This window comes from Panthera tigris, chromosome B2, assembly GCF_018350195.1.
Source record: "Panthera tigris isolate Pti1 chromosome B2, P.tigris_Pti1_mat1.1, whole genome shotgun sequence".
Taxonomy (NCBI): Eukaryota; Metazoa; Chordata; class Mammalia; order Carnivora; family Felidae; genus Panthera; species Panthera tigris.
Window position 1 is genome coordinate 148,853,412 of NC_056664.1, and position 71,570 is coordinate 148,924,981.

A 71,570-nucleotide genomic window follows, 5' to 3' on the forward strand; every position below is an offset into this window, starting at 1 on the left:
GCGACCCCTCGGGGTGCGGTAACTACCGGAACAAACAGCTCCCTAATCCGTCCGTCCTGAGCTTTGCCAAATTATAATTGCGCTTGTGGGCTCTGGGGGCTGACGGCAGCCCGTGACAGCCGGCAAGAAAACCAGGACCTCTGGACACCTCGGTCCCAACCACGAGGAGCCACCTTGTGCCGGCCACCTGGGGGGGGCGGGGAGGAAGAGGACCCATATCAGACAGGGAGGCCGCCCTGCGCTGAGCACCCAGCACAGGGGGTCCGACCCAGAGCCAGGGACAGGGTGAGATCACAAATGCACAGCGTGGAAGTGTCTGGTCCGTGACCACTTGCCATGCAGCACCCTGGGAGGGAAGGGCTCTCGGGCCTCCGCTGATGGGGGGCCGGCCGCTCCGGGATGGACCCACTTTCCACCCCCGCCCCCAGTAGCTGCCACTGAGTCCCCGGCCACCAACCCCCCCCTCCCCCCATAAGGGTTCATTTTTAAAGAGAATCCAGAAATCCAAATATCTATCTGAAATCCCTTGATACTTAAACATTGGACAACTGGTGATTATTTTCCTCTTTTGTAATCGGCTTAAAAAATGCCAAACTTCCTTCAGGCAGCGTTTGCAGGCCGCTGATTTGCAAGTTTGTTCTAATCATAAAAGGCCCTCGGTGCCTCACGCAAAAACCGGGGGCAGCCTGTCTCCACTGGTGTAGTGACAAGGGAAAACACTTTCAAACACCTAAAAACAAACAAAAAAAAACAAACAAAAAAGAAAGTAAAAGAAAAGTATATGAGGGCGTATTCCAGAGAAGAGGCAGACTGTCACCGTAACAGGACTTTCTTCCTGTTTTCTTCCAGCTTTCTTCCACCGAGCCTCCTCTACACCTTGAGTCACGGTCCCTCCTCGAGCTAATTTTCAGGAATCGCCACTTCGGCACGCGTATGCCATGTCCCCATATCGATGGCCTGCCCGGGCCCCACTCCCGTGAGAGGCAATGAGATGTTTGCCAGGAAACCTGGGGAGCCATTTCTACAAAATACGTTCCATAGGGTGTGAGCCACACAAAGGGCTTTAAAAAAGTGTGTGGTCTGTCAAAGGAGTTGTTTTTTCAAGACTCCCAATATACATAAGCATGTTACAGGCTCCCAGGGGCTCTGCATTGAAAGCAAACAAAAGCAGAAATATCTGTCCCCTTCGCTTGACCACACGCCTCCCCAGGTCATTGAACAGAGAGCCCCCCGTTCTCAGCAGCCCTGTGGCCGACCTAACTACGGATGGGGGTGTGTTTTGCAGTATATAAGCCTCCCCGGCAGCCCGCAAGTCCCCGCAAGCCTCGTGTGGCTGAGTTCCCTTCGTGGGTGGGAGACACCTGCAGGCGGTCCCACTGAGGCAAGAGTCTGACGGGCTAAAGAAAATGCCTCTCGTTGGTACTTTTAACAGACCCAAGATGGGGGCACAGACAGAAAGGATGTGGGGTGGGCTGGTAACTGCATTAAGTTTGGTGGCCTAAACTCTCCTGCTAGAAGGCAGAAGCTGTCAGGATAAAGAGCTAAGGCCCCCGGACGCCGTGTGCAAGAACCACACTTGAAACACAAAGACGCAAGTAGGTTAGACGCAAGGAGATGGACACAGAGACGCTGTGTGGACAGGAATCCCAGGAAAGCTGGAGCAGCTATATTAATAGCCTCAAAGCAGATGTGCCTAATAATCGTTTCGAAGCAGATGACGCAAAGCCTGACAGCCGAGAGAAGAAGAAACGAAGGCACGGTTTGCGCTTCCGTGACCGCTCGACAGAGAAACGGCGAGCACTCGGAGGCCTGAGAAACACCGCACCCCGCCTCGCCCCGCTGACACAGGCATCACAGTCATTCACGGATTAGGGGAGACCGCCTTCTGGGCTGTAAAACAGGTCTCAGGGAATTTTAAAGGGCTGAAATCATACAGCATGTGTTTTCTGACACAACAGAAAAGATAGCTGGGGAATTGCCATATATCTGCAAATTAAGCAACACACTTCTAAATAACCCATGGACTGAAAAAAAAAAAAATGAGGGGCTCCCGGGCGGCTCAGTGGGTTAAAGGTCTGACTCTTGATTTCGGCTCAGGTCATGATCTCACAGTTTGTGAGATCGAGCCCAGGTTGGGCTCTGTGCTGACAGATTCTGCCTCTCTTCTCTCTCTTCCTCTCAAAATAAGTGAAATAAACATTTAAAAAGATCGGAAAGTGCATTAGTTTCCTGGGGTGGCTGTTATAAGAGTCTTGGAAGCCAGAGGTCCGTATCAGTTTCACTGGACTGGAAGCAGGGAGCCATGGGGGTGGTGCTCAATTTGGGCTCCAGAGGAGCATTCTTCTTGCCTCTTGCGACTCCTGGGGGCCCAGGGGCACCGTGGGGTGAGCATCTCTCCCCGTCTGCCCTCACATCACCCTCTGTCTTCATCTGTGTCCAAACCCCCTCTGCCTCTCTCACGAGGATGTGCGTGGCTCCCTTGGAAGGTCCAGGATAAACTCCCTTCCCGGGACCCACAACACAATTACGTCTTTGCCGCGTAAGGTGATATTCACAGGGAATTAGAAAGTGGACCTATTTTTGGAGCCACCATTCAACCCACTACACAAAGGAAAATAGAAAATATTTTGAATGATGATGAAAACGCAAAATATCAAACCCTTGGGATGCAGCTAAAGTCATAAGTAGAGGGAAATTTAAAGTTATGAATGTTTATATCCTAAAAGAAGAAAGCTATAAAATCAGTGGCTGATCTCTCATATTTAGAAGCAAGAAGGAAAAGACGAAGGGGAAGACGAAGAAGGAGAAGGAGGAAAGAAACCTAAGTAGATACGTGGAAGGAAGTAACAAAATAAGGGAAGAAATTTAGGAAATGGAAAATGGAAAGGTGATAAAGAAAGTAGATAAAACCTAGAGCTGAGTCTTTGAAAAGATCAGCAAAATCGATAAACTTCTAGGCTGATCAGGGAAAACAGAAAAAACCCAGAAAAATGATCAGTATGAGGAATAAGAGAGGAGACACTGCTCCAGACCCTGCAGACATGAAATGATAAGAAATGTCATGAACAACTGTGCCAACAGATCTGACAGCTTAGATTAGATCGACAAATTCTCTGGAAGGCACAAATCATCACTGCCGATGCAAGAATTAATTCGTTTTGAAAAAAGAATGGCCTTATATCTAACAGACATTGAACTGGAATTAAAAGCAGAGAGAACTCCAGATGGTTCCAGTGGCGAACTCTAGCGACCGCTTGAGGAAGGAAGATACCTACCGTACGCAAACTATCAGAAAACAGAGGAGGGATTCTTCCCCTCCCTACGGAGGCGGCGGTATGCTCGCACTAGATCCGGACAACCCCGTGTAAGACAATAAGGTTACGAAGCGATCTCTCTCATGAACATAAATGCAAAGACTCTCATCAAAGCACTGGCAAACTGCACCCAGAAATATACAGAAAGGATAATATATCATGGTTCTAGTGAGTTGAATCGTACTCACTCAAAAACGTGTGCTGAGACTCTAACCCCAGGTACCTGTGCAGGTGCCCACATTTGGAAATAGGGTCTCCGCGGATGCAGTTAGTTAGACTACGACGAGGTCATCCTGGATTAGCGTGGGCCCTTGGTCCCATGTGACTGGTGTCCCTGTAAGAACGGCAGAAGACAGGCGGAGAAGAGAACGTCTCAGGAAGACAGATGTACAGAGCAGACAACGTATGATGGACGCGGAAGTCGTAAACCAAGGAACGCCAAGGATGGGTGGGCACCACCAGAATCTGGGGAAGGTGAGGAAGGGTCCTCCCCTGGAGCCTCCTGCGGGAACACGGCCCTGGCCACACCTGATCGCGGACCTCTGGCCTGCGGAACGGTGAGAAGGCAAATTGGTGACAGCGGCCTCTGTCTGTGATCAGCGGGGTTTTATCCCAGAACGGCAGATCTGGTCTCTTGTGTGGGAAGCCAGTAGTGGAATTCATCCTATTAACAGAATAGACGAAAAAAACATAATCATTTCAACCGATGTAGAAAAACATACTTAACATCCATAAATAAATAAGTAAATAAGTAAATAAATAAATAAACACACCCCCACAGACCAGAAATAAAAGGAACTTCTCTATTCTGATAAAGGGCACCTACAAAAACCCTACAACTGATATCACCCTTAATACTAGGAGACTCACACTTCGTCCTAAGACCGTGAACAAGGCAAAAATATGTGTTTTCACTACTTTTACGCAACACTAGACTAGCCAGTGAAATTAGCCAAGAAAAGAAACAAAAGACATACATACTGGTAAGGCAGAAGAAAATCTGTCTTTAGTCGTCAATGACGTGACTAGGTGTGCAGAAAATTCTAAGGAATTGCCGAAAAGATCCTGAAGTAATTTAACACGGCTGTGGAATATAAGGCAAATATAACAACAACAAAAAATCCAGGACGTTTTCCCCTACTACCAGTGCAAAAATTGGAAAAGGAAGTTTTAAAATACTTATAATAGTATAAAAATGTTTAAGGAGAAATTTAACAAAATAATTGAAAGACCTAAAAAAATACACTGAGGGGCCACCTGGCTGGCTCCGTGGGAGGGGTGTATGACTCCTGATCTCAAGGTTGATGAGTTCAAGCCCCACATTAGGGGTAGAGATTACTTAAAAATAAAATCTCTTAAAAAAACACACTGCCCATACAATACTTGCCGAGAGAAATTACAGAAGTCTCGACTAAACGGAGACCATGTTCATGGATTGAATAGTAGGTATTGTTAAAATGTTAATTCTCCCCAAACTGATCGATAGAGCCAATGTGCCGTATGTAGAGATATGCGCACTCCTCCGGGGCCCCCATCTGAAGATTTCAATCCTTGAGGCCTTACGGCAATGGGGAGCCCATAAACCCTCTCACAGCCCCACAGGTGACTCTGAGGGACATCTTGGGTTTTAAGAGCAATTGTCCAGAGGAGCGCCTGGGGGGCGTCTGACTTTGGCTCAGCTCATGATCTCACGGCTCGTGAGTTCGAGCCCCGCGTCGGGCTCTGTGTTGACGGCTCAGACCCTGGAGCCTGCTTTGGAGTCCGTCCCCGTCTCTCTCTGCCCCTCCCCACTGGTGCTCTGTTCCCTTCTCTCTCAAGTACAAATAAACATTAAAAATAATTGTTTCTTAAAAAAAGAACGACCGTCTCGAATACCGGTGGCCTGGAGTCAGAAACGGGGTGCCCTGCGTCAGGAGCAAGGTCGCCTCCGCCTGAATTATTAAATGTAAACCATAAACGACAGTGCTGCTGGTCCCCCAAGTTGGAATTACCATAAGGTTTCCAAACAGAGGGCTTTTTCTACCTTGCCTTTCTCCAGCATCTCTTGTCGCCATCTGCCCAGGCCCGCGGGTGCACAGGCCGGAGACAGCGCAGAAAACCAGGGCGGGAATGCGGCCGTCTGGGAACGATGCAGTGACAGGTGTGTCACTGCCGATCACCCCGGTAGGGCTTTAGCTGTGTGTTGTTAAGGTGACCGTAGTCGTAAACAGCGAGGGAACACTTACGGTCACGTAAACGCGCCACATTGCCGGGCACGGGAATCACAGGATGTACTGTCTCTGGGTGCTAGCAAGAGATGGTTTTCGAAGTCACGGTCTTAGAAGCCCAACAGACCCTCTCCAGCCCAGCTCGCTGCACTCAAAGAACAGGGGGTGACACCTTAAGAACGTGACTTCACTCTCCACCGATCACTGAGCGCCACTCCACCCGGGGACCCTAACTCCAAATTTTGCCTTTAAAAACCCTCCCTTGTAAGCCATCCGGGAGTTCGGGATTTTGAGCATTGGCTCCCTGTCCTTCTGAGTGGCACCGCACCAACAGACAGCCTCTCTTTCCTCACTGCAAAGCTCCGTGTCCGATTCACTTATTTACTTCTTTATTTCACTGGCTTGCTGCACATCAGGCAGGCAAACTCTCGTTTGGTTGGGTCTAAAAACCAAAGAGGACTCTGCCTGCCCCGGTAGGTGATGCCCGGGAGGCTGATGTGACAAGTTGATGGAAGAAAGACATGAAACGAACCAGACCCGTCAGTCCCTAGGAGGCGTCCGCACACGTGAAGCGCGCCCCAGCTTCCGTCTGCAAATTCTATTTGTGAGGACAAAGCAGCTCCGAGGGTCCAGGGAGACAAGCAGGCGGGCGGCACGCGGACAGAGTGCCGCCCCGGGCACAAGCGTCCCTGCTGCTTTGACTCACACACACCCTCACACACACCGTGGACTGTTTCAAGAGGGTGGCATGCCGCGATTAAAAGGTGCTCCAATCCAGGGGCGCCTGGGGGGCTCAGTCGGTTGAGCGTCCGACTTCGGCTCAGGTACGATCTCGCAGTTCGTGGGTTCAAGTCCCGCGTCGGGCTCTGTGCTGACGGCTCGGAGCCCGGAGCCTGCTTCCGATTCTGTGTCTCCCTCTCTGTCTGCCCCTCTCCTGCTCTGTCTCTCTTTGTCTCAGAACTAAAAAAACATTTAGGTAAATAAATAATACAAACAAAGGCACTCCGATCCCGCGTTATTGTCGTTCTGGGAGATGAAATCTGCACTTTCTCCCCGGCTCGACAACATGAGAAAAGGTTAACTCCGCATTACGTGGATACGAAGCACGCCCGGGTGTTCCTAACTGGACCGGCCTGGTGTCCCGACCCCTGGCCCTGGGGCCCCCTCTCCTGGTGGAGGCACAATGCGTCTCACGGGCCGGGCGAATTATGCATGCGTCGGTCGCAGACGCAGCCAGGCGGGGGACAAAGGAGCGCTGCCCGCCTGCGTCCTGCTTTTGTCGCGGCCAGCCATCTTTTGTGGTGTGGCCTGGGAACGCGGCGAAGGAGCCACCCCCGCTGCAGAAGCCCCCTCCACCTGGCTGCGGGCGCAGAGCGCAGCCGCGGCCCTATTCTCATCTCCTAGGCAACCGGAGGCTGAGAACAAGATGCCATGGGAAGTGGATTCCATATCGGGAAGGAGAGATTTGAAAGCTAAAGCTGAGCGGGGAGGCTGCCGACAAAACCAAAACGTCGTGGGGGACGACTGTCAGATGGAGAACAGCCCCCCTCCCCCCGCCGCCCCCCTCGCCGCCTCCAGGAAGCCCGTGGCCTCTGACCGGCCACAGCTCTCTCTCTCTGCTCCTTTCCCCGCACGCTTGTTGAACAATGGACCCGGTTTAAAACCCCTGAGTCATGGCAGTGGAGCCCGCTAGGGTTGATTAAGTAATAAAATCATTAAAACTGACAAGGAGGCGGGATCCTTCAAAGACACAAAATCTGTCTGAGATACATGGCGAAATGGTCTTTTGGACACACCGCGAAATAGTAACTCACCACTGTAGACGCAGATTGGAAATAAATTCTGAGCTAGGAAAGCTCGGCGTTCCCGGGGCGCCTGGTGGGGGCTGTTAAATGGCCGAAGTTCAAATACAAATCCTAGCCCCCCCGGGTCTGCCGGGGTCCCCTCCCACCTCCCCCGACTCCCCACTAAGAAACCCTCCTTCTCTGAGTCCTCACCCCGCACTCTGACTGTCTGCAGCCCCCTCCTGATCCTGTCTGTCTCCAGGCACAGCTCTGCCCGACAGACAAGATAGACATTTAAAAACCAGTCATGTTTTGGATGAGTGTGGCTTTGAGGCACAAGACGGATGAATTATTTCCTGCCCGGTTGGCGCCTCTGCCTCGGGCGTGGGTGGGAGTGCTGCGCAGGGGAAGGGGAGGGAGACAGGGTGTTTCCAGGGAGGGACACGACAGCAGACCAGTCCCTTGAGGGCTGCTGACACCCAGCCGCCTCCACCGATGGAGTCAGAAAGCGAGGGTCGACTGAGCCCGCCTTACATCTGCATCATTTAGGAAAATCCATGTATTATGCCTTGTAGACACCGGGGTAATTTTGGCACAGGTAGATCTTTGCTATAATCTGAGAAATTGCTTCCCGTGGGGGAAAGAGGGTTTGAGGTTCTTTCAACAACCTAAGAGGCTCACGTCAATGCGTCGCACAAAGAAATAACATCCTCTACATAAGGCAGCCCAAGCCTCTTGGATGTTTTCAAACCCTGCTCGTGAATGTCTGTCTTACGACACACGTCGCGACCCTCCTGCCGTACCCCCAGCCATTCGGAGGAAACCAGCCTCCCAAACACCCCCCTACCTCTACTCCCTGGCAGCACAGAGGTTGCTAAGGGAGTGAATGATCTAGTCTAGGCCAGCAAGCAGAGGGAGGTCATGAGTCTCACATGCACACAAGGAGGCGGGTGTCCGTGGTCTGACGGGGGCTGCAGGCGATGGGCATCCCAAGGACAGACGAGCATCGCGGTGAGCCAGCTCGTTCTTTTCGGCAGAGAAATCTGCCCTCAAAGTTCCACCAGCAAAGGACAAGCCCGTGCCCGGGATCCGGGTCACCTGCCGGAGGACTCCTTCCAGCTGTCTCTAATAACTTGTTACAGATCGATCGCTGAGCAGTGTCTCTTCATCCTTCCTGAAGCCTAAGCCCTTCATCTCGTGGGGTATTTGTTGAGAGCAGAGAGATCCTATGAGAGGTCGTGGGCTCTGTCCACGTCTTGTAGGGGGTACCTTACATTTTTAAGAGAAGGGGGGAAGGGTTTGCCCTGTTTTACTCGCGCTTTGTCAGTATCTATCTCCTTTCGTGCACATAAAGTCATCTGCATCTAGAAAACCGGATTCTCTCCCGTCTCTGGTTGCTTTCTGCCCTGGCGTGTTCACTTGGGAAGTCGGTCATGCCTGTCTTCCTTCCCCTCCCGCCATCCCGTCTGGCTGGAGCCAGCCTCCTCGGGCCCCCGTGGCGGCGTCACTTCCCCAGCACCCGCGTTTCGTGGAGAATGGAGAGCGCCCATCTCTTCGCTGGGCCGGAGGAGGCGCTTCGTGCCAGCACCAACGCGGAGCCTGGCACGTAAGTGCCAGTACATCGCTGTTGGAGGAAGCCAGCAAGCTACCCATTTCACTTCTGCACAACGGTAGGCTTGGCCTGGTTTTCTTGCTTTTGGCACATACTTACGAAAATTAGCTGCACCTCCGCTTGGCGTTTCGACGAACGGGGTACCTTCTTCCACTGGCATCGAATAAGATGCTCTAGGTGGTCTCCAGGCTCCCCCTGGGCTTTCAGTCTTCAACGTTGTGCCATAATTTTCCCCAACTGACTACCGTGACTGGTGACCCCTGACACGCAGTCTTGCCATTTTTCTTTCTGCCTCTGTTCCTCTTTTGGAAGATGACCGTTCAGAGCACCTTAGTTACTGACGATTCTCTTTCTGTTACAGATCCATCTGTTGCAGACGATTCTCTTTCTCATGCAAATTTCACCATTTTGCACAAATACCAGTTGTATGTCACGGACAAATCCGCTATTTTCCTAATGCCTCAGCAATCTGGAGGAACCCTAATCGCTAGCCGTGCTGCGTTGACGGAAGGCCACGCGGCAGTGCAGGGGAGGCGGGCCCAGTGACCCGCAGAGGCTTGAGACGCCCCTGTCTCAGAGAGAAACCCCCAGCAAGTCAACACCCAATTTCTTCTGCCAGGTCTCCACAGATGGGCCAAGCGGCCCAGGATTCTGCCACCACCCCAGCACGGCCGGCCCGCATGTCCACCTGAGACCCCAAAAGGCACGGGCTAGACCGCACCGTCTCCGGGTTTCACGAGGTGCAGGAGGCTTTGCCGGGAAGGAGGAAAGAAGTGGAAGGTGACAGGGCTGACCGATGTCTGGGGAAGTGGGAAAGCTGGCTGTCGTTGCACCTGACGAGGTGTCTTTGGAGAAGCAGAGTCATGCAGAATGGAAGCTCCCACTGGTGGGGGCAGGAGGGCGGGTGCCTGACCAACTGTTCCGGCCCCTGAACTTTCCGGTCTTTTGGAAACTTCTAGGTTGTTCTGGGTGGCCCGCACCCCTAGCATTTTATAAACGAAACCATCCCTGAGAGAAACGAATGGTTCTAATCACGCGGATACCAAGTACAGGGCATCTGGAATAGATTATCTGATGAAAGCACTCGTTATCGATAAGAAGTGATTTAAGGTTTCTGTAAGAGCAAAGCGCAAGGTGACAGAGCTGAGGAAAGCCAATACGCGTCTGTGCGTGCGTATACATACACGTACGCACCGACACGCGTAGACGTTGAAGGAAGTCCATGTACACATGCACATCCAGGATATACACACAAACACGTGCATCTGTTAATACATATTCACAGAAGAAAAGAGCATTAACATAACATAAGGGCCTCAAAACTGCTAACTTAACAGCACAGATGCTTTATGCAAAATCCCCTGTTCTCACTTTGTTATATCAGAGACGCAATCGTGGCTCCGTGGTCGCTAATACGGCACAATCTGCTTAGTCCATCCCCATCATTTCTTCGGGCTCTCGGGAAAACGCCCTTCTGGGGCAGTCTGTGCGCAAGAGCCCTGGCCCCGGTCTGGGCTGCTAGCGTAAGATGAACCATCAGTCTGGAGACGGACGGGGAAGAGATTTCGCTTACAAAGCTCTTGTACTCCAGAAACTCATGGATCCGTCAGAAATCAGCCCACCGAGGTTCTGGTCCCAGCACTGCTGTCTCTGGGACAGTTTCAGTAAGCCTCGGTATCTCTTTCGTAATCATGGAAGTAAAGATACCACGAGCCCCACCTAAGCCATCTGATTATTGAGCGCTGTTTGGGAGACTCACGGAACACTACCCAGACACCGGCACCCACAGGCCACCGCGAATGTGCCGTCGGGTGAGGGTCGCGGTAGCGTGAGCGTCTGGGAGAAAAGGAGCCTCTGCTTCTCGTTCTTTCCGTGGGGCTCGCCCAGCGCGTGGGTCCGTGAACAACTGTTGTCTCGTTATCTGAGATGGAGAAGTGGGGAGTCCGGGCAGATGCACACGGGAGCTCGGGGCTTGCCCCAAAGCCAGGTTGACATGGTGACAGCCACCCGAGCTGGCCTGAATCCCATATGCTTTCTGCTGCGGCTTCCTGTCCTCAGAGCCCCGGGACTGTCCTTCATAGAGGGTCCAGACAGGCGACCCAGCGTGTGTCAGGTTGGCTCAGACCTCAACTGTTGGTGGCTTAGCAAGAGTCACCACAGGGGAGTGGTCGCAAGGGTCAGCGCTGCACCCCAAGGACAGAGCTCCAAGAACGTGGCTCCAGGCGGGGGCCCTGGCTGGTGTCTCACACGAGTATTTGTGTGGGGCACGGGATGTTCAGGTTGAGTGCCACACGCTCGTAAGTTTTTAGAACACAACACACGTTTCCTCTGAAAGCCAGGTTTGCTCCCCAGGCAGGAGCCCCTCATTGTGACCCTGCCCCAGGACAGCGTTCCCGGCCCCCATCAGCGTGGACGCTCACAGAACCGGTCACGGGTGGCTAAGGCAGTGGCTCTCCAGCAGAACCCTTACCACTCATCCAAACGAGTATTTTTGTGCAAATCTGCTTAGGTGCAGTCCCGTCTGACTGCAGGATCCGGCCGGGACCCACCCTCCAGGAGAGTCACTCTTCCGCTTTGTGGATTAGAACAAAGGACAGTAGCAGAAGTCATCGACCCTTAAGTTGAGGGGGCTTGATGGGTTTAAAAGCACAGTATGAAATTGCAAATGGAACGGACTGGATTTGTGCAATGATTTATAGTTTGCAAAGCACTTTTACACAACACCACGGTCTGAATCTTTGTGCCCCCACCCCCCCCCCCATTTATATGTTGAAAAGTTAATCCCCTAGGTGAGTATTTGCAAGTGGGTCTTTGGGAGGTGATGAGGTCATGAGGGTGTGGCCCTCATGGATGGGACTAGTGTCCTTATCAAAGAGGCCCCAGAGAGCCCCCTTCCCCTCTGCTGTGCGAGCACACAGAGAGAAGATGGCCATCTGGAGTGCCCTCGCCCGACCGTGCTGGCGCCCTGACCTGGGACTTCCCAGCCACCAGGACATGCAGAATAAGTCTGTGTTGTTACAAGCTGTCCCGTCTGTGTTATCCCGTTGTAGCCCAGAGTTACCGACACGTGTTGCTCTGTACGGTCAGTGTGTGTATCACCCGAGTTTCCAGCTGCCTGTAGGACACGCTTTACTTCGGTATCACCCGAATGGAAACCGATTGATTGAATTGTCTCCCCAAGTACAGCTGGGACATGGTGATGCTGTGGGCCAGCCAGCGTTCTTTGCACACAACAGACAGACCCCTGCTACCCCGGGCACCGAGGGCATTTACAGGGTGACCGCACGGGCTCGTAGGAAAGCGGACAGCCTCGTCAGAAAGGACAGGAACTGGACCACCCCCAGCACCGCGTGTCAGAGTTCACAGGCATCTCCTTAAGGGCACTGACACTGGGCCATGGAAACGTCAACAGTTTTCTTAGTCTAATTTCCAGGGACAACAGGGGACGTCCCCTCGAGGCTTCGGAGGCAGCGGGCCTGCCGCCACCTTGATCTCAGAGCCTGGTCTCCGGAGCCACGAGGGGCACGTTCCCTCTGCTGTTCCCACCCTTCGGATGGGGCCCCCGGCACAGGAGGCGGACAGCGGAGTCCACGTTCCGCCCTCCGCCGCCCTCACCTTTCTCGCTAACCCGCGTGTGCTTGCAGAGACACGTGTGCCTTCCTACACGCATGCGCACACACAGTTGGGTTGACACCTAGGGGTCCGTGCGGCAACCCTCGAAGGTCCTCGTGGATCCTGGCAAGGCCGGCCGCCCCACGGAGCTGGCGGCCCCGAGGATCCAACACAAGCCCTCTGTGGTCACGGACGATGACGAACACGCAGGGCTCCCGGGTTTGAAGCCGGCTCCCTGAGTTGAGGCAGAGGCGGAAGTCCCGTTCCGGACTCCCAGCGGCTCTGCTGGCAATCCCTCGCGGTGCTCTCACCTCACTTGGGAATGTGGCTTCCAGGGAACCGCGGCGGCCACCGAAATTCCTATTTTAACGTGTGCTACTCATCAAATGTGGGAGAGCTGGCTCCTCGTGGCAAAGCGAAGCTGGTCCAGACAAGAGGGGATTGAGATGAGCAGACAGAATCCAAGGATGAGACAGCACAGGGACGAGGCTCATTCCCCCCGGCTGCCGCCTCTCACCGAAAACCAGAATTGCCGGAAAGTGTCCCCAGAGATCGGACAGCGTGGCCCCCCTGAATCACACCTCCCGGCCAAAGCCACAGAAGGAGGTTTGAGGTTCAGAGTTCACAAGGGAGCGTGGGGAGGGGGCAGCTCATCGAGCACGAAGGAATGAAGGGGGGACTGGTCCCCCTTCCCGAGGAGAACGTTCTGCCTACACGTGGCGTTCCGAAGCTGAAGGACCAAGTTCAAGTTCTCCCTCACTGGGAAAATAATTGTTCTTGACGGTTCTAGGGAGCCTCCGCAGAGAGCTGAGCTCCGTGTTTTGGAGCCCAGAAAGGAGGGGGCACGCAGTCCGGGGAGGAGAGCGGGGTCCGGGGCCGCTGTGGTCAAGGGAACAGCTCCAGTGCGGCCGCGTCACTGTCTGGAGAAAGGTCGTTGGAGCCGATACAGTAGCCGCAACACCACAAGGGGTGTGCGAGCCACCGGGACTGGAGACGTTTTGTGCCTGCGTGTTAGTTCAGAGTCCGCGCTGTCGTAAACGGAGCTAGAATTAAATGGAAGCTTTCCATCAGATAAGTTTTCCACAAGCGGACGCAGCGGATGCATGCTGCTTAGCCCTTGCTTCTTCCTTATCGAGAGCGTTGCTGTGTCCTCAGCTTTGCGGTTTAGGAGGCAGCCGCCAGGCCACCGCCTGAGATGCTGCCCACGGTGACCCGAACGTGGAGGCGCTGTGACTCCTCTTTGACAGATGAGACCCCTGCACGGGCTGCTAAGCGGTGAGCGAGGACTGTCCCCCCACCAGTCCTTCACCTTCCCTCGAACCTGATGACCACATCTGCGTGCCTCCCTCTCCCCCACCCCTCCCCCCACAGGTGTTCACGGTTCTCCTGAAGTTTTTGTTTTACACACACACACACACACACACACACACGCCTAAGGAGGAGCATTTCATTTAGATTTTGTCGTTTTTTCTACCTTGTGTATTAGAAGATATTCAGCGGGCAGTTCGGATGTTTACTCTCTGCACTGCAGGTGGACCTGGAACTCTCTAGAAATGCAAATTCTTGAATCCTCCCTCTGGCCCTATGGAATCAGAACCCATGGTCTGCGTTTCTCTGATGACTCAGGAGGCCCAGAACCTCTTAATTTTCTTACTGGGTGTTTGTGTTCTCTCTCTTCTGAGATGCTTGGTAGACTTTTGCCCCTTGCTATGGGCTTGTTTATCACTTTCTTAATGATTTTAGGTATTTATATATTCTTGACACTGATTCTTTCAGGTTAAATGCACTGAGAATATTTTTTTTCCCCATTTATAGTCTGTGTTTTCTCTATGTTGTCTTACGATGAACAGAATTTCTAATTTTAATGGAAACAAGTGTATTATTTTTGTGGTTAACACTTTTGATTCTTATTTAAGAATGCCTTCCTCAGGGGCGCCTGGGTGGCTCAGTCGGTTAAGCGTCCAACTTCGGCTCAGGTCATGATCTTGCGGTCTGTGAGTTCGAGCCCCGCGTCGGGCTCTGTGCCGACAGCTCAGAGCCTGGAGCCTGTTTCAGATTCTGTGTCTCCCTCTCTCTCTGGCCCTCCCCCGTTCATGCTCTGTCTCTCTCTGTCTCAAAAATAAATAAACGTTAAAAAAAGAAAAAGAATACCTTCCTCACCACAAAGACAGAAAGAAATGTACCTATGTTTTCTACTAGAGATTTTACAGTATTTTCTTTTGACACACAGGTTCTAATCCAATTTACAATAGCTCATAATAAATGTTGACGTCCTGTATTCAAGTTCCCTCACTCTGTGTTGACCACTCCTTTTGTTTTGTTTTGTTTTGTTTTGTTTTGTTTTGTTTTGTTTTAGAATCAACTTGTAAAACTCCATGGAAGATCCTTTTGGGAGTCTGCTTGGGCTTGCGTTACACTGACAGATCAGTTTCGGGTGAATCACCACTTTCCGCACGATGTGCCCACACTGCCTACAGGAACTCGGGATTCTTGTTCAAGTTGTCAACCTCATTTCCAAAGCTTTGCACACATTACTTGTAACACTTCTCCCCAAGTCTCTTCCGCTCCACGACCTGGAACCCAGCTCTCCCCTCTGTCCGGAGGCTCATTCTGAGCGTTGGGGCTCGAGAGATTTCTCTGTTCTAACGCAGAGCAGCCCCAGAGACAGCAAGTTCTATGCCACATTCACTATCATAATATTATGTCAATAATTTCCTGATTCACTGTGAGATATTTTTAGGAAGACCACTTATTTCCTTCTACTTTAAAACATTTCCCCCAAGTACTATCATTCTTAAAATGTTTTATTATTTCCTGAAACCAAATCAAAGAGGAGCAAAGTGACTTCCCACTGTCCTTCCTGAAGCTCCTCCCCTCCCCCCAGCAAGCCTGCTCACCTGTGAGCCCAACTCAGTCTGTGGCATTTCTCCGTATCCTCCCCCCCCACCCCCTTGCATAGCTTCCAAATAGTTTTTTTTTAAGTTTGTTTATTTATTTATTTTGAGAGAGAGAGAGAGCACAAGCAGGGGAGGGGCAGAGAGAGAGGGAGAGAATCCCAAGCAGGCTCCACACTGTCCAGTGCAGAGCCCGACTCCCGGCTCAGACTCCTGAGCCGTGAAATCATGACCTGAGCCGAAATCAAGAGTCGGGCATGTAACTGAGCGAGACAGCCAGGTGCCCTGATTCTAAATGTTTTTGAAGTGAAGATCTGATCTGTAAACAACAGTCTCTCTTTAAAATTGTTCTCTCCACATGATACGTAAAGCACCAGATCAGAGAATCTGAAGCACACAGTTTAATAGGTCAATTTAGCTGTAGTAAAGACATGTTAAGGGTGGCCCGTAATTTTTGTTTCTGTTCGTGTCAGTCAAAATTAGGAAATATGCTGTTCCTGTGTCATTGGTCTTGTTTCCAAAACAAACGCACGTACTTTTTGATCATCATATAAGTGACCTCGCCAGGATGATCTGAAATTATAAATCTTAAAAGAAACAGCCAAATTTTAAGGCATCACAGGTTATGTATTGAAATAAAACTTAGCAAGAGTCTGTGTTTTGGGGATCATTTAGCAAGACATGATTGAAGCACCCATGAATCTTTAGTTCAGAAATTAATTATTGTGGGGGAAAGGGACTTGTGGATTAAAGACAATTACTGAGATTCTTTTTTTAAAAAGATGTCTATCTATTTTTGAGAGACAGAGAGAGTGCACATGAGTGGGGGAGGGGCAGAGAGAGAGGGAGACACAGAATCTGAGGCAGGCTCCCGGCTCTGAGCTGTCAGCACAGAGCCCGACGCGGGGCTTGAACCCACGACCTGAGCCGAAGTTGGACGCTCAACCCATTGAGCCACCCAGGTGCCCCTAGATAATTACTGAGATTCTTAAGACTTGGATTTTCACGGTAATTCACATTATAAAATGAAAAAAACCTCAGACTTGAATCTTTAGTAAATTTCACTTCCACCAGAATAAAGGTTCGGGAAAATGCATCCCAAATGCTACTCAATCACTGTCAAGCCATAAGAATTCACTAAATATTCTAATACGAAACTGAAAATAATTCCATCTCGGAGAAACATGTGATTTGAAAACGGTCTGACAATCTCAAAAATGTAACTCAGTGTAGTAAACATTCACTGAGGGCGTCGGGCCCGGCTGGAGGCTGTGAGGGTGCACAGAGGAAGACAGCCCGGCCTCTGCCCTCAAGCTACGCAGCCTAGTGCCTCTGGGGGCTCCTCCTCACATCAGCCATCACCGCACAATAGTTTCAAATATCCCTGCTCTTTCTTTCGGATGGTTGGATTCTGCGTCGGCTGAGGTATTGATTGGCGATGAGTCTTGATTTGTGGAACACGTGGCTCGTGTGCCGTGCCTCCGTCATTTATCTGAAAGATAAGGGGAGTCAGCCTGCCCTTTGGAGAGTTGATAGGGGAAAAATGCAAGGCACTTTCCAACGTCTTAAAAAACCCATACGCATCCCACGCTTCTGTCGGGATGGACCATCAATTCTTTCTTAGCTGCCGTCATGAATCAGTCAGAAAACGAATCCCTCCCTCTCCCCGAGGTGACGGATACGGGAGAACCGAGGAATCCAGATGAAATACGAGGAGTTACGCAGGAAAGATACTGCTAAGTGGGGGAATAAAAAAGACGGATTGGAGAAACGTCTATCCAAATGGCTCTTTTGTCTACTGTTGGGTAGTAAGAATCTTATATTCTGTTCCAGAAGCCGCAGAAGAGGAGCACAAGTTGGGTGAGGCGGTGAGGCTGGCCCAGCTGTGGGCGTGAGTCCCCGCCGTGTGAAGCTGCGACCGCTCTGCGATGGTCTCCGTGTTTTACCCAAAGGGAGCAACCCCCACGGGGTGTTATTTGTGGAGATCCACATCACAGATCTTCCGGATTTAGAACTCTTTGTGCTCATACCAATCCTTGAGCACGCAGCCTGAGTGTTTGCTTTGGACACGATACTCACGGGTCTTCGTTTGTCATTAGTTGCACCACGGTAGCGTTTTCTGATGCAAACGGGAAGAAACGTCCAACAGCGGTCTGCCTCCATTTCAAGAGAGCGAAAGGAGTGGGCACCAGAGGTCGCGGCCCAGACGACTTAGGGTGACCATGAAATACAGATCTGAAGAAAGATGGTTTGACCTTTGAAAGAATCCTTTACGGGTGCCTAGTGGGAGGCATCTCTTTGCATTGGAAATATTATTTAACCTGCAAAAAAACAAAAAAAAAAAAAGAGAGAGACAGAAAAGTTGGGGGGGGGTGCTGTACGTGCGGAACAAGGCCGTCCCGTGAGGAAGGGGACCTTCCGTGTGGGAAAGAGCTTCCAGTTTGTGTTGATTTCCCGGAATTCTGGGTGGATTCTTCAGAATGACAAAAATGACAGCAATGACCACTAAAACATGAAATAAAGATCTCTGCTAACAGTGGACATGTGTCAGTAAGGACTTTGCTTCTATAAAAGGAAGTGAAGAAATACAAGGAAGTGTTATAACCAGGGGCCACGTGTTCCTGAAAAATACTATTTTGGGGAGAGAAAGAGTCCTTTGAAATCCATCCTATGAAAAAAGGCGAATGAATCAGTTTTAAGAAGTATCTTAGGAATGGTGATTATTGCTTCATAGTTGGCTTTACTCCGCATCAGTCCCAAGAGAGGCTGTTTTCAATGATGTGGCCTCTGCCACTGATGGTCTGTCTGTCTGTCAGGCTTTCTGCCAGTCGGTCAGTTGCAGTTCACACGTGACCTGCTGTTTCGGAACAACCAGGTTGAAGCCTGACAGCCGATCTCATTATAGTCACACAAAGGTCCGTGAGGAACAGCTGATGGGCGGTGGTGGCTTAACCCCCGTGTTGGACAAAGGGCCACAAAAGCTCCAGGGTTTTTGGGTTTTGGTGTTTGGTTTTCATCTTAGCCACAATTCCCTCTTTAAAGAGTAGACCATGTGGGCCATCATGCTTTAGATTGCTATTTCTTTAAGGTTTCGTTGCTGAGTTTGGCGAAGCGATCACTTGTTTTGATAAGACAGACCTACCTCCGAAGGAAATGAAATACATTTCCTGAGCTCCGAGAACCAGAATCTGCCCTCGCTTAGCCACCTTTGATTAGAGCACCGACAGCAGACAGAACAGACAGGGATGTAGCTGACACGATGACCTTCAAGCAATCAAACAGTACAAATCCCTGTCCTTGAGGGAAGCAGTAATAACGAGGAGCCTGAGTGCTTGTCCATCAAAATCCTCATTTTTATTCAGTTCTCACTGTGAGTTCAGAAATAAAAACACGACACGGAAGACGGTCCGACGCATTCGGGGGCTGAGAAAGACAGAACGCATTTCTAAATGCACATGGATGGACGACGTAAGAGGGACACTAAATGTGTGTACGTAGCATCTTTCCCAAGCTTGTTTAAGAGTTTCCTTAAATGGGTTAAACAAACAGTGGTGTGCAGAAGGAGAGAGCTCACTTCAAAAGCAGTTCTGGCCCCAGAGGGGAAGTAAAACAGAAACAGAGCCTGAACCCTGGTCTCCAGGGTGGAAGGTTAGGCCATAATTGCCTCCTCCCGGGACTTGTAAGCGGTGCCGGGGGTGACGGCAGACAGCGGCCGCAGCGCGCAGATAGATACCAGCAGGGAGCTCAGGAATGCAGGCTTCGGGAGGAATTGCTATAATAAATACCTTTGATTATGAAACGCAATTTCCCCAGGAGCTCAGAGAGCTGCCGCGCATTTTGTTTCTGTTCGTCCTCATGATGGATTGGGGGGTTTATTAGAGGCAGGTGTTTTCAGCCTGCAGTTGTTCCTTTATTGAAAAATCAAAGCCCACGGAAGTTCAATACAACGCTAAACAATACAGTGAATCACCTCAAATAAAAATCGCGTCCCCCCCCCCAGTTTTGTCCGTTTTTTTTTTGTTTTTTTTTTTTCTTAGAGCTAGTATGTGCCTGAATTTTTTCACTTGTGGAATTAATGTGAAACCAGAGGTAGGGTTGCCAGATTTAGTAAACAAAAAACACAGGAGGCTCAGTTACATGTGAATTTCAGATAAACAACAAATGCCTGTTTGGCCTAAACGTGTCCTTTGCCGCATCTGCCCCCCCCCCCCCCCCCCCCCCGAACTGAAATTAACAAAATACTCATTGTCTGTCTGAAATTCACATGAAGCTGGGTGTCCTGTATTTCATCTGGAAAGGGTGACCACGGGGCTCAGGTGCAGCCAGCACAAAGGCTGGATCTCGTCATGTTGCCTAGAGCTGACTTTTTCAAACGTCCTTCCTTCTCTTCATTAACTCCTGTACCAAACCTCTGCCTCCAAAGGCCCTGGCACCGCCCTTGAACCCCGCCGGCTTTTTGCTCGTAAGTCACTTAGATGGAGGGCCTGTCTCTGCGCCCCCCATCTTGTGGGCCAAGGTGGGTGTCTGCGTATCACAGAGCGGCTGCCACTTCATGGCACTGCCCCCAGGCTGCGTCCGTCCTCCTGTTCCAGGAGCCCGTGTCCACGACCGGTTGATGAAGCACAGATCAGCTCACCCTGAGCTGCTCCAACCCCAGTTCTCCCACCCGACGCTCTGAGCTTCTTGGCACAAGACGGCATTTCTCTTCTGGTCAGGAAGCTGTTATTAGTTATTTTTAAACTTTTAAACTAAGATATTATTATTGCTTTTGGAATTTTCAGCAAAAAAAAAAAACAAAAACAAACCCAACAGTACTGTGTTTGCCTCTTACTGCACAGTAAACATTTGTGGAATGAAAGAATGGGTCAAAGTAGGAAAGAACACAGTTCTCTCGATCAGAAAATGATAGCTCCACAATTATCCAACAACCCTTTTATTATTTCATTTTATTTTCTTTTTTTTGAGAGAGTGGAGGGGAGGGGCAGAGGAAGAGGGGGAGAGAGACTATTAAGCAGGTTCCGTGCCTAGCATGGAGCCGGATGTGGGGCTCAATCCCACGAACCACGAGATCAGGACCGGAGCCAAAGTCAAGAGTCGGACGCTTAACAGGCTGAGCTACCTAGATGCCCCCAAGAAACCCTTTTAAAAATACAGACTGCCCTCTGGATATTAAAATGTGGTTCCAGCAGAATGAAAAATGGCCAATTTCTTAGGGTATCTTTTCTTTCTTGCCTGATGACCACCTTTCTCAGCTTGCCACTGTGGTGCTGGGAAGGCAGGCCAGCATTCTGTAATAGCTTAAACTTGGGTTAACATCAGTGGAGCCGAGAGTGGTATGTCCTCCATAATAGACGCCTAATGTTTACGGAGCACATGCACCCATGCGTTGGGAGGAAGGTGGCCATCATGGTCTCCACGAAGTAGACAGCAGCTCAGCTCGCCAGCCTCACCCGCCACCAGAAACCCCAGTGTCCCCAGAAAAGTCAAGTACATTAAGAAGGGCTTCAGTCTTGCCACATAATGTCAGCTCTAAAACTAGGTGTATCCAACAGGTGCCTGGTGGCTCAGTGGGTTACGGGTCTGACTCTTGGTTTCCGCTCAGGTCATGATCTCGCGGTTTGTGAGTTCGAGCCCCACATCGGGCTCTGTGCTGACAGTGAGGAGCCAGCTTGGGATTCTCTCTGTCCCTCTTTCTCTGATCTTCCCCTGCTCTCGTGCCCTCTCTCTCTCTCTCTCTGAAAATAAATAAATAAACACTAAACAACAACAACTAAGTGTATCTACTTCCTAGCGTGGCTGTTACAAAGTACCTGGAAGTATATTGGTTCTGGAAGCCAAAAGTCTGAAGCCAAGGGGTGGACAGAACCTCTGAGGTCTGGGCAAGTCCTTGCCTCTTCTGCTGTGGAGGAGACCCTGTCCTTGGTGCTCCTGGGACCTCGGCTTGGAGCCGCAGTACTGCTGTCTGCTGTGTTATCACACGGCCCTCTTCCTGGGGGCCCCTCAGGACACAGGCATGTTGATGAGGATCCCCTCTAATGGCCTCAGGGTCGCCTGGTGATATCTGGGAAGACCTCTTTTCCAGGGGCCTTATCACAGGTATGAGAGGTTGGGACTTCAACATACCTCTTTGGGGAGGACACAAATCACCCCATAACGCTAAATGTCATAACACTCTGTCACCTGCACTGGCCGTTCTACAAAGCCCAAAGATTTCCAGCTGCACATTGTCATCCAGTTCAGTTACCTGTCGATTACAGAGGACGAGGACCTCATCGTCCATCAGACGTCCATCAGAATATACACCGAGTCCCCGGGCTGTAAGTTGGTGTCAGTCATGAGCGTCAGCCATGACACCACCCGCGATGCACTGGCGGTGGCCACTAAATGTTTCCCGAAAAAAAAAAAAAGTGAACGAATGAGCCACCAAACTGACAACCGAGTGACAAGCAAGTATGGAATAATTACGGGCAGACGTGGGCTTTGGCAGTGGTGGGCACACTTCTGACACCCCATCAAAAAAGCTCACCACTGTCTTTTATGCCGCGAGAAAGGAGAAAAAGAGCTGATGGCCTGTGATCTCATGGTGAAATCTTATCACGGAGGGTTGTCAACGCGGCGGCGTTTTCATTCGGTCTTGGGTATTTACCATACCTTCCGCGCACGAGAATGGAAAGAAACACGGGAGCCCTGTGATGGGGGCGGTGTGTGCAAACCTTCTTCAGGTTCAGCGTCTGACGTTCCCGGTCGCGTTTCCGCCTGCCTCGTCCACGAGCAGGCTTCTCCACACGGGGCGGCGCCTTGGGCCTTCGGGAGCACCATCGAGTGGCTTTTCTTAAAAGTGGGCCGCACCACTATCCCGGGAACTTTCGCAAACTCCAAACACCCGTTCTGTGCATCTCGATGCTGGGCCTTTGTAGTCTAACAGAAGGAGCCAGAGAGGGTTCCAGAAAACAAGCAAAGTAATTTCATTCGCAGATGACCCAAGTCACCGGGTGGATGAAACTCCAGGGACTGAGGGTGTCCAGTCACAGCGCCAGGAATGGGCATCAGCTGCGGCCCGCCGAGCGCTTTCTTAGTTACACATGGTCTCACGTGTGCAGCAAAACCATGCCACGGTTTCAGGTCACACACGACCGAAACCGGTTAGAAGGTACGTCGCGGAGCGGGGATGTTACAGCGTGAAGAGAAAAGGCACCGACTCATCACCGAGTCGGCTGATGAGTACCCTGGGATGGCCAGCGGGGACCGTGTGTCAGCTCCCTGCCAGCCCTGTCCTGCACAAGCGTCACAAAGCCGCAAGCCCGGGCAGGAGCCGCGAGGGTCATCCCGTCCTCCAGATTCGGCCACCAGCGGGCCCTTCGTGGAAGACAGTCCTGTCTGAATCCATCTTTCTTTCTTTTCTTTCTCTCTCTCTCTCCCTCCCTCCCTCTTTCCCTTTCCTTCTTTCTTTCTTTCTTTCTTTCTTTCTTTCTTTCTTTCTTTCTTTCTTATGTTTGTTTATTTTGGGGGGAGAGAGAGAGAGGGACACAGAATCCGAAGCAGGTTCCAGGCTCTGAGCTGTCAGCACAGAGCCTGACGTGAGGCTCGAGCTCACGAACCGTGAGATCGTGACCTGAGCCGAAGTTGGATGCTCCACTGACGGAGCCCCCCCAGGGGCCCTGCTTCTTGCCCTTTCTGGCTGCAGGTCTCACACATGGAAGAGGCACGACTCTCAGCTTTATTCCACATCCAACATTCCACTCTTAGCTTCAGAGGAAGACCCTGTGGCTGCCGGGCCCTTGCTGAATGCCTCACTTGACGCTGTTTGTTGAAACTGGGCACCGAGCCCTTTCTATGCGGAGGACTTGGTATAAACCAAGAATGGCATCCAAGCCTCCTGGGTGTGAGCTGCTCTGAAATCTGAGATGCTTTTATGATATTTCAGCGAACCTTAGAGTTGCTCTAATTCAACCTTCTATACAAACCTAGAACTTTCTTCCCACTAGCTCAGCCTTTCCATACACACGCCTTTCAGGACATGCCCATGTCTTAGCGAGGCGGGCAGCTCGATAAACAACTCAAATGGCTAGAAAGTTCTTCTTTGTCCAGTTGTTGAAAACCACTGGAATAGAATAGAAAGCCCAGAAATAGATCCGGTAAGAGAAGAAAGTGCAGGGTACATGCAGACAAATGGCCAATGTCCTTAACATACAAAGAATGCTCACGAATCAATAAATCAACAAATAATCTAGTGGGAAAGTGGGCAGAGAACATGAAAAGATAACTTACCAAAAACGAAATATCACTGGTTCTCGACCACTCAAGGTCACGCAAAATGAAACTACAAGGAGGGGGTGTTTTTAACTCTCCGGTGGGCAAAGATCCAGAAGCTTACTAAGACCTGCGGGCCAGGCTTTGAGGACACAGGCATCCTTCTCCGTCGTTGGTAGGAAAGCAAGTTGACAGAACTCACACGAGGGCTCTTTGACAATATCTACCAAAGTGCAAGAGCACATATCTCTTGTCTCCCGATTCCGCTTCTAGAATGGAAAGTCACAGCAGCTGTGCTCCAGCATTTTGGTGTTGGGACCACTTTACACATGAAACATTCCTGACGATCCCCAAAGCTACTGATACTCACCGCGCTAGAAATTGAAACTGAAATTTAAAAGATTCTATTAGATTATAAAATAACAACAGACCATTGTGCCATCATACTTTCCACATCCGGAACCAGGAGTAACCGCGAGCCTCCGGCGGAGACGACAAATAGCGATTGTGCCGTTGGAGCTATTTTGACTCACGTTGCCACTGTTGATTAATTCTGCTACCCTTCGCCGTGATTTTTCCAAGTTTCCAGCAGATGTACCTTCGTTACGTGTATATGTCTTTATGTAATATCAGCAAATACATCTTTGAATAAAATGTTCACACACTTGGGTTTCGTCAAGGGCCTGTTGGAAACCTTAGGGAAAAAAAGAGAAATGTAATACGCACTTGATATTTTACGCGTGCCTATTTGCTGCCAATAATCAATAAAAAACCAGGACATGCTGTTGAGAACGCACTGTGTGCATTATAACGCATTATATGCATTACCTGCTGTCTTCTGTGGCCCTCACAATAATCCTGTGAAACAGGATTGAAACTCATGACGTTTTAACCCAAATACAAGCCAGGGCCCCGCGTGGCTCAGGCTGGCTCAGTGCCCCACACAGATCTGTAGCCAGCAGTTGTCGGAGGACGGCCAGCTTCCCCGGAGTCTCTCTAGAAGGACTGGAGGGAATTGGTGCCACCAGCCGCGTTTCCTGAAGGGCCCCCGGTATTCACCCCCCCAGGGCTGCCATAGCACAGTGGTTAGAACAACACAACTGTGTCGTCTGTGGTGTCCAAAATCGGGACGCTGGCAGGGCCGTCCCCCCGCCAGGTCCTCCTCCCAGCGGTCCCTCCCTGCTCCCTGCCTTGGTCTCCCCCTCTCCCTGTGGGATGCCGGTCACGCGGGATTGAAGGCCGACCTTCTCCAGGACGGGCTCACCTTAACTTCTACAATTCCATCCACAGTGACTCAGTTTCCAAGGAAGCTCATGTTCTGAGGTTCCGGGAAGGACATAAGTCTGGGGGACCTCCCAGGACAGCCTCCATCTTACTTTTACGTTGTCCCTTGAGTCATAGCTTTTCTGACATCTCGCGCATTCTGGCCACGGCCTCTCTCCTCTGACGCGACCAATGCACTGGCGCCCCCTTCTCCTGGTTCGTCCCCTGGCTTTCCGTCCCTGACCTGGCTGGCACCGGCCTTCCTTCTTCCGCTTTTGTGGGTTACCGGTCACCGGACTGGTGGAGACTGGCCATGGGGGAGCCTCTCTTAGAAGCTGGGAGGCGGGGAGGCTGAGGAGGCGGGGAGGCTGGGGCTGCACTGAGGGAAGCTGGTGGTGGCAGTGCCCACTGCCTGGTTACAGCTGGTCACCCTGACTCCTCGGTTGGTGCTCCTTCCGTGCCCACGACTCCTAACGAGGCTGTCCTCCTTCCCCTCTTCTATTCCTGTTGTCCATCAACCCCTGTTTTCTGTCCCACTGGGAAGGGAAGCTGCGAATGAGTGTGGGCAGTGGTATCCCCTGGGGTCGGAGCACAGGACCTGCCCTCCTGCAGCCTTCGTGCCCCAACAAAGCTGCCTGAGCTCCGGCTGTCTCCTCACACACCACACAGCTGCACACGCTTCCCTTTACACCCGAGGCCCCGGCTCGATAGGTCCTGTCCCGGCATAGCTGGGACTTTCTGCACGTCCTACTTCAACGCCCACAATAATTAATACTGAGTTTTAAAATCAGTGCTCAGGGGTGCTCAGGTGGCTCAGTTGGTTAAATGTCTGACTCTTGATTTCAGTTCAGGTCACAATCTCAGGGTTCACAGGTTTGAGTCCCACGTCGGGCTCTGCACTGTCAGTGCAGAGCCTGCTTGGAATTCTCTCTCCCTGTCTCTGCCCCTCCCTCACTCATGCTGTCTCTCTCTCTTCCTGTGTTTCTCTGTCTCTCTATTTCTCTCTCTCAAAACAAATGAATAAACTTTAAAAAAATTAAAATACAGGGGCAGCTGGGTGGCTCAGTCAGTTAAGCGTCCGACTTTGGCTCAGGTCATGATCTCACGGTCCGTGAGTTCAAGCCCCGCGTGGGGCTCTGTGCTGACAGCTCCGAGCCTGGAGCCTGCTTCGGATTCGGTGTCCCCCTCTCTCTCTGCCCCTCCCCCACTCACGTTCTATCATTCTCTCTTTCAAAAATAAATGGACATTAAATTTTTTTAATTAAATTAAAAATTAAAAAATAAAAATGTGCTTACATCTCCACAAAAATGATCGATTGGTTATTACCGAAAATGACCTATTTTGACGTATTTCTTAACAATGTGACCCAGTGTCACAGCACACAGCGGTGCCCGTGCTGCAGCAAATACCTTGCGTAATTGTTCCCAACCGCAGGGAAGCTCCCGCCGTGCTCCGTTGTGCTCCACTGTGCCCCGCCGGTCCAGTAAACATTTATGATTTATCCTCCTCCTCCCCACTGTGACCACGCATAGATATTCTAGTGAGGATGACTGTCACGTTCATGCTCTACTTTTCCAGAAACATCTAGAATCAGAGTAGAATTATTCTTACATTAGAAACTTTGCATTGTCCATTATCATTTTCATCCTCCTCTTGAGGATGTTGGAGACACAGAAGCTTGCTTTCTAAATAAATGTCTCTTGGTCTGACTTGACATTTTTTTAATTTACTTATTTTAATGTTTATTTGTATTGGAGACAGAGAGACAGAGACGGAGCACGAGCCGGGGAGGGGCAGAGAGACGGAGACACAGAATCCGAAACAGGCTCCGGGCTCCGAGCTGTCAGCACAGAGCCCGACGCGGGGCTCGAACTCACGGACCACGAGATCGTGACCTGAGCCGAAGTCGGACGCTCCACCGACTGAGCCACCCAGGCGCCCCTGATGTGACATTTTAAAGCAGCATTTAGCATCATTAGTAGGACCCCATTAAAAACATCAGCATTTCCCAGTTCAAGGAGAGAGGCTACGTATTTGTGGGCAGAAGCCAGTCACAACCAAGGCCACTCACTCACATGGCGACAGAACCCTCCACAGCAGCCTGAAAACTGAAACTGCGCTGGTCACACGTTGATGACGTCCTGGGACAGCATCCGGCCCCACCGAAACGCGGACAACAGGGGCCCGGGCCTGAGTGGTTCGATTTCCTTCTCCTGCTCGACTATCAGGTACGTCACGGGGACCCTCTTTCTGGCATTCTGCCAGGGGCTGAGTTGTGCGTTCGAAGTCCAAGGTCTCCCCCGCCCCATATCTGCTCCCACAACACTTTGTGCTCACATCTGTGACTCTGTTCTGCAGCTACAACTCCCTCCCAGTCGCACCTCCCCCCTTCCTATTAAGTTGTTGGCCCCTGAAAGGCAGAGACAGTGGCAATATTTTCATCTGAATCCAAGTACCTAACATAATGCCTGGCACGCTGAAAAGTGTTCTGAAAACGTCGGTGTTATATTTCAAAAAGTTTCAGAAGATTCCAGGAAGACATTTTTCAGAGACTGTAGACACTCTATTGAATAAAAGGGAAGTGAGAACTAAGATTTCCATTATTTATTGAATTAATGTTTCATTGCTGCTTAAGTCATTGTAACTGAGATAAGGTATATATACTCCATGAGATCTTGCTTCCAAAAATAAAACAACACTGTCTACCCCTTAGGGAGTTAGAAGGGGGTCATTCCTACCCTTCATCACTGGCATCAGAGGATCCCGGAAAAATGATTTCCCTGGAGATGAAGTGCTCGATTGTCAAGCTAATGACTTCCAAATCGACAACGTAACACGACAGTGAACAAAAATGACATGTTTCCTGGTCGTGTGACTCTTTTTCACCTCTGGTATTTCTACCCTAAGCAGATGAAACTGTACGTGATTGCTAAGTACCAGGTGACCCTTAGGCAGCAAACGCTACTGTTCCAGGAAAACAAGAAAGGACCGGACGGATGTCTGGTCGCAAAGAACCCCCGGTGGGCGAGCTGCCACGAAGTCTGTCCGTCAAGCGGGTCCTGTTCCAGGGGCCTTGACGAAGCAGGATCCCCAGCAGCACCTTCTCTGAAGAAGTAGTGATTCCAGAGTGAACCTCGGAGGGTTTGTCCGAGCAGCAGTGGACAAGGCCACCCTCTTCTCTGCCCGTGCCACGGCTGACGGGCCCGTCCCGGCCAAAGGCAAGGAAACCCCCTCCTGGTTGGACAGACCAGGACTGCCGGAGGCTGGCAGCCAATTTCCAGCCTGGACTGACTGCTGGACAAGAGTGTCGTGCCTTGACTCCCACCGTCGAGAGCCTGGAGACAGTTGGATCTGCGAGCTCAGATGATGTCTGTATCCTTCGCGGTGTCCTTCTCACTTCTCCCGACACGGCTTTCCTCTCTTCTTAAGCCCTCTGCCTCCTCCCTGCGTCCTCACCAGCTCTAGGCTCACGGTCCTCACCTCCTTCCTCGTTGCTCTGAGCAAATTCCCAGGACAGATGCTGATTGGATCTACTTGGTCACATGGCCGTTTCCGAGCCAAGCACCAGGCAGGGATGGAACATAGTCCTGGCAGGCCTGGGCTATGTGCCTACTCCCCGATCCGAAAGGAGGTAGCCCTCCTCTCACAAACCACAGCCTTGTCTCATCTTCCATTTTGTTTTCTTCTCCATTTGTCCCCTTTTCCATTCTCTTTCCCTTCTTTCAGTTATCTAAATAATTCCGGCCTTTTCTATTGAGACAAAGGAGAAAATGGAGAAGTGTTTCAATAAGCTTATTTATGTCTACAAAAAAGAAAACCTTGGGGCGCCTGGGTGGCTCAGGCGGTGGAGCGTCCGACTTCGGCTCAGGTCACGATCTCACGGTTCGTGAGTTCGAGCCCCGTGTCGGGCTCTGTGCTGACAGCTCGGAGCCTGGAGCCCGCTTCCCATTCTGTGTCTCCCTCCCTCTCTGCCCTGCTCACGCTCTGTCTCTCTCTGTCTCTCAAAAAAATGAATAAACGTTTAAAAAAAAAAAGTTGAGGGCAAACCACGACTTTCTAAGTCGCTCTGTGTTTAGCTCTTTGCTGCTATGCAGACGCCGTGTCTGGAAGCAAGCCTCAGGGCAAAGAATTTTCTGATTCCTCTTTAATGGGGGATTTTACGTTGCCCTGGAAATTGAAATATAACTTAGAGATGCTGACTCATTCTCCAACACAGCCTCACTGTGGCAGCCTTAAGTCTCAGAAGGAAACCGCAAAATCCAGACCCTGCGTCCAGACTGAAGTTCTTCACGGGCCTATAGGAAACGCCTCTGGGACTCCTGCTGGCCAGGGCCACCGGTGGTCGCGCGCGGGGCGGGCGTGGGCCAGCCCACTGAGCGTCCTGCTTTCCTCCTGGTCCCAGGGCTCAGGACACACACCTGTGCCGCACCCCATGGGCGTTTGGCAGGCACCTTCTGTGCTGCGGGGAGCAGACGTGCCCCCTTCACCATCCCCCAGCCCCCCTGCAGCACCACACCCCTGCTGTGCTGTGCTCCGGGAGGGAGGGGCCGTGCGGAAGGCTGTCTCCAGGCAGCCTCGGTGACTGGGGTTTTTTTTTCCTGGTGCTTTTTGTAAATAATAGAACAAAGCCTATTTTCTGCCAGGCGCCTCCCACCCGGCTGGATGCTGAAGGAGCAGATCTGCCAAGGCCACAGAGCCAGCTCCCCTTGTAGGAGGAGACTCCATAGGGGTGTGTGGGAGAGCACCACCCCCCCAGGCCTGCAGGCTGGGGGGCCCTGCGAAGCCAGGACAAGGGCCAGGACTCAGAGAACAGGGCTCCACCCTCCCTGCTGCATAATTCATTACTCACAGAGGCTCTGGGGGGCAGGGAGGGTGCACCTGCAGTGCCCATGTCCGCTCCCGCATTTCAGCTTTTTTCTTTCTTCCCAGCCTTGCCGCAAGGGGAATCTGCATATTCCGCTACAGCCTGGCCCTCCAGATGACGGGGGAACACCCGCTATTTGAGGGGAGGGCCCCTCTGGCCTGATTTCCACCAGGCAGGCTTCACATTCCTTCCAACGTGTTAATGAAATCCTCGTTATCAAGCAAACCGCACAGAAGAATGCGTTTTCCCATAGGAATCGGATTATAATTGGGGCTGGCCCTCCTGGGCCTGGTTTCCCCATCAGGGAAGCATAGCCAGGGCTAATAACAGCACCATAGACGATGATACAAAAACGATAAATCTTTACGACCATTTAAAATAAGAGAGCTCGCTCCGAGTCCCGTAAAGATGGTCATTTATGGACTGTCCGCATTCTTTCCGGGTGAGGCCCCCAAAATGTAAATCGGTCAAATCAGACTCTCCGCCTAAACCAGTAAGTGGGCAAGAAGAAATCCCAGCCGCACGCTGAGTCGAATGCCGTGTCTCATTCTTTGCTAACATTCAAGCAGATAATTTTGGAAGTGGATAGTTTGGCCTGCTACGGTCCAAAGGAAGTTAAAGGTAATCTTTTCTCCTGTTAAATTCCCATATGGGGCAGAGCCCGTAAAAATAATTTCATTGTCCTTTGAGTTCCAAGTTAGGATATTGTTCTCAAAACATATCCTCACAGTAAGGAGATATTTGAGCCTTCAGTGGAGACCCAGTTCGGGGTTATCCTTTCTTGGTTCCACTAAGGAAGCCTTGAAGGTGCACAGGCCCCAGGGGGGGGTTATTGCCCAGGAGTGCCTTTGTCCGCGGCCTTGAACTCAGGTTGGCTGCCCTTGTGGACTCAGGATCCTCAAGGCCTCAGAGTTGGTCAGTCTCGAATTGAGGACGTGAGTTCCTCTAAACGCCACTGGACTTACATCCACCTCAGCAGCCCTCCCAAGTACGAAATGTCATTATTTACATTTTCCAAGTGGAAAACCTGAGGCTCAGAGGAGGTCAACGCTCTTAGCCCAGGCTGACGTGGGTGAGAACTCCTGGAGGGGGTCCCCCGATGGCAGCGCCCCCCCAGGCAGACTGAGAAAAGGTGTTAGGAGCTGAGCGGGGAGAAAGGGATGCTCCCGGGGGAAACAGGGGTGCAAAGATTGCAGAAATCCATTCTCCTTGGCCTCCCCCCCGCTCTCTGTTACTTTCACCTCCTGGAATACGCTTTCATGGTGTTCATCTGTTGAACGTGGGGGAACTTTTTGATTGAAAACAAAAAAGAAAGAAATGTGTGAATTCTATGGGAGTCTACCCCATGAGCAGAGGTTGAGATGCTCTGACAGCTTGCATGACATTAACTCTGAAAATAAAATTTCTTTAGTATTTTTAAATGTCTTGGAGCTTGGTTTCTAAGACCCTCGGGGCTTGGGGCGCCTGGGTGGCTCAGTCGGTTAAGCGGCCGACTTCGGCTCAGGTCATGATCTCGCGGTCCGTGAGTTCAAGCCCCGCGCCGGGCTCTGTGCTGACAGCCCGGAGCCTGGAGCCTGTTTCAGATTCTGTGTCTCCCTCTCTCTGACCCTCCCCCATTCATGCTCTGTCTCTCTCTGTCTCAAAAATAAAATAAATGCTAAGACCCTCGGGGCTTATTCCAGAGCGGCAAGAATTTGAGGGATTCAGACTTTCAGGAGCTGGAGCCCCGTCACCCTCATGGGTTTCGCCCACCGCGCGACTTCTGACGGGAGGGTCGGGAAGCCTTGGTCCTCACCCCGGTTCTGCTGTTGGCTCCAGGGTGCCCCCCTTTGCCAAGCTTCCTCTCGCCTTGGTTTCCCATCGCGCGTGGAGCAGGCTGATGGGGACAGCCTGGCTCCTCTCTGGGGTCACCGGCCAGGCCCCTCAGCATCGTGAGAGTTGCTGGAAACGCAGAATCTCGGGGCTGCTCCAGACCCGCTGAGTCAGACTCTGCCCTTCTGCCAGATCTCCGGGTGATCTGGGCACTTCACGTTTGACAAGTGTCATCTTAGATTTCTAGGCGGTTTTGTGTCTGCAGGCAGTTGACTTTGACTGTTTCTAGAAGCAAGAGAAACAAAGCCATTCTTTTCTGAGAACACACAGGGCAGGCAGTGTTGCCTGCATAGAGGGTCCCCAGGAGTCGTCCTCAGCCTGGATCTGTCATCGTTTCCCGAAACAACGTGGAAGCGTGACATCGGCTCTATCCTTGGCTGCGCCCCAAAGACACATTGTTTCTGCCCACGCACACTTACCCTGCCGTCCCCCTCAGCTCAACTTCCTGTACCCCAAGCCAAGCGCATCTGCGTTACCCTGGAGAGCTGACTTAATCCTCACCCCTGCTCTGCTTCTCGCCTACTCAGGTAGACCTCGAAGGCAGGGAAGAATTTTCTCCGTTTATACCCCCAGACCTCTGCACCAAGCTGGGCACACAGTCTATTCTCCACGGAGACTTGTTGAATGAGGACTGGGTCGTCACCAAGCACCCTGGAACCAGAGGGCTGTTAGGACCACAGCCCGCTGTGCACTGATGCAGAGGTGTGATTTGGTTGTTTGATAAATTCCTCCGCTGAGTCAACTATTTCCAAACGAAAAGGTGAGCGAGCTGGAAGATGTTACAAAATCATAAAACGGGATGGAAAAAACAGGAATTTAGATATTAGGCTACTTACTCCTCCCCTGTTCTGCTCTGAGACCGCATTTGAGGTCATTGGCATTTCTGTGCTGGGAATAGAGGACATTGCATGGTGTCTCCTTGGCTACTATTATGCCTGTTCTTTTCTTCTTTTAAACTATTGGTGCAAACAAACTCTTTGGTGAAGTTTCACATGCAACTCAAAACTCCAATATCAGATTTCCCATATTGTTTTAATAAGGGGTGTTCCCTTGGGGCACCTGGGTGGCTCAGTTGCTTAGGCGACTGACTTCGGCTCAGGTCATGATCTCACAGTTCGTGGTTCGAGCCCCGTGTCGGGCTCTGTGCTGACAGCTCGGAGCCTGGAGCCTGCTCTGGATTCTGCGTCTCCCTCTCTCTCTGCCCCTCCCCTGCTCGTGCTCTGTGTCTCTCAATAATAAATAACTGTTAAAAAAGTCTTTTTAAAAAAAAGAGTGAGTCATTTCCAGATGTGAATTGTGATCAGAAATAAGCAGGGCCAGCAGGACACTCAGCAGGAGGTGCCTGGCGGGGGTGGGGGGGGTTGGGGCACTTGCACCCGTGCTCCCCAGGGTGCCGACCCTCAGAGTTAACATCAGTCTCTGCAAAAACACGTTCTGTCTGTGACGTCCAGCAAGTCTGACTGCTACAACATCCTGTAGGGACTCCCCCGTCCCACATCTTAGTACCCCGACCCCCCACCCTCAGCTCCAGCCCCAGGGCTGTCTTTGAAAACGCTGAGGGGGGTGCAGCTTTGAGCCTGGCACTGCTGTTCCCTCCGTCTGCAATGCTCTTCCCCCGGTTATCTGGAAGTTTAATTCTTTCACCGTTGTGGAATTTAGGGATCAACGTATGCATCCCTTTCCCCCATTCAACTCAAAGATACATTTGAGAGACTGGCCATCTTTTTTTCTTAACTCCGATTTCTTTTTAATGTTTATGTAGTTTTGAGACATAGAGACAAAGCGTGAGCCGGGGAAGGGTGGAGAGAGAGGGAGACACAGAATGGGAAGCAGGCTCCAGGCTCCGAGCTGCCAGCACAGCTGGGGCTCGAACTCGGGAACATGACTGGCCATCTCTTTACTGGGAACTGTGGGACACTACGTGGCATCCATTTAGCTATTACCATGACCATGCCTTTCCTTCTATTCATCAGAGCAAACTCTGGTTGCATTGTTTCCCCCAGAAAGATAAGCCCCAGCCCTAACCCTCAGGATCTGTGAATGTGACTTTATTTGAAAACAGGGTCTTTGCAGATGCGATCAAGCCGAGACGAGGTCATTAGGGTGGCCTTGACGCGGTTTTGAGCTTCTGGCGTCCAGAACCGGGAGGGGATACAGGTGGACTGTGTTAGGCTGCTGGTTTGTGGAGCTTCTGCGGGACAGGCGAGGACGTCGTGCACTCTCCTCTTCCAGGTGTGGTGCGAATACGACCCGCTCCGTCCGGTGTGTGCCTCCCGCCCTGCGCAGAGCTGCGCCGGCCCCAGCGAAGGCCCGCTCTCCCTCGGCTGGCCCGCTTCCCTGAAGGCGGCTGCTTCACGAGCAGGGGCAGGGCAGGTCCCAGGTTACGGCCGTCTCCCCCGTTCCGCACAGCTTCCGCGACCACAGGGCCTGGAGCACAGTAGGCTCTTCATACTCATTTTTGGACGAAATGCTATTAATTTGGTGTTTACGATTTATAGTATTTATTTAGAATTTAGTACTAATTCTAAAAAAATTCGTGTTTTTTCCGATGGTGAGAGTGTATGGGTTAAGAAAACTTGCCCAGTTTAGTCACTAAAGCTGAATATGCCGGAACATATCCTCAACCGTATTCACGAACCCGGCCTGGATGACGAGTATTCCCCGGGAAGAACTGACCGTTCCTTTTTGTCGGACAGCTCGCTCGCCCTCCCCCGGCCCCGGCCCCCGTCTGCTGCCGTTTGCTCGAGGCCGTCCTGCCTCCTTCCTTGACGAGCCCTCCCTGGCCATGGGTACTCTGCCCTCGCCCTCCTCTTGCCCTGGACACGGCCTCCTCGCCTCCCCCCTGCCACCCCCGCACCTGCCGCCCTGTGGCCTCCAGCCCCGGCTTTTCTTCTGCTGGAAGCTTCTTTGAAGGATCTTACGTCTCCTGGGGTTCCTCAAAACTCCACGGGGCCTCAAAAGTCATATCTTCCAGGGGCACCAAAGCCCTGTCTTCAACTGGACACAGCAACTGATTTCACATGAGCTCCCAAAACTCAGCTGGCGAGACCTTCAGTCTTATTCTTCTGTTCCTGCCTTGTGCGTGCGTGCGTGTACGTGCGTGTACATGTGCATGCGTGTGCATATAGGTGCCTATCTGTGCATGTATGTGTGTGTGTGTGCGTGTGTGTGCGTGCATGTGTGGAATGTGGTGTGGAGTGTGAGTGCATGTGTCGGGGGTGGTGTGGGGGGCGGTGTGTGTGTGGGGGATGGGCACGTGCAGTCCACGTGTGGGGCGTGTGGAATGCATGCATGCGTGTACGTGGGACCCCAGCTGGTCAGTGAAACCAGAGGCCACGTCCGGAACCCTCGTGCCCTCTGATCCCCGAGCTGTCTCGGTTTATCCCAGGCCCCTCCTGGCAGGTACGGCTCTGAGTCAGGGAGAGCCGAGTGTCCCTCCCTTTGTCACGAGGAAAAAGCTGGGAACACGCTCATCGGATGTCTGTCTTGGGGAGGGAGCTGCAGCCCAGGCCCCCCCCGCACTCAGCACGCGGTCACGCGCGGCACCTTTTGAGGAATCAGCCCGTCGGTGCCGTGGCCGCCTGTCGAGGAAGATCGTGTCTTCACACAAGCGGCTACGCGGCTGGGACCGTGCGAGGAGCCCTGTACGTCTTGGCTCCCACCTCGATGGAGACTCTAAGACGTATCCTTGGTAGGGACCGCGGGTTTTCTGCTGCAGGGCCCGGCCCTCACAACATGTCAGGGACGGCGTTACGGCTTTTTACGTCTGCAGTGAACAACAGTGTGGACGTCGATAACTGGGCCACGAAGTCTGCTACCAACGCGTCTAAGTTGGAAATTGAAATGAAAAAGCCAAGGTTTTCATCGGGCGAATTTTTTAGGAGCTCAAAAGCTTTAAAGAATTCTTTCCAATGCATGTCAGTGGCGCTTCTGAGATTTACAGCTGGGCCGAGAGCCCGAGCAGGGCCATTTGGTCCTGCTGTCGGGACACCGTGCCGGCTACGTCGAGAGCTCTGGCCCTGGGGTCTTTGACCTCAGCCGGCAAATCAGGCCCCGCTGGCCCAGTGCACACACACAGGGAGGTGAGCAGACATCCTGGCTGGGGACCGAGGGCGTCGGCCTCCCTGAGGGCATCGGGGTTACTTCAGGGAGGGCCCGCGCCCTCTCCGGGCACCCCCCGCCCCCAACCAGACAGGAGGGCGATAAGAACATTCCAGCCTGGTCGGCGGGGCCTGGCATCCCTGCGTGGGGACAGACCTTCCCCAAACGTTCCGTCTCCAATGAGCCCTAGAATCCTGGAGACTCAGGGTGGGAGGGGACCCGAAGGAGGTCTGTTCGGGTGACCCACACCCCAGGGTCAGTGTCTCAACAATGTGCTCTTCACGTAACCTCTTCTTGCCCCGGGTGGTATTTCTTTCCAATTTCTGAAATAATTACAAACTCGCAGGGAGCCACAAACCACGCAGAGGGAGCTCTTCGCCGTGTCCTCCGATGGGAACACGTGGCGTAACTGGGGTGCCGCTTCACCCCCGGGAAACTCACCGTTGCAAGCCGCGGTTCATTCCGATTTCGCCAGTTTTACGTCCGCGGGTCCGTGCGCGTGGCTCCCTGCCATCCGTGTCCCCCCAATATTCTCTGTTCTTGCGTGGCCCCAGGCCCCGTGTCACCACACGCGGAGAAGGCGGGCCTCGTGTCCAGGCCCGTGCAATTTTATCACAGGTATAGATTCTCACCTGCCGCCACAGCCAAGAGCCAGAACTGCTCTACCCCCACGCGGCCCCTTCACGCCCGTCCTTTGTGGCCACACCACCCCCCCCCCCCCCCCCCCGGCCATTCCTCACTCCTGGCAACCTCTGATCTGGTCTCTGTCTCTGGGATCTTGTTACAGCAGGAATGTTCTGTAAGTGGAATGATAAGACAGTGGGCCTTTCGAGATTGGGATTTTCCAGGCGGCAGGATTTTCTTGAGCTCCGTCCAAGTTGTATGCATCCATAGTTTGTTCCTGTTGTTGCTACCTGGGGTCCCACACGGTGAATGTGCCCCTCTGTCCAGCCGTGCATCTGTCGGAAGACATTTGGATTGCTTGCTGTTTGGGATTATTCTGAACACAGCTTCCATGAAGCTTTGCGTGAACATAGATTTCATTTCTGAGATGAACCTCCAAGAGTGCAATTACTGGGTCATATGATAAATGCGTGTTTAGTTTTGTTTTTGTTGTAATGTTTATTTTTGAGAGAGAGACAGAAAGAGTGAGAACAGGGGAGGGGCAGAGAGAGAGAGAGAGAGAGAGAGACAGAATCTGAAGCAGGCTCCAGGCTCTGAGCTGTCAGCACAGCTTCCCTGTGCTTCCCAGCACAGCTTCCACTTCCCTAGTGGCCAATGGCGTTGAATTTCTTTTCACGCATTTATTTGCCATCTGTGTATCCTGTTCCGTGACATGCCTGCCTACGTCATTTACCCGTTTTCTAACTGGATGTCTTGCTTTTTTGCTGTTCAGTTTTGAGCTCTTTATATTTTATAGATAAAAAGCATCTGCTGGATATGTGGTTTGCAAACATCTAATTCTTTTTTTAAAGTTTATTTATTTATTTTGAGGGAGGGAGAAAATCCCAAGCAGGCTCCGTGCTGTCAGCACAGAGCTGGATGAGGGGCTCGAACCCACAAACTGTGAGATCACGAACTGCACCAAAACCAGGAGTCGGACACTTAACTGACTGAGCCCTCCAGGCGCCCCAATATTTAATTCTATTCAATATTCTCTTCCCATCCTCCTCAATCACTGTCTTTTGCATAATAAAAGTTTTTAATTTTAATGAGGTCCAGTTTATCACTTTGTCTTTTAGAAATTATGCGCTTGGTTTCTATTCTAAAACCCTGAGGATGTATAGGTTCTCTCTGATATTTTATTCTAAAAATATTATGGTTCTACACTTGGCATTTAAATCCATGATGCTTTCATACTTGTCTTGCAAGAAGCATCACAGTCAGGGTCCATATTTTCCTTAGAGATGTCCTGTCGCTCCAGAACCCTTTGTTCAAAAGTCTGTCAATTCCCCCACTGAATCGCTTTTGCAACTTTGCCAAAATTCAGGTGGTCATATATGCGTGGGACCGTTTCTGGGTTCTGAGTTCCCTGCCATGGACCCGGTCCTCCCCCAACACCACCCTGTTTTTGATTACTACGGCTACACAATCAGCATTCACATCTGGCAGATCCCTCCCATTTTGGTTCTCTTTTTAAAAATTGTTTTAGCTGGGGCGCCTGGGTGGCTCAGTCGGTTCGGCGTCCGACTTCGGCTCAGGTCATGATCTCGCGGTCGGTGAGTTCAAGTCCCGCGTCGGGCTCTGTGCTGACGGCTCGGAGCCTGGAGCCCGCTTCCGATTCTGTGTCTCCCTCTCTCTCTGCCCCTGCCCCGCTCATACTCTGTCTCTCTCCCTCAAAAAAAAAAAATAAACATTAAAAAAATAAAAAAATAAAAAAATAAATAAAAGAAAAGAAAACCTTGCTCGGATCGATCTGTGGGTCCAGTGGGGAACAGACGTCTTTATTATGTTGACTCCTCGGTGCAGGAACGCGGCGAACTCTTCACGTTGCCTTTGCCTTGTCTCCCATCGGCATTTGGTAACGCGCAGCATGACGATATTGCTCGTGCTCCATCGATACTAAATACACGCTTCCTTCGGAGCAGCTGTAAACGGCATTATTTTTCATTTCCGCTCCCGGATGGTTGCTGTCCGCCTATGTGAATGTGGTCGGTCCGCGTGTGTTCGTCTTGCGTTCTGAGTCCTCTCTGAGCTCACTGTAAGCTCTCGGGGCTTACCGGTAGGTTCCGTGGGATTTCCTCCATAGACGATCTCGTGGTCCGTCAATAGAGACTCTTTCCTCTCTTCCTTTTCCATCCAAACGCCTTTTTTCTTGCCTTATGGCTCCAGCGTGAACTTCCACTACTGCCTTGGGTGGCCAGGCCTTCCCAACCTTCCGGGAAATAGTCCTTTCTCTCCATCGAGCCCGATGTTAGCTGTGGGTTTCACCTACCAGTCGGCACCCCGCGCTGGTCTCTTTTGCTTCTTTAACAAATCACCACAGATTTTGCAGCTTAGAACGGCACACATGTTCACTTTGATGCTTCTGGACTCAGAAGTCTCCAGTCAAGATGTCTTCGGGCGCGCTCCCTCTGGAGCTCAGGGACAGCGCGCGGCCAGGCGTCTGCACTGACCTTGGGAAAGCTTGAAGGTGGACTGCTCTTCAGCATAGATACAATTAATGGTTCCTGGACAAACAAAATCACAACGTCTGCTCCGGGTAGATTTAGGGAAACCGTAGCACAGAATATTTGAAGTCAGGCCTCAGAAAATCCAAGCTGCAGGCTCTGTACAGATATCCCCACAGAGTGAGCACTCGTTGTTCTTCAGAATACTGTCCCCTGGTCGTGGCTGGACAGACCCAGGCAGGGAAGACTAAGGGACTCTCTTCCTGAGCTGCAGGAGACCCTCACCCCTGCAGAGCCACGTGCCTTCCTGTCCCAAGTCCCAACAGAGGAGCATTTGTGCCTCCCTCCCTTCTCTTCCCTCGTCCTCTTTGTCCTCTGAGCACCTGCCACGCAGGTTGTCCAGCATCCGTCCCTTTCTCAGTGAGGCGGGCTTCCACTACCGGCCCCCGCTGTCCCTCATCCCCCATCCCTGGCCCACTCTCGGACCAAAGCTGCAGCCTCGGAGGGAGCAGCTTGGGGCTGGAAATGGGCTTTGCTGGATTTCCCAGGGTCAGTGCAGGCCAAACTGTGTAGTTAAGGCATCATAAGTGCTCCTGGCTGGGGACCATCTGCGGCTTCGTCTCAGAGGTGGCTCTTGCGTGGGCAGCGGCGGGACGGTGGAGCCTTTCGGAAGGCCGGGAAGCTGCCCCAGGGCGGATAATGGGGAAGCGAAACTCCAGGGGCGGATAATGGGGAGTTGAAACCCCAAGAGGCGCCAGGGCAGCTTGGCGGCCTTGCCTAACGACAGACTCCTCTTGCAATGAGGAGAGAAGACCACATTTTGTTGTTGTTTTTCGCATCGTCTCTCTCCTTTTTTAATGAAAAACCAGTGTTTTTCATTGGGAGCTCAATGGGCGTTCTTGGAAGGACAAGGCTTCGTGTTGCAGAAACCCTTGGATGGTAGGATGTCGAGTGCCCCCGGGGGCTGCCGTCGCGTTTCTCTAGCACCCCCCATTACTGTAGCTACTAACCGTGCCCCTCGGATGTTTTCCAAACGCCCCCGCAGGGAGCAGACTGCCCTCCCTCGGAAAACCTGACCTGGGGTTATTTCAAAGGCTGTGTGCTCACCGTTAGTGAGAATTGATCCTCTGGAGACAGTGTTTTTCCAAGGGAGTGGGAAGGAAGGTGCTACTTGGAACGCCGGTCGCCCACCGCATTAACTGTGTCCTTTTTGCCCCCGCATGGTGGCCTTTTGAGGCTGAGTGGATGAAGCCTCCGCTCAGGGCCGAGGGGCCCGCGAAGGGCCCTGAGCAGTGGAAATGATGGCAGGCCGCTTCAAAGCCCACGTCTCTAGCGTTTGCTTTTAGGAAAAACTACTTGTCTTCTACGTTCTTAATAAAAAATAAAGCACACGTACACACACACGCGCTTTTGGAGCCACATTCCACTCCCCGGGATGTTTTCCTTCGAGACGGCTGCGTCCGGGAGGCCGGGCTGGGCCAGGCACCAACCTCACTCCCTTCATCAGCCTCCAATCATTTATGTAACCACACGCCCCACTTTCAGGCAGCGGGAGGACGCACACGCTTGTTCGGGGCAGTGGGGGGGAGGGGGGGTCCTGTCTCTGCCGATCAGCTTGGAGGCTGAGCCCTGCCCGGCCCGGTCGAGGGGCCCCCCGTAGAGCAGCCCCGCCCCGGACGCCCCCGCCCGCACACACTCTGTTCGCGCTCTTTGGGCTGGTGGCACTTGCCCGCCTTTGGTTTCATAACTCGGGGGTGGGGAGGAAGAGGCCGGAAGTGAAGGCTGGAGCCGATCGTACGGTGTCTGCGTCCATCAAGTTCCAGACCTGGGTTTGAGCTAAGTAGCTCGCTGGAGCGTCTCGGGGGCCTGCTGGCTGCTTCAGGGCCAGGGTGCCGCCTCTCTGTCCTGGTCCTGCCGGCTGGCCGAGGCCCAAGGGCGAGGGGAACATCAGAAGAAGCACGTTTGGCCTTGGCACGGCTCCTCCCCACGACGGCGGTGACGCTGTGGGCCACGGATGTGACTATGGCCGAGAGGTTATCAGAGAAGCTGGGAGGTTCTCCGCAGGCCACGTGATGCTTGGGACGGCGGGCACCTGGGAACACTAGTGATCTGCACCCCAGGTCCCAGCCACCAGCAGGACAAACCACATCTGCCAGGGTAGGAGCGAGGCTGCCTGGGGAGAATGGACGGGCAGAGGCTGAGGCGGAGTCCAGTATTTTCCGCCCCAACTCACCCGCTGTTAGAAACAAAACGGGACTCATCAACCCGCTCACCACAAGCGGGCAGGTGGCATGGACGGCTCAGAGCCAGGCTGTGGCCCAGTTGTCTTCCATCCCCCAGACGTGGGGACACGTTAGTGCTTCCCCTCTGAGTTCCTTACGTCCCTCAGGGCCCGGCACTGGGATGTCGGATGGCACAAAACTGATGAGGGTTACACTTCCTGTTTCAATTTGTTTTTAAATTTTTTTGAAATGTTCATTTATTTTTGAGAGGGAGAGAGACAGAGCACAAGCAGAGGAGGGGCAGAGAGAGAGGGAGACCCAGAGTCCGAAGCGACTCCAGGCTCCGAGCCGTCAGCACAGAGCCCGACGTGGGGCTCGAACGCACGCACCGTGAGATCATGACCCGAGCCGAAGTCGGACGCTCAACCGACTGAGCCACCCAGGCGCCCCTTCTATTTGGGTTTAAATCCTTTGCCCTCTGATTTCTTGAGCCAGCAGAGTTTCTCTCTTCTGCCTTGGGACCCGCACAGTTATTGTCTGCTTGGCTGCCGTGCTTCTGGGCACACCTACGTCACGGCGCTCTGGGGAGGAGGGGGGGTGCCGGGCGTGTCTCCAATCCAAGGATCAGTTAGCTCACACCTTCCCTCAGTAGATGCCCCCTGGCCTTAACGATTACCGCACGGACGCCCCGGCGTGGAGCCATCACCGGGGCGTGCCCAGCTTCAGGTACCTCGAAGCCTTCTCCCTCTCAGCCAGCTCTGCGCCAGGAGGTGGGGACCAACCGGGAGACGTGCCGCCGTGGCCCCTGCCCCTGGATTCGGCGGCGGCCCCCTCCGCCCCCCTCTCTGCCGAGTCTTGACATCACACACAGTTTGATGCTACTTTGCCATATTGAATCTAATTCGTAGGAAACACTGCCCGTCCACGCACGGAATTTGAAAAATAAATCTACATGATGCCTTCGCCGTGGTGTAAAACAGAAAGACAACTCGTAAAACGGTAGTGTTTACATATTGAATACGTCAGTTCTCAGCACCATGACGCTGGAAGGAAGGTGTATAATCTCTCGTCTGAAGCCTTCGAGTGGATGTATTTGGGGATCCATATTTCTAAAGACTTGCTTGTGGTGACACTGCATGGTCCGTGTGTTTTAGGCCAACGCCACGAGGGCCTGCACAGTGGTGCCTTCTAACCAAATTTGTTAACGTCTCTGAAGCAAAATGTATGAACAGTCGCACAAAATGGGTTTTAAAAGGGCCAGGAGTAGCCCTCGCGGGGGCTCACAGTACGACCCACAAGGGGGCACACAGCCGCCGCCGTGGGGCCTGGGATCCCCCCTCCCCGCCCTGCCACTCGGAGCACATCTTAGGAGTCTCTCACTTGTCCTCCAGGGCCACCTGGGTGGGGTGCCTGGGGCCTGGCCCCCTCCCACGCGGGCCCTGGTTCCCAGCTCTCCCCTTATGGCACCCTCTGACGCTCTGCTCCACACGTGGGGCTGACCGACGGCCTGAGGAGCCCTGGGCCCCTGTGGCTGAGCCCCGGCTCCGGGCCAGCGGATGCTCCCCACCGGCCAACACAGCCTTTCTTTTACAGAACCGTGTAGGCGCCGGAATGGTGCCGATGTGCGGATCTGGGGCGAGTTGTATTGTGTGTGCAGTCGGGGGCCTGGGGAAGAAGTTTCGCCTCGGGCCTGGCGCTCGCTGGGGCCACCCCGTTGGTTCACGTCCGATGTGATCACTAATCGGGTCATGGAAATAACTGCTGGGCTTCGAGCGTTCCGGACTTCAGAGCTGCAGACGAGCGGTTGTGGGCCAGCAGACGCGCATTGTCACCATACACACCAGCCTGGGGACACGAGGGAGCTCCGTGGAAGTGTCGCGTGAGCACAGCTCATAGGCCGCAGGGGCACGGTTTTCCAAAACCGTGCGTAACTCCCAGAAAACTGCCAGACAACGTCAAGTTCGGTCTTCACGATCGTTAGCATTCTTGGCACATAAAGCCATGCAAAGACATGCTTTACGTTTACATATGAGAAGGGAGTCAGTGCAAATAACTGGAAGTCCGTGTTTAGCCGCCCAGTAACCCGGTGGGATGTTTCAGGCAGCCAGTAAAGGTGTCTGTGCCGTGACCGACACCGGGTGCTTCCCATGAAGCCTGAGAGGCCACACCGGTGGCCACGCCCTCATCGCCCCTAGTCTCCTGCTGTTTCCTGGGGGGCTGGGGGAGTGGAGCTAAGCAGGTGTCCGTGCCAGCTGGGAGGCCTCAGGTGCCCACCCTGAAAAGTGGGTCTGCGCTTGACGTGAGGATAGTAACCGTCCTAACGGGAAGGTCTGGACGTAGTGAGATAGAACTCGAATTCTTGCAGCTCTACAGATAAACCGAGGGCCGTCGGCCCGGTGCAGACCTCTGCGTTCAGCTCATTCGAGTGTCCCCTACGCTGAGCAGCAACATCGACAAGGATTCCAGAGCCTTCCAGGCAAGTGGACAGCAGCGATGACACATGCAGACCGTCGTGGATGGAAACAAAGCAGGAAACCCTGTGCCACGTCCGGGATTTTAGGGACAAACGTTCGGGAACCCCGCTGGTTAAAACAGTGGGCTACAGTAGGATAGCAGACCGAGAGCGGTCTATAGCAGCAGGTGCCCAGGAGAATCGCTCATCATCACAGCATGAACACAAGCAGGGGGTGGAGGGTGGCAGGAGCCAAGGGGTGGGAGGGCTATGGGGTTGGTAGCTTAAAGACGGACCATGGTGGCCTGTGTCGGGTGGCCGCTGAGCAGAGCCCCAAATGCATTGGGGAAGCGAGCCCCGAAGAAGAAGAGAGTCGAGGCCTCCAGACGGGTCTGTAAGTCAGGGCTCTGCTCCGACGGCCACGTGGCTCCCACGTGTGGCTCCCTGACCGGTGCTGCTCACACGGCCACACTCCAAGTGCCCAAACGGAATCCCTCCGTCTCCCGTGGGATGCACGGGCCAAGCCACGAGGTGATGGATGCGGGGTTCTAGCAATCGTTGGTAACAACGATCCACTCTCTCGTGGCATACGTGTGAGAAGCCGATGGGATAGGAGAGAAGGGGACACGCAGATGGCTCGGTCCAAACTGCCACCAGCGGGGCCGCCCGGGGAGTCTATCCCAGGGCCTCGATGGGTCTGTGCAAGGCCCTCTGGCCTTGGGGCCCGGGGTTCACGGGAGGCACCGAGGGTGCCACCAGGGGTGGTGGTCCGGAGCCTGGGCCGGCCCCCCTGAAGCCCGTGCCTGGTCCCCTCCAGATTCACAGTCAACATCGGCACGTCTAGAACTACCCTATAAACCACACTAGCACGTGACTTTGCAGCCTGCCTCACTTGGCCCCATGGGGCACGAGGGCGGGAGACGCCCTTGCGTGTGTAAGAGCACAATCACGCTTCCTCCTCTGTCATGATACACGCTCGGCACCCCCTTGTTTCTCCGAACGGAAGAGATCCGGGCGTGCCTGCACGTCCCCGCCGAGGCTGTGGCCTCACCAACACCTTCATTGTCCAGGTCGTGGAGCAGGGTTGGGGGAAGGTCTCCTCCCCTTCCCCCAGGGGGGGTGCGGGGGCTCAGCCAGCCGTCAGGCCCAAGGCTTGTTCTGTCTCCTCCCTCCCTTGTCCACTTGGGTCGTGATACCTGGACACGGCCCACGCATCCTTGTGGCCCCGTGCCGGGCAGAGAGGGACCCCGTCGATGTTGCCGAATGCGAGCCCCAGAAATCGAGGACAGGCACGGCAGGGGCCTTGCTGCCGAGCGTTGCTCCCCTGCACGGCTCTCTCTGTAACACACTTCGTGGACCCGCTTGTCGCTGCAGCCCCTTCCCGACCTCCATCGACTCAGAAACCGGGACTCAGGCGCCCGGTGTCTCTCACCTTCAGCCGGGAGAGGAGGCCCTGTAACCAGGGCGCGTCTGCAACTGAGCAGGTGCCCCGGCCCACCCCTGCCCACCCTTTTCATCAGGGGGTCCCTGGGGGCCTGGTTTGGAGAACAGGAGGGAAGTGGGTGGGGGTGGGGCCCTGCAAGGAAAACAATATGGATCTTTCTGCTCCAAGACATTGGACCTGAGCCAAAGTCAGCCAAGAGCCCAGGACCACAGGAGCCAACTGTACCGACCATCCACCCCCTCACCTGCCCAGGTCCTGGAGTATAGACATCCCTCCCCCACCCCCTCTCCTGGGGAGAATCCACCTACGAGGAGAAAGGAAGCCTCGGCCGTGATAGCCCCTCCCCCATCTCAAGCCAGGAACTGAGCAGAGATGTGATCAGCTTGGCAGAAAACGTTCCCCCGGATTCTCCGTGGGGGTTTGCGGGGGCCTGTGACGTGCATCAGGGTCCCGCGGACCTCACGTCCTGCCCTCTGCTTGCGGGCCAGAGGCCGAGGTCGCTGACGTGCCGAGCTCCTGCCTAGAGGTGACCACTGGTCCCGTGCTCTCGAAATAGAAGGTGAAGGTGCTTCCGAGGAACAAATTGTGCCAAGTAAACACACACGTGTTTGCTCTCTTTGTTGGTCCTCCAGGACTTGGGTCCCATGGAGATCAGAGGGCTTCCCGGCCAGACGCAGGCCCTAGATGTGAAGCCGGAGGAAATGGCCTCAAAGGAGCAGCGGGTGCTTGGTGGCTTCCACTTTTCCCCTCCCCCACCCGAATGCGTGCGGGCGGCAGGGACCTCGGCACGGGGCCCTGGAGTGCCGTGTCACCGCCACGCAGGCTTCACCTGAACTCGGCCTCAGCTGTGTCACCCAAAACCGGTCCTCCGAGAACCCCGACCGGTCCGAGGAGCAGAAGGCTGCAACGAGACTAAGCAGACACGCGTAGGGGCACGTGGGGACCTCGGCCCCGCCACCTCACCAAACAGCCGGAGTGAGGGCAGACCCTCCCTGGCTGTGGGGGCAGCTGTGACACCTGTCCCAATGTGAGCAGAGAAGACGGTGCGGGGGCAGGGCGCCCTCCAGGACGTGGGCACCGCGGACTGCAAAGTGGGCAGAGGCAGGGACCTTCCTGCACGAAGAAGAGGACGAACCCGTCTGTCCACCACCCAGCTGGCCGTGTGGCCGTGAGGCATCCGGTGCGGGCTCCCGTGGGGACACGCGGTGGTCTCGGCCGCAGGCGGCTGGCCAGGCACCCGGGAAGGGGCTGCTCTGTCTTGTGCCCAGAAAGTTACATCAACAGGTGAAGCCACCGCGGGTACAGGGGGCCGAGCGCTCAGACGTTCCCGTGCTGGGTGAACAGTGCTCACGTCCAGTGTCCACACCTGCCAGGCTCGGCGCCTCGTCTCGTCCTCAGTGTCGTTCACGGCTGTTGTCTCCCCGGATCTCCTGCCGGCTGCTCCCCCGGCCCATCCCAGCCCCCAACTCTCCACCGCCGCCCCCATTCACCGCCCTGTTTCCCGCTGCGGACAGCCCGGCCTGTCCTGTGCCTCTCGGGGTCCCTGCAACTGCCTGCTGAGCACGATGTCACCGGTTCTGCTCCAAGAGGCGAGGGGCTGAGGCTCAGAGAGGAAACGACAGATTCAAAACCACTCACTTCCAGGAGAAGGAAGCAGGCAGCACGGAGGGGCGCCTCCCGGGAGTGGGAAGCAGGACGGGGCTCTGCACGGCGGCAGGGGTGAACAGTTTCCTGGGTTTGAGAGGTGGCTTCCAGGCAGAGGCATCACATGTGGTCGGGGGTCGGGAGCGGCTTCATGGTCAGGGCAGTGTTTGCAAGAGGGACCCCGGACCTTTGAGTGGACCCCTGAGCCTCTACGGGGAGCGGCCAGCACACGTGGTTGATGGTGGGCCCGCACCCGGGGGCCCTGGCCACAGCCACCCGTGGCTGTGTCCAGCCACACGTGGACAGCCCCCGTGTTCAGAGCGTGTGCTCCTTTGTGGGTGTGGTGAGATCCAGTCTGCTACCGTTTCGTTGAGGATTTTTGCCTCTGAATTTGTGAGGGACGTCGGTATGCGTTTTTCTTTTCTTTGGATGTCTTCATCCGGTTTTGGGGTCAGGGTGATGTTGGCCTTACGGAGTGAACTAGAAAGTGCTCCTTCCTCCTCTATTTTCTGGAAGAGTTTGTGGAGTGATGGCGTTTTTTTCCTCCTTAAACGTATGATAGAATTCACCGGTCAGGTCATTTGGGCCTGGCATTTCTTTGTGAGCAGATTTTCAATGGCTAATGTAATTTTTTTTTACTTGTTACACATCGTTTCAGATTTTCTGTTTCTTCTTGACTAAGTTTTTGTAATTGTGTTTTTCTGGGGATTTGTCCGTTTCGTCCAAGTTGTTGAATTTGTTGGCATAAAGTGGTTCAGAGTCTTCCCTTTATAATCTTTTTAACTTCTGAGCACGCAGTGGCGATTTCCTCCCCTTCTTCATGGTTCTGGTGATCTGTGTCTCTTCTTACCTGTTCCTGTTTAATCTCACAGAAGGTTTGTCAATTTTGCTGGTTTTCAGACAAATGACTTTCGATTTCGTTGTTTGTCCCTCGTTTTTCCGTTTCATGGTCATTGCTCTCATGCCTGCGTTTATTATTTAATTTCTTCTGCTTGCCTCGGATTCAGTTTGCTATTATTTTCCAAGATTCCTTTTGTGAAAACTTAGATTATTGATTTAGGTTTTCTCTCCTTTTGTCGGATAGGCCTTTAAAGCTGGAACTATCCTTCTAAGCTTTACGATAGCCGCATCCCATAAATTTTGACATGTTTTGTTTTCACTTTCGTATACAGATCCTCATTCGCTTACAGTGGGGTCACATCCTGATAAACCCATTGTAAGCGGAAAATACTGTTCAGTTGAAAATGCGTTTCATACACCTAACCTGTGAACATCTCAACTTAGAAGAGCCGACCTTCAATGTGCTCGGAACACTCATATTAACCCACAGCCGGATAAAACCATCTCACACAAGGCCTATTTTATAGTTAAGTCTTGAACACCTCATGTGATTTATTGAGTACCGTACTCAAAGTGACAGATTCCTGGGTATAGGACGGTTGTCAACATGTCGCTTGTTTTCCCCCGTGACCCTCCCCCCCAGCCGACGGGGAGCTAAGGCCCGGGGACACAGGGCAGCATCATGAGAGAGGACCGGGCCACATGTCACTATCCTGGGACAAGATCCAAATTCAAAACTCCAAGCACAGCTTGTACTGAAATGTATCACGTTTGCCCCATTGTGAAGTCAAAAAATCATAGGTCAAACATCCTAACTTGGAGACCATCTTACGTAGTCCAAATTCTCCCGTAAATGAAACTCCACTTTGGGGCAAAGGTGGCCAGCGGGCTTTTGTCTAGGGTGATCCTCCCCAGGTAACATCATAAATGCAAACCAATACCGGGAGGTCCCAGAGTCGCTGACGATATAGAGGAATCGCGCCTCGGTTGTAATTTGGATCTTCCCTCACCCTACTGACACCTCCACCCCCCACCCCCTGCCCACCCCCTCCCCAAATTCTGCTGAAAGACAAAGGGCCGGGCACCATCCCGTAAGGCCCAGAAATGGGACAGACCACTTGGAAGGTGACCAGGGATCCCGGCCGAGAGGGGAGTGTGGTGAACAGTAGGTGACTTAGCTGGGGTCCCACAGCTAATAAGCAGCAGAACCAGGATTCGAACCCACATCCGTCAGTCTCTAAAACCCATGCACGACACCATGACTTAAACTTGCTTCCACCCCCGGTGAGCACCAAGGGAGCACAAAGAAATCCCATATATGTTTCATGAGGCCCCATAATAACATGGGGAAGACCACGGCCCTGATAATAGTCTGCAAAGTTCAGCTCGGGGGAGACCCATGGGCTCAGGTCGTCCCGCTGAGCGGGGGTCACATTAGCAGCAGAACCTCTTGCTGCTTTCCTTCCCAGTGGCTCACTGATGACAAGGGCCCCTCTCCACGGGCAGCGTCTCAGCAGACAGAGAGGTGTCTCCCGTGGATGTGCCCACCTCCAGGCTCCTGTGGCAGCCCAGGCAGCCTGTGGCCGTGACGAGGAGGGCTGTGGTCCCCCGGGAAGCTTTGTCCACCAGGACCCTCGCCTGTGACATTTAGATGTCCCTCGCCGGCTGCTGGCCCAGTTGCCACGAGCTGACAATGAGCTGTCCTGTGGGGGCACAACATTGTCCCATCAGACTTCATGAATGATTCAAGTTTCGTCCTCGAAGAAAGAAAAAATGCTTTCGCAAGCGCATTTGTGCTGCGATCTATTGTCACAATGCACCTTTTGAAGTAACCAAAATAAAATTACACACAGAGAGCCGCCACTCACGGGCTGATTGCAGTGAGTGTCATAAATCCACACGGGATCCGCCTTTAAGGGAAGTCAAGTTACTGTAGCTTTGGCTGAGACACGGCGAGTTCTGGCTCCTGCCGAGTTTTAGGACGGCATCCTGTCTCAGGGGTTCCGATATGAGTAAGGGGTGAAGCCAGGCAATCAGAAGACGTCAACTCAGAGGCCCCAGTCTGCAGCGAGGTGGGGAGAGATGAGTCAAGGCCTCTCCACCAACAGTCCTATGGAAGGAGGGGACCGGACAGTGTGGTAAGGTCCTATCTGGGGAGAATCTGAGACACACAGTGAGGCAGGAACTAACCTAGTGGGTAGATTCCAGGGAGGAGCCTTTCTTGGCAGCCAGAGGCCAAGGCTGGAGCGGCGAGGGCCTGGGGGCCCGGCAGCGTCCTGCACGTTGGGCCAGAGATGGCCCAGCTTCCCCCCGCCCCAGCGGTGGCTAACCTGGGTCAGCCTGAGCCTGCAGGGGAGGAGGAGGGCAGAGAATGAAGTCACTTCTGGGCTCACATCTGGGCCGATGCTTGCAGGAAGAATGTGCCAGAAAGGCTCTCCGTGCCTCTGCCTACGCCCCTCCTTCAGAGCCTGCCCTTGATGCCCGGCTCACTAGGTCCCCAGGGTTCTGGCTCTGTTTGGACAGACGTCTCCAGCTTGACCGCTTGGCACAGATGTGGACTTCCTCCTGCACACCCACGCAGCATGGCTGCGGCTAAGAACCCCCCCACACCCGCCTCGCCTGCCCTGGGACCCGGGGGACAGGAGTTTACACACTTACATTCCGTAGAGCCTCACCAGTGTTGAAAGATGGCTATTGCTTGAGTGACACATGGCTGCTATCCCTGAGCCTGGGGGAGTAGGGCGTCCCCATGCCCACCACCCTCGCCCTCCACCCCTGGCTTCCACCAGCCACAGGTGGACACCCTGCACAGCGGGCCTCCTGCTCCAGCCAGAGGCCGTCTGGTGGCCGGTTACCAGGGCTAACTTGTTCATCAGTTAGGGTCTTACCTGTTCAGCTGTCCAGGCCCCCCAAGCAGGTGGGGAGATGGGGCGCCTGGCAGGACCGGCCAGGCGACAGTGGGCCTTTGTGGCAAAATGGCAGAAGAGAGCAGATGTGGGGGTGACAGAGGCCAGACGCTCTGAGGGCCGTGGGAGGCGATGTTGGGTAGGCCGGAAATGGAAAATGTTCTGAAATGTTACCTTGCTGTCCTCGGGGGTTTCCTCTTCCTCTCCGTCCTCCCCCCACTCCTCCTTTCCTTTCCTTTCCCTCCTCCCTCTCCCCCCTCCTCCTCCTGCTCCTCGTTACTGTTTGTGTGTTGAGGCTTTGCCTCGGGGAAGAAAAAGTCATTCTCTCGACTTTTGAAATCTTGAACACTTTTGTAGTTGTGTGACTCGGGCAATAGTCTGAAAGCTAAAACAGTTTTGATTTATAAGATCCAGGCTCTGTTGAGCGAGAAAAAGGTTTTTCTTGGACTTCTGAGCCTACTTGGAATATAAATAGAGAGGTCAGAGCACGGAGGTTCCTACAGGAGCCAGAGCCCTGGGAATAGAGGAGATGATTTACCAACCACACCCCCGCCTCCGAGAGACGCTGAGAATGAAATTAGTGGGCGGCACTCCGAGGAGGTGCCTGGGGACGCTCCTGCCACTGACCCTCCAGGACCAAAGCTCCGGGGGCAGGGACGGAGGCTCCAGGGACCAGGGCCCTCACCTGGCTTCCCCAAGAGAAGTGTGGACCGAGTGCCGCCCCTGAGTGGGGGACCAACAAGGGCCAGTAGACGGCAGGGGAGCGTCCCCAGGGCACCAGCGGGGAAGTGGGAGGAGGAACTGACACTTCTCACCTCCCAGGGTGCCTCCCGAAGGTGGGGAACGATGCCACGTCCAGAGGAGAAACAGACAGGGGTTGGGGCCCGGACAGGACCCTCCAGGAGCAACATAGCCCTTCCCCAGTGGAGCCGGTGATGCAGGACCAGCTGTGGAAGGTCTTAAACCCTTGGGCTTGTAAGCGAACCACCCCTGAATGCACTTGGCCAGTGCGTGGAGTTCGAGAGCTGGGATGCCCCGGCACGGAGGAGGCCAGGGGGCCCAGACAGCCCCTCCTGGACTCCCGCATCTTGGTCCACACTGCTGCAGGTCAAAGTCTCCCCTTCCCGCTGCCTGTGAGGACCGGCTCCAGTTCCAGCACCGTGTTTTGCAATAACAAAACCCACAGCCGTTCAAACAATACCGAGGTTCTTGTGTTGGGAGCCCGGGCCTTCCCTGACCCCATGTTCTCTGCTGAGTTTCTTTCGTGTATTTTTTAGGAACCGGAGCCGATTTCATTGAAGACGCAGATGATGGAAAATACAGCGTCAACCATTTGCTGTCTTCGAAAAGTTCTTCCAGCCCTCCTGCGTGATCTTGAGCAGAGGTCTCTTTGCCCACTGTGTTTTTCTGGTGTTCTCGACGCCCTGAACTCTCTTTTCCCCTTATGCCTGGAAAAGAGAAGAGTTTTCTATGCCCTTACAGGGTGAGGGAAACAGGCCCGTTTATATTACAAAGTAGATTTCTTTCGACTTCCCGGTTCTTTAGAAATGACGGCCCCACACGGGCTGAGGGGTGATTCTAAGTTGCACGTTTTCTGCTCCTTGCAGTGATGCAAAACAAAGCCTGAGACAGTCCACGCCTCTGTGTTAGTTACCCGTCGTGCAACGAATCACCCCAAAACTTCACGGCTTCCCATGATAATAAACGTGCTAGCTTTCCTGGTTTCTGGGAGTCAGGATTTGGGGGCAGCTAGCCCGGGGTCCCTCATGAGGTTTGGGGGTGTAGTCTTCGGATGGGTTGCCTGGGATAGAAACCCCGCTTCCAAGATGGCACCCTTGAAGGGTTCTGGACTCAATTCCAATGTCTTGGTTGGGGGGGCCACACCACCACCTGCCGGCATTTCTCCAACACCAGCATGGTGTCCAACGTCTCAACTCTAGCGCTGCCCAGAGAGAGCACTGGACGCCACGGGCTAAGGGCTCAGTCCCACAAGACCGTCCCCGGCCCTCAGACACCAGCTCCAAGTACAGATATGCACCTGTGTTTCTGGCCCTGCCGGCTGTAGATTGGAGGTTCCGACGGCCCTACCTCAGATCTGAGTAGCCTGCCAGAGCAGCTGGCGGGACTCGGAGAAACTGTCACTTGCTCTCACCAGTTTAATAAAGGCTGTGACAAACGGTACAGATGAGATGTGGGGTGAGGACTGCGGGGAGGGGCGTGGCCTTCCATGGCTTCCTGGGCTCCACATTCTCCCCGAATCTGCACGCGTTCACTAACCCAGAAGCTCTCCAGACCCCACACTACTGGTACTTTACCGAGCCCCCCCAACCCCACGCAGGCATGATCGGCCATTAACTCCGTTTCCAGCACCCCTGTCCCCCGAGGATGGCAGGTGGGGTTGAAAACCCAAGCTTCTAACCATGGCTGCTCTTTGCGGTGACCACCCCTCGTCCGGGGGCCCTCCAGGGTGGCCTCAGTAGAACGAGAGATTCTTCCTGTGCTCTCATCCCATAGGATATTCCGAGGGTTCCAGAACCCCTGTGCCAGGGATGGGGGGCAGAGACCAATACGTATTTGTTATTGTCTCACGTTCGCTCCCGTGGCTGCTGGCACGAGGCCCCTCCACCCTGGCGTATCCCCAGCATGGCGGCTGCTTTCCCCTGGGCACCTGGTCCAAGAGGGCAAGTTTGGGGCCCGGCCTTCTTTATGATCTACCTTCCAAAGGCACATGCATCACCCCACTACGCTGTGTGGGTCGCGTAGACCGGCCCCAATTCAGTGTGAGACGACTTGGCATCCAGAAGACAGAACCGCAGAATTATAATACAGTAAGCAAGGGTTTATTATTCGGGGATGTGGTGCAGGGATAAAGCACAGCTTGTAAATAGCCACGTTTTCTTTACGATAGCCATACGTCCAAGTCTTGCCTCGTGCTTTCCGTTTGCCTACTATAACAACAAAAACAACCTTCTCTTCCTTTTTAGACGGAACCGTCACTGGGGAATTAAAAATCTTGTCTTGCTGGGATCTGGGATCTCAAATTTATACTCCGTGGTGTCATAGCTTTCATATGAACCCACAGAATCCACCGCAGCCAGGAAAATGCAGAGCGATCCTCCGTGGTACCAAAGGGTCACTGTCGGGTGGGAAAGGAGGGCCGCGGGGGCTGGGAGAGAGTTGGTTCCATCACCGGAAAGGGATCTGAGATCTCCCAGAAGCTGGTACTGGCTGAGCGACGGGTCCACGTCTGAGAGGCAGCACGAACCCCACTTATAATAAGAATTAACAACCAACACCCAGTCTGTGCCGGGCCCCGTGTCCAGGACTTTGGGACTATTTCCTCACTGAATCCTTGCAGGGACCTTGAAGGAGATACCATTATCACTCCCATGTCACAGACGGGGAGACTCGGGCACAGAGAGGTCGCAGGTCCCATGGAAAGTGTGTGCCGGCAAAAGGCAAATTTAGGGTTCGGTTTCGGGCTGCCTGAGTACAGGCCTTCACACACCCACACCCTAGGTCCCTCAGTTGGTCCCGACTGGAACCTGAAAATATGAAATCTGAAGCGTATCCGTGATGTCAACAGCAGGTGAAGTGCTAAGTGCATGGGGCTCCCTGGGCCTCCCTTGGCCCTTATGGTTCGTGCACCCAGAAATCTGACCAGCCCCGTCAGACAGGCCCGGCCAGGAGTCGGGGAGGAGACGCAGGGGCGGGTCCCGTCATTACCACGGAGCTTTCCTTCCCTAGAGAGAGCCTAAGCCGCATCGTGATGGCCTAACATCAAACTCCTATAAAGCAAATCCTCATAAAGTTTTGCTGCATCGCTGGTGCATAATCTGGTGACGTCACGCCTGCAAAACATCTCATCGTGTGCAGGCTACAACTGCGTTTGATCTCCTGCCGCAGTGAGGCTGTGGAGCATTTCAATGAGATGGGTGTGGCCACGGACACAAACAGGGTGAAATTGCTTTGATCGAAACAACTATTTAAGGCCTGGGATCTGAAGACAGATAGCCGAGGTCCAAATCTCCAAATCTCTGCTCTGACGTGTCCCAGCTTGGTGACCCAGCAAAGAAGTTCCTTATCCTTCCCAGCCTGGGACACTGTCATCTGTAAAGGAGGGATAAGAATAGAAGCCACTGTGTAGGCTTGCGGTGAAGATTCAATCCGTCAGAACACTTAGAACCAGGCCTGACGCATAACAAACACTCAGCAAGTGTGAACAGCGACAGCATCGGATCGCAAGCAGCCTTCATTTATGCGACACACATTATTGTGGGTGCCACTAAGAAAGAAGAAAGAAGAAACACTGGCGATCAAGCAACGCCTCTCCATCGACTGTAAGACACGTCCCAGTTGGGGAAAGAGCAGATCGGGAGATGTGCGTGTTGCTGTTGCTGAGACACGTTATCGCTGTGGCTCGGAAGAATGCCAGCCCCTTGGCCGCTGAACGGTGGCACATGAGGTGTTCGGGAACAACACCCTGGAATGTCACAGGAGGGTGGAAGAGGGCGTGAGACGGCGGGCTGGAAAGTGGAAAACAGTCTCACCTTCACGTGCTCACATGCTTGCCGAGGTTGGGACGTCCAGTGACGCGAGCAGAAGCGCGAACCCCCGTCAGGGGCTTCGATGTGGACCTTAAGTCCATTTACCCTAATGAAAGCTATCAGTCATAGTCTGCAGACAAGGTCAAGCTCTCTGGGTGAGAATGAGGCACCATTTCTGCCCTCAAGGAATTTTCTATCCAGCAAGAGATAAACATGGAAATTACCAACTTGCAAAACCTACAACAATGGCGGTCTTTCAGATGCAAGCTGGTTCTATCTAGTGTGGGAATTTCCAGAAGAACTCACAGATAAAGTAGGTGTATTATTATTAAAAAGGTGGTGTTGGCCACTCACTGTGTTTTACGGTGATCCAGCCTCCGGCCTTGTTTCATCTCTCTGTCCTTATGTATCCTTTGCCCCGGTTCCCCCAAATTACTGGGTTTTATCTGATTACAGTCCACGTATTTTGCTAAGCCTCCTTAAGTCTTCCCTGGAACAAGGTGGAGAATGAAAACATAAGAAAACAAAATCACACACACCGTGTGCGTGCTTTTAAGGCGTTTTAAGGTGTTTATGGTTAGAAAAATTGTTTCTGTATTCCTGGCGCTTCTATCTGTAAGAGCAAAGTTGGGGGGGAGGCAGGGGTGACACGGGCACGTAGAAACAGGGGGAAGGAAACGTTCTGCGCATTTCGGTTCCGCACTGCCCGCCCGCAAACCACGACAACCGATGACTTCCCGCAGCTCTGTGGTCAGGGCTGACCCCCTGCCCTCGTGGGCTGTGCCGTGGGGGCGTTCTGGGGGGGGGGTCTGTAGGAGCAACTGAGAAGGCTGACCCCCTCCTTTCGGGCTTCACAGCACAGTGGCCGCGGCTCCAAGACACGTGTGTCATCGTTCTGCCACAGTCTTCTGGCAAGCAAATTGCAAGGCCAGCCCAGCCCGGCTGAGTGGGGTGGGGAAAGACCCCTCTAGTAGGGGACGGGGGAATACCGCCATGTAATCATAATCCAGTGCGGGAGATGATGTGGGGGGGGGGGTTGCTGTGGGTGGGCTAGAATCAGGTGAAAACAGAAAGAGGGAAAACAGTGATTTTTCCTCTCTTCACCTTCCCTTGAATACTATTGATAAATCATTTTTCTTTAATAAAAAATGTTTGGCCCCCAGATGTGGTCGATTGAAATACTGGGTTCCCGGGACTCAGGCTTCTGGTAAATGCTGTGCTAGTGGGCAGATGGTGGGGGGGGGGCATGCAAGGGACAAGGGCATGGGGCAGAGCCAGGGGAGGGACAGGAACGGGGCTGCCCGTGGCCTGGGGCTGCGTGGTGGACCCGGGAAGGAGGCAAGGGTCCACTTGTCACTAACATAGTGCGAAACCGACGTGACGTTCCTGACGGATCAGTCTGTGCACTGCATTAGTAGAGACCGCTTTTAAGGACCTCAGTCAACCACAAGAAGGACAGAACCACACAGGGGTTTGCAAACACTGAGGGGTCGAAACTCTTGAACGCTTCAATAGGAGAGGGTCAGCTTCTAAAAATGGTGAGCCAGACGTGGTCACGCAGGCTCTCTCCGCAGGAACTTTCCTCTTCCGCCTCTTCTGCGGGTCCACTCAGTTTGCATGAATCCCCCCCAAATGGCTGCAGATCAGGATTATCTTTAGAGATTCTGGCCTTACAGGATTGAGAAAAATGAGGAGAAAACAAGGGGCATGAGGAAAATGAGGTTACAGTGGGAGGGCTGAAGTCTTTAACAAGTGACAGCTATCCTGTGCCGGCCGTGAGCTGTGTAGACTAGGGCTACAAAAATACACCTGCAGAGATGGCTGATCCTCAGATGGCTAGTTGGAAAGATAAACTTTATACCGATAAAACGTTAGAAATCAAAACGGCAGCGGGTGACGTAGTTCAAAGTCTTGAACGGATGTAACACGTGTCATTGTCACCATCACCATCAGCACCATCGTTAGGACATCGGCATCACAACGGGCACTAACACCCACCAGGGCGTGAGCGCCTCCTGTCACCAGGCACGGTGCTCAGTGCTTTAGATGCACTGTGGCGTCCGGGCGTTGCAGAGACCCTGTACCTCCCTCCTGGCCTTTTACAGATAAGACGATAAAGATGAAGGGAGTTTGCGACCCGACCGAGATCACCGGCCGGTCAACGTTAGACCTGCGACTTGAGCCAGGGTCGGCCTGGCACCACAGCCCGGATTCCTCACCACTGTGCTTCCCTTCTCCGCAGCACGCAGGGCCCGCGGAGAGCTCCTTGCTCAGAGCTGGCAGAAAGAAAGCGACAGGAACAGCGGAAAACACTTTTGCTCCAGATAAGTTAAGCAGTGCGCATCTGCACTCTTTTGTTTCGTTTTTTTAAATCTCACCAACTGTTTGATTTTTGGAAAAAGAAATCAATTGGCATCTAAAAAAACCCCTATTTTCAGAAATCCTATCTTCTGGTTTCATCCATGGCATTTCCTAAGTTGAAATTAAAACCGACGTGAGACGACTCATAAACTATTTGAGAGAGATGAAAACAATCAGTTCTGACAAGCCTGGGATTCGAGATGCCGACGCCTGGGTCTCCTCCACGATACCGCCCCACATAAATCACCCTTGTTTCCTGCCAGCGTGGGTTTATCAGGGACATTTTCCCCCGGCAAGTCATCCCGAACCCATCAGGTTTACCTGTGGAAAAGCAATTAGGCACCACCCAGCTAAAGGAGATAAAGAGTTAGAACGCGTTCTACATGGAGATTAGGACGTAAACACAGAAATCTCAATTAACCTTCTAATCTGTAGGTCAGCAGGAGGGGTCTCCGAGCCACAGGGAAAATACAATGCCCATTTCCTGCAGACCCCAGCCAGCTGGTGGCTGAATTCAGGTCATGGCAATGAGTTATAATAACAGAAGGACACAGAAGGTTGTGTGGTGCGTCTCTGCACGGCCAGTCCCCGGCCGCGGCTCTTTGCAAATGCTGAGCCCGAGACTCGCTCAGAGAGAGCCCTCTGGTCAGCTGCAGAATTGACCCTGAGTCTGGGAGTATTTGTGTCTAGATGAAGGATGCACTGGGGGAGGGGAGGGGAGGGGAGTGTAACCCAGCCGAGCCCGTAGATGGTGCGCGACCTGCCTGGCACGGATCGCGGGACCACGGAGGGGTGGTGGGGGTTCGACGTGCAGCCTGTTCACATACTGTGGGCAGTGAGTCCTGCGGAGGCGGGAGGGGAGGCCAGGGGTATCACACAACGTACTCAGGGACCGAGGGACGCTCGGGGACACACCGTTCTGACAGCACTCGGGGCAGCGTTGGCACCGGGCTCCCCGTCTCTGCCGCTTCTGCCTCTCCCTCCCTCTGGACCTCGCCAATCTCCTCAATAAGAGGTGAAAACTGGTCCGCACCTGAGGTTGGGCGGGAAACTTCGGGTCAAAAACCTTATGTGTCCAGATGTTTCTATGAAAATATGACCTATTTTTGTTCCTCTGTCCTTGAGGTGACCTCCAGCAGAGCTCGGCAGCAGGCAGCCTGTGTCTGTCCCCTTCATCTGCTCCTGTGGCCTCAGCCCAGCTGGGGGGCTTCTCTTCTGGGACCGTGACCTGAGCTTTCTGTCACCGCCCCCAGCACCCTCACCCCCCACACAGTCACGTATCAGCACGTCCTTCTCTCGGCCAGATCTTTAGAAAGCAGAACTGAATTTTCTACCATGTTCTTAAACTTCGACAAAACCATGGACACAGATACTAGCTGATAGTTCCCCCCCCCCCCAACATACGTGTCCTTCCCGGAACCTCAGAATGCGACCTCATTTGTAATTAAGGTCATTACAGATATAACTGGTCAGGTTAAAACGAGGTCATAGTGCGGGTGCCTGGGTGGTACAGTCGGTTGAGCGTCCGGCTCTTGGTTTCAGCTCAGGTCACGATCTCACGGTTTGTGGGTTTGAGCCCCACATCGGGCTCTGTGCTGACAGCTCAGAGACTGGAGCCCGCTTCAGATTCTGTGTCTCCCTCTCTCTCTGCCTCCTCAGTTCATGCTCTCTCTCTCTCTCTCTCTCTCAAAAATAAACAAACATTTAAAAAAGAAGAAGATGGGGAGACACAGACACATGCACGGGTGCTCTGCAAGGAGCTGATGCGTCCCCAAGACGAGGAGCACCAAGGACCTGCGGCCACTGCCAGAGGCAGGAGGAGGCCAGGAAGGACCCTCCCTGGAGCCCCCAGAGAGAGCATGGCCGGCCAGCACCTCGACTCTGGACCCCGGCCTGTGGAACCGTAGAAGGACATGTGTGGGTTGTCTTAAGCTGCTGGCCCTCGGTGGAGACGGTCCCAGGAAACGCGGCTGGCGGCCGAGCTCCCGAGTTCCCTCGGTGACGAGTCCAGCTAAGCGTAAGCCACGCTTCAAACTGTCACGGGGCCGGGGCCTTCCACGTGGGGCCGAATCCCCCTCACTCTCTGCCGGGCAGGGTCCCACCCCCGCCGCCCTGGCCCGCCGACCGGACGGCCTACACTGCGCACCGTCTCTCTGCTCCGCGTCTCTGCAGCCCAGTCTTGACCCTCTTTGCCTCGCCAGCAAATGCTGGTCCCTCCACGCCTCTGAAACCTCCCCACTCCCTGTCCCGACCCCTCCCCCGGCCAGCAGCCTCTGGGTGGTGTTGAGATGTCCTTGAGGAGGCCACACAGACCCGTAGAGCTGGCGTCCCTGTGCCGGGCCACGTGGACGATAGAAGAGTGGGTAAATGCGGGAGCAGACGACCCAGTGAGAAGTAGATACGCTTCTATCTACAAATAAGGTCAACTTCTGACACTCACACGTGGTGGTTGGGACGGCGTCTGGCCTCCCCCCTCGTGCCCACTGCCCCCTGGCAGGAGCTCCTGTGCAGGGACCAGGGGACGGGCCAGCTGACGACCGAAATAAAGGACTGGGAGTGTGGCAAGAGGGGACCAGGCTCTCGAGGGTCGATCGCGACCCCAGCGACAAGGACAGTGCTCAACTGCTGAAAGGACGCGGCGTGTCCTGTACGGGACTGCGTACCGTCCCGGCCTCTTCAGGACGCGGCACCATCCTGGACACAGACTTGTAACCGTCCCCTGCCTGGGTCTGTGCTGTGAAGACGCCCCTCGTGCACAGCGTCCGGGTCGCTGGGCCCAGACGCCACGTTTCTCCCCTGCGAGTTCCGGATTCTCGCTCTGCCGGCTGCCTGAGTGCCTGGCGTGCGTCAGACCGGGGGGAGGGGGGGACGTAAAGGTGGCTGAGGTGTTATTGTCACCTGAGGTCACCCCGAGCCAGGGGAGGATCCGTGTGTGTCGCCGGTGGTGACAGCGTGAGACAAATGTGCTGTCCAATCAACGCCGCAAGAGAGGGTCTGCGGGGAACCCGGCGCTGCAGACAGTGTGACCAGCACAGTCGCACGGCCGCCGTGGAGACCCCACGCTGTCCGCGAAGTGGAGAACGATCCCCCAGCCCACCCACGCCCTGCCGAGATGCCCCCAAGAGTCTTGCTCCTTGAAGGGGACTCAGAGACACGCGGCTCCGTGGCCGGGGACAGGGGCGTGACGCCGGGCACCAGCAGGTCATTTGTGCCCAGCCTCGTCTGAAGGCTCTCGCGTAGGAGCATGTCTGGCAAAGGAAGGCGGGGCTCCACGGGGACGGAACGCACTTGGGTGACCCAGAGCTGCAGGGAGAGATGTCGGGCGTGGAGGCCTCCCTTTGTGGCATCAGCTGGTGACGACAAGTTTCAAGAGACACCGGGAATGAAGAAGGGACCAGCGGGAGCACCCACGTCCCACTCCGGAATGCTTCCTGGGGCCACTCTGCCTGCCCCCACGGCCGCACAGAACTCTGTAACTCACGGAAGACACCGGCCTGGTTTCCAGCCATGGATGTCCTTACAGCTGGGACACCCTCTTCCAGGTCCCCTGCCCCTCGGGGGGCCACACAGAGCATGGCCACTCCCCTTCTTCCCTGACGGGAGTCTTTCCATTGAGTGACAACCTCAGAGCTGTTGGTATCTGGGCATCTATGTTTCTCAATGGTCTAATTCCCTCCAAGTCCCTTTGGCGGTTGATGTTACGGGCCCACTTGAGTAGACTCTGGTGCCCAGTGTTTGGCCAAACACCAGTCCAGGTGCCATGTGAACGTAGTCTTCAGATGTGACCAACATTTAAATCAGTAGACTTTGAGTAAAGCAGATTACCCTGTGAATGAGGGTGGGCCTCATCCAATCAGTTGAAGGTCTAAAGAGAAAAAGAAGTGAAGTGGCCCAAAGAAGAAGGAATTCTCCTCCAGACAGCCTTCCGATTCTAGCTGCACCATCAACCCTTCCCTGGGTCCCCAGTGTGAAGGTCCACCCGCTCAGCCCTGTGAGCCAATTCCTTAAAATCTCTCTCTCTCTCTCCCTACACACACACACACACACACACACACACACACAGCACGTGTTGTTTCTGTTTCTCTGGAGAACCCTGACTGACACAGTCTCCCGACATCAATTTCCCCCCAGCACTGGCCCAGCTCAATGGTTTGGGGTAAGACTACTTACCCCTGACTCTCAATTTGTTCATCTGTAAAATGGGAATGATAATAGGCACCTCACGGGCTACATTAGTAGAAGGTACGAAAGCACTTTGTACTGAATTCTCGCTGCAAAGCTATTATTTTCAACGTTCGACTTCCCAGGATGGAGGAAGAGCCGTGTTGCCTTCCTTCGGGGTAGGGCTCAGGGACCCGTGACAGCCTGGTGGCAGCTCTGCCCTGCTCCCTGTCCCCTCCGGACCTAACACGCTCACATCTTGTCGTTACTCCCCCATCACCGAGCCTGATGAAATCACGCTGCCTTGCACACGAGACAGCGAGTCAGGACATCGTGAGCTCGTGGGAAAGGTCAGAACTGGGGGCGTAGTCAGCGACCCATCGACTCTAACTCCAGGAATAAAGTGTTATCTGTCTGCCACACGCCGAGTCCAACGGGCACCCCAGGGGCTGTGAGGCCTGCCGCTGGCTCTGGCCGGGTTGCAGACGGGTCGTTGAGACGCTGACTCGGGGTGATTTGTTCCTGGTCCCCGCGCTCTGAGATGGCCGTCTGGGTCACACGCCCCTCCCGTGGGCCCTGCCAGGCCGCCAGCGACTCCCAGCACAGCAGCACACTCTGCCGACAAACCTCCAGCCCCTGTCCGGTCTGAACCAGTCACTCAGCCGTCCTAGGGACCCAAGAGCAGACGCAGGCTCAGCCACCGGGGCGGAAGGCACAGGGGAAGCTCCTACCGCACACAGAGCCCTCTTCCACGACGCCTCCTGCTCCCGCACGAGGACGTTGGCTGTCTGACTGGCGGGTGGTCATAGACCCACGGGAGAGGCGGTTACAAGTGCCTATTCCCAGGCCCCTGGCCGTGTCCCCACGTCGTCCCTCCCACAAGCCCACAGATGGCGTGTGCCGGTGTGTGTAGAAGGATGTCTCTCTGGCCAACCTGCCTGGCCCAGGTCAGGAGGACACGGCCGGCACAGACCAACAGCGCCAGCTCGGGAAGGGTCCCTGGGAGACGCCTGGGACAGCTCATCAAATTTGGGGGGACGTGCCTGCAGAAAGTCTTCTGTTCAAGTAACGACCTTTCACAAAACGGAAATAAATAAAGCTCGCCAAAGCACTTCGAAGGTGCTGGTTGGAGGGGCTGGTCGAGGAGCGGGAGCGCCTCCCCCAGGGAGGACGAGCATCTCCCCCACCGACCCGCACACGCAACCCCCCACTCCACCTCCGTTGCCGGACGGTACCCGGCCCGTCCTTCCAGACCCAAACCCACACAATCAGAAAGTAATCAATTTCCGCTGTCTGAAGCCATCTTTCCTCTGATGTCCCTCAGCTGCCCAGAATTTGCTTGCAGGGGGTGTTGGGTGATAGTTACGAGCACAAGGTGTAGAGTCACAAGTCTTTGCTCCGATACTCAGTGGCTCTGGGGAGGCTGACCCACACACGACTTCCCTGCCCGTCAGCGTCCTCAACTACAAATGCGTTAATGACCCGTGTTCACCGTGTCATCGTTGGGATACACCCAGCAGATATTCGTCAAGTGCCTGCCTGTGCCTTGGACGCATCTGGAGCCGCTCGACAGCTGTCATTTTTCATGTTGTCCCTTCAATGCCTCTCTTTAGTCCCTGGGTTTTTCAGCTCTTCTCCCGATTATCTGCCCTTCCTTATTCTCCATTATCTTGGCCGCCTCCTTCATCCAGGCTCCCGCACTCCACTCCTCCTGGGCCAACCGCTCCCCGACCGATGGCCCTGGTTCAAGCCACTCCGTTTCCATCATATCCCCTGACCATTTTAGATTTTGAAATGGTTCCTCATCACCATCTGGTTAAAAGACCAGTGCCCAACCAGGTATTCAAGATTTTCTAGAATCTCATTTGACCTTAGAGACCAGACCTACCTCCCTACCCCCCGACGTGAACCCTGCGCCCACGGTGCCTGCCTGTTTTCTCCCGAGTGGCCCCTTCATCCCCAGTTGCGGGCTTTCACCCACGCCGGCCCCTCCCCGGTGTCCCCTCCCCGCTCCACACCTGTCACCTTGTTGCCAGAATCCGCTGGGGCGTGCCTCCTCTATCCTGGGTGGCATCCCTCCCACCCAACTCTGTAGGCTATCTTGAAGCCTCATGGCATGTTTCAGGACAGTGAGGCGGTCCAAAAATGGCCCAACATCCAAATCCAGAGTTGGGTCCTGTCTTTGTTAACAGCTCTCAAAGAAAAGGAAAGGGATTCCAGTTCACTCCTCTAGCAAGTTCCCTTTTCTGTCCTGGCCACTCTTCTCTGGTGCTTCCATAATCACTCCTTCCTGAGACACCAGCTAATCAGTCCCCAGATGGCTACTTCTCCTTCCTCCCAAGCCCGCCCCTGGGAGCCATCTCAAGCCCTCCTAGCCTGGAGCGGCCGTGGACACCTGCCCCATCCCCCCGAGAGGGCCGGGGGACCCAAACCTGTGGGTGCCCCCATCTTTGCTGGGAGCAGTCCCTGGAAACTGGCTTCTGTCGCTGCACAAGAAATCCTCATGGATAATTTCTAATAGATAAAATTCTCCATTTCATTACAAGCTTATTGTCTGGAATATTCCATTTCGATAGTGAATTCCACACTGTCTTAAGGTCACTCAGCTGCTTCTTGCGCATGTCTTACGCTCCCAAGCGGGTGACAAACTCCTGAAACCGGCGAGATGGTCTGGTTTCCCTGAATGCCGAGTCACAGCCCCGCCCCGCACGCCACGAGGGCTCCGTCAATGGTCCCCGACTGGAACAAAGAATGCAGTCTGCACACGGCCGGGCGGAAGCAGGCCTCCTCGTCACCATGACATGCAACTGTATGAGATTTCACTTTAAGTCGCATTATGGCAAAGCGCAAATTATCTCCAGATCCCAGGACTCTGGCACAATGTAGCAATGACTAGAATACGCGCTGTGACTCCTCACGCTGTGGGATATCCTCACACTGTCATTAGACACATCTGCTGAGAATCACACGCGGGAGCGTGAGTTACCAGGGGCGGGCACAGTCAGAACGCACGGCGCACACACTCACACGGTCGGGGCCCAGGTTTCCAAGCGGCACCGAGAACATCTGTTGTCGGAATGCGGCTTCTCCCCGGATGAGTAGGTTTTAAATACCAAGCTATGTTGGGTGCTTTGTGGGAGATAGACATATCGTAAATTAGAATTTTTTTCAAGGTTTCTATTGCCTCACCTATCATGAGCACTCAACAAGCATCCAGACTAATTTATGTCGCAGGAATATTTATAACTATAAAGTATCTCAAATGTGTCACCTGCTCATGCTTGTTAATTTAAAATTTAATCTTCCCAGCATTCTTTGAAGGGCAGCTAACACTGCACAACACGACGCCGTGTGATTGCTGATGTCTCCTGGAAAAAGTTCTTAAAATCCTACAAAAGGAAAACGTTCTGATCTGGCGCAGGAGAGCGGCAGATCCCCCAAGATAACGTCCACTCTGTGTTCTAAAGGCAAGTCAATGCATTCCTCTCTGAGTGTCTTGAGGTCAGTAAGCACGGTTGTCAAAATAACTTTGGCAAAAGTGACTCTGCCCCGGGGGGGGGGGCACCAGAATTCCATCCGATAAACATCAAGAAAAGCGTCGCCGGCCTCGCCGGTTTGCTGGGGTAGGTGGTGCGTCGGGAGGGGTGCGGAGAAATCTCCAAGTGGAGAGTGGGCGTTCCAAGAATGCGTTCGATTACCCAGTGTGCGAGCAGGGAGCACATTCTCTGTGCAAGTGCTAACCCTTCAGGCGCTGGGGCCCGGCTCCCCGGGAGGAGGACGGAGGTTCCCGGAGCTGCTGGAGGAAGGAGGCGCGAGCTCTGGCAACAGGTCGGGAGGACTGAGCTGCACCCCCCACCTTTGCCTTTAGGTGCCTTCGTTTATTCTCAGCGGAGTAAAACATTTCCCCGATGTCGCCGCGTTTGATGAATTTGATAGACGTTCTTTACAGGAGGTACAGGGTCCCATCGTCGACCTGGCTTTCTGAGCGGGTAGGACGGCCAAGTCTACTCTTTGTTTAAGAGCTTGTCTGAAACTCTTTAGCTCGGTTTCGCCACTGATGGCTGGAAACCCACGGTGGTTTCTCCTGACTACCATTTACCTGTTGACCTGGTTAGACGGGTCCCAGACGCTACTCATCAAAACATCTTGCTGGAGATGTGAAACGAGGCATCTGTTCAGTTACATCTGTGTCAGTAAAAGCATAAAGCACGACTAGTGTATTTTCAATACAGGTTAGCTCCACGCTGAAGGAAACTTTTGAAAACTAAAATGTTTTGGGGCGCCTGGGTGGCTCCATCGGCCGACTTCGGCTCAGGTCATGATCTCGCGGTCCGTGGGCTCGAGCCCCGCGTCGGGCTCTGTGCCGACAGCTCGGAGCCTGGAGCCTGTTTCGGATTCTGGTCTCCCTCTCTCTGACCCTCCCCCGTTCATGCTCTGTCTCTCTCTGTCTCAAAAATAAATAAACATTAAAAAAAAAAAATTAAGAAAACTAAAATGTTTTGCCACACGTGTGGTCGGTGGCTCAACGGCACTGTGTGTTTCAAAACATTTTAAACAACCAGTCTACTTTTTTGTGTGTGCTCACTTGCTGGCGACACTTGACTATGCGTTCAACCCTTGTGTTCAAGGTGCTCGCGGCTCGTGCGGCCCCCCACACAGCGGGGTGTGCCCATCGCTCCCTCCGGGGGGGGGGGGACTCATGAGCCGGGAGCAAGCCCTCGGGTTGTCTGGAGAGTTCCAGGGACCTCCCGAGAGTTTGTGGGTCTTCTCCAAGGCAGGCGATGTTGAGGTGAGCCCTCCCAGGCCCTCGGGAAGCCCTCTGGGCTCTGTGGTCCCTCTGATCCCCAAGATTTCCTGCACGTTTCCAGCTTCGACTTCACCAAGAGTTCACAACTGGGGAGGTTTTGTATTTTTATCGAGTTCAGATTTTATTTATCAGTTTCATTTTCCACTTCCTCCCTCCGCTTCGGGCAGCATCCTGGCTCCAACGCTATTTCTGTCTTCCCAGATGCAGCAAGGACTCGGGCGAAGGCGAAGGGTTTTGCAGACCTCCGTTAGATGCTTTATCATCGGACCCATCAGAAATACATAAAAAAGAAAAAGGAAAGATTGTATTACACCTCCACACTGTTTCCCTTATTTATCTGTGTAGAAATTTAGTAACCTCATTTTTATTATCTAGACATGGGGCTCTTCCAATGCAGGGTGAGTGCCATCATTATTCAGAGGATTGATAATCAATTTTGAGGACAAAGCCCAGAGCAGATCGCAATTCTTCTCATATGGCGTCGTAACTCCCTCAGGTATAATTCTTCAGCCAGCTTTGAATTCACCTAAGTATATTATTTCTAACCCTTCTTCTCCTGGAGATCAATACCAGACCTAAGTTAAGACACACGCAGCCTCCCCACCTGGTAAGAGATCACACTCAGGAAACACAGCAACTTTGACACGGTGTTTTCTCCTTTTTCTTTCTTCCCCAGGCATTCCCCAAACGTGTTTTTACCCCGAGACTAAAACCAGCCTCCAAGAGATAGCCGGTTCACTCGTCTCCAGAAGGGCCCTCACCCCCGTTTTGAAAGCAGGCACGTCTCCCCATCCCTTATCTCCTGGTATCTCCTTCATTCTCAAGATCCCGCTAAGGTTTTCTCCGAGAGTCTCACAAACTCATTTCCAAGACCCTTTAGATCATCTGAGTCAGACAGCTCATACTGTCTTGCGGAAAGCAGGTGTTCTCATATTATTTTCTGATGATTTGGGATTTCAGCGCCCACAAGTTTTCTCTGTCCTTTCTGTTTGAACGCCATTTGCATATAAAGGAAGTGAAAAATAAAGTATAAACTGAGTCATTCTGGTTTCTTCTCCATCTGTTAACATTGTACCAATCTGCTCCTTGTTTCTTACACCAAACAAAACGAAGCAAAACAAAAAGCCTGTGATGAGTCTGGACGAAAACATCACGGCCCTAGAACCAGGCGACGGGAGAGCAACTGAGGGCCTTGTGGATTCCTAAAGGCGAAAGTGGGCCAGGGTGCCGACGTAGACACGGGAAGGGCCTGCTGTCGCTCTCCGACTCTTTCCCAGGCTTGCACCAGCCACCAGGTGCTCCCAAGAAGGAATGGAAATGCCCCCCCAAAGGGGCACATTAACAGGAAACCCAGTCCAGTCCCCACACCTCTCTCCTATAAGGAAGGTAAGCTGTAAACTGCTGAGTGGCCAGAAGGCCCGCGGGACCCCAGGTCCAAGCAAAGACTCTCCACATCTGAATGAAAAGCCACTGCCTCTGTAATTACTAAAAGAATTTCCAAAAGGGTCAGCTGACAGGTGACATAAAAACGAAGTATACAAATATACTCAATCAAAAAGTAGGCAAAAATAAAAGAGAAAAAAAGAAAGGGCAAATAGGACAAGTAAAATGCAATAAGAGAGGACACATTTAAACCCTACCACATCCGGGGCGCCTGGGTGGCTCAGTCGGTTGGGAGTCCGACTTCGGCTCAGGTCATGATCTTACGGTTCATGGGTTCGAGCCCCGCGTCGGGCTCTGTGCTGACGGCTCGGAGCCTGGAACCTGCTTTGGATTCTGTGTCTTCCTCTCTCTCTCTGCCCCTCCCCTGCTCACACTCTGTCAATCTCTCAAAAAATAAATGAACGTTAAAAAAAATTTTTTTTTAAACCCGACCACATCCATAATCTTACAAAACAGAGATGGTCTAAATGTCTCGATTAAAAGGCAGAAACCAATCAGACTAGATTAAAAAGAATTGAGGCCACCGGCATACTGATTATCAGAAACCTGACTTGAATGGCATCTTGGTAGCATCTCATGTAGTTGGACATCCTCTTGGCACAATACAGCATTCCGCATCTCGGCAATTATCCGTGGGAAATGGAACATATGTCCACCCAAGTTTTGTCTATAAATATCTAAAGGAGTTTTATTCGTAACAGGCAAAAACTAGAAAACACTGGAATGTCCATCAGTTGCTGAGTAGAAAAACAAATTGTGGCCTTTCTTTCTTTTCTTTTTTTCTTTTTCATATTTCATTGAACTGCTTTATTTTTATTTTTTTAATATGAAATTTATTGTCAGATTGGTTTCCATACAACACCCAGTGCTCATCCCAACAGGTGCCCATCACCCACTTTCCCCTCCCTCCCACCTCTCATCAACCCTCAGTTTATTCTCAGTTGTTAAGAGTCTCTTACGGTTTGCCTCCTTCCCTCTCTGTAACTTTTTTTTTCTTTCCCCTCCCCCATGGTCTTCTGTTAAGTTTCTCAGGATCCACATAGGAGTGAAACCATATGGTATCTGTCTTTCTCTGAATGGCTTATTTCACTTAGCATCACACTCTCAGGTTCCATCCACGTTACCACAAAAGGCCACATTTCATTCTTTCTCGTTGCCAAGTAGTATTCCATCGTGTATATAAACCACAATTTCTTTATCCATTCATCAGCTGATGGACATTTAGGCTCTTTCCATAATTTGGCTATTGTTGAAAGTGCCGCTATAAACATTGGGGTACAAGTGCCCCTATGCATCAGCACTCCTGGATCCCTTGGGTGAATTCCTAGCAGTGCTATTTCTGGGTCATAGGGTAGATCGATTTTTAATTTTTTGAGGAGCCTCCACACTGTTCTCCAGAGCAACTGCACCAGTTTGCATTCCCACCAACAGTGCAAGAGGGTTCCCGTTTCTCCACATCCTCTGCAGCATCTATAGTCTTCTGATTTGTTCATTTTAGCCACTCTGACTGGCGTGAGGTGATATCTCAGTGTGGTTTTGATTTGTATTTCCCTGATGAGGAGTGACGTTGAGCATCTTTTCATGTGTCTGTTGCGTGGCCTTCTTTTCAACATTGTACTATAAGCCTTTGCCTCTGTGATAGGCAAGAAAAGGAAATAAAAGGTGTACAGATTGGGAAGAAAAAAATAAAGCTGTCTTTGTTTACAGATGATATAATCATTTATGTAGCAAATCCAAAAGAAACAACAAACCCCTAGAACGAATCAGCAACCCTCGCAAGGTTGCAGGACACAAGGCTAATACACAAGTCAATCACTTTCCTATATACTAGCAACGAACAAGCAAAATTTTAAATTTAAAACACAGTACCATTTACATTAACACACAAACAATGACATACTTAAGTATAAATCTAGCAAACTATGGGCAATATCTGTATGAGGAAAACTACAACACTCTGATGAAAGAAATACAAAAAGAACTAATTACGCGGAGCGATGTTCTATGTTCATGGAAAGGAAAACGCAGGATTGGCAAGATGTCCGTTCTTCCCATACTGATCTATAGATTCAAAGCAATCCCATTCAGAATCCTGGCAAGCCATTTGTGGATACCCACAAGCTAATTCTAAAATTTGTATGGAAAGGCCAAAGATTCAGAATAGCCAACACGATATAGAAGAACAAAGTTAGGAGAACCGTGAACTTGCAGTAATCAAGATGCTATTGGTAAGAGAATAGACAAATATGTCAACAGAACAGAATAAAGTCCTGAAATAGACTCACATAAATATACACAACCATCTTTGACAAAGGAGCAAACGGGCACAGAGTTGTTTTCAATAAATGGTGCTGGAACAACAGGTCAACCACATGCAAAAAAAAAAAAAAAAAAAAAAAAGGAATCTAGACACAGGCCTGACACCTTTTGCAAAAAGTAACTTAAAATGGATCACAGACCTGCATGTAAAACATAAAACGATAAAACTCCTAGAAGATAACGTAGTAGAAAATCTAGATGACCTCAGTGTGGCAATGACTGGTTAGAGACAAAACCAAAAGCATAAGCCATGAAATAAATAACGGACGAGCTCGTCCGTTTCATTAAATTAAGACCTTCTGCTCTGTGAAGTGTAATGTCAAGAGAACGAGAAGACAAGCCACAGACGGGGGGGAAATATTTGCAAAAGGCACATTGGATGAAGGACTTCTATCCAAAATACACCAAGAACACTTAAAACTCAACAGTAAGAAAACAAACAACCCAACTGAAAAATGGGCTAGGGACACCTGGGGGGCTTGGTCAGTTAAGCCTCCGACTTCAGCTCAAGTCAGGATCTCATGGTTGGTGGGTTCGAGCCCCGTGTCGGGCTCTGTGCTGAGAGCTCGGAGCCCGGAACCCGCTTTGGATTCTGTGTCTTCCTCTCTCTCTGCCCCTCCCCTGCTTGTGCTCTGTCTCTCTCTGTCTCTCAAAAATAAATAAACGTTAAAAAAATGGGTCAAAGATCTTAACATGCACCTTACTAAAGATAATACAGGTGGAGGGGTGCCTGGGTGGCTCAGTCGGTTAAGCCTCTGACTCTTGGTTTCAGCTCAGGTCATGGTCTCATGGTTTGTGAGATCGAGCCCCGCATCAGGTTCCATGCTGTCAGCAAGGAGCCTGCTTGTGATTCACTCTCTTTCTCTCTCTCTCTCTCTCTCTTTCTCTGCCCCCTCCCCTGAGCACTCTCTCTCTCTCAAATTTAAATACATAGACTTAAAAAAAATTTTTTTTAAGATAATGCAGATGGAAAATAAGCCTATGAACAGGTCATGTGCCATTAGGAAAACATAAATTAAAACAAAAGTGGGGGCACCTAAGGGGCTCAGTCATTAAGCAGCTGACTTCAGCTCAGGTCATGATCTCAAGGTTTGTGAGTCTGAGTCCCACACTGGGTGAGCTTGAGCCCCGCTTCGGGTGAGGCCCACTTCCCTCTCTCCCTCTCCCTCTCTCTCTCTGCCCCTTGCTCGCTTGTGCCCTCTGTCTCTGTCTCTAAGAAAACAAAAACCAGAAAACAAAAGTGAGACACCACTAGACGCCTGTTAAACAGCCAAAACCCAGGACACTCAGGGCACCAAATGCTGGTGAGGGTAGAGAACAGCAGAGCCTCTCACTCACTCCTGCTGGGAATGCAAAATGGCCCAGCCACTTTAGAAGACAAACCTATTCATTCAGCGCTGAGAAGAAATGAGCTATCAGGCCATGAAAAGACAGGGAGGCACATTCAATGCATCTCACGAAGTGAAAGAACCCAATCTGAAGAGTCGACATACGGTATGATTCCACCCATGTGACATTCTGGAAGAGACAAAACTATAGA